The sequence below is a fragment of the Ambystoma mexicanum genome, chromosome 6q (genome assembly GCF_040938575.1).
Source record: "Ambystoma mexicanum isolate Mex_15411 chromosome 6q, UKY_AmexF1_1, whole genome shotgun sequence".
Classification (NCBI taxonomy): domain Eukaryota; kingdom Metazoa; phylum Chordata; class Amphibia; order Caudata; family Ambystomatidae; genus Ambystoma; species Ambystoma mexicanum.
Genome location: NC_090937.1, coordinates 1,056,787,900 through 1,056,859,988, shown reverse-complemented (window position 1 = coordinate 1,056,859,988; position 72,089 = coordinate 1,056,787,900).

The following is a 72,089-nucleotide window of genomic DNA, read 5'->3' as shown; positions in this document are numbered from 1 at the left end:
ATCATGTGTAATGAGGGAAACACCCGCGCGCCTCACGTCACAGACGCGCTCACGCGCTAAGGGCCTTTGGTCCAATGAAATCGCATATGCGTGCTGACGTGCATACGCGCTAATGGCCTTTCCTCGATTTACACGCAGACGTGCAGGATTTTCACGTGCCAAATCACTCCGTATCAAGCTGGCCACGCGTAAGCACACGGAAGACTACGCTCCTGCCCAAAAGGCCGAATTATTGCCCCCCAGAGCACCGAGCAGCCTCCCACGAGCCATCTGCTGCTGCTTGCCTGCCTGCCTGCCTGCCTGCCTGCTGCCACCGTGCCCTGCCATTTGGTGCCTGCACATCAGCCATCTGCAGGGGTCCATTTGCTGTGTCCACCCCTGCTGGAACAGAAGACTCCCGACAGGGATACCATCGCTCCACAGCCCAGCCCCAGGACCCAGTTGCCCACCCACTCCTGTCTCTGGGGTTGCCATGTCAGGCACTGCAACATCTGGCACCACTGGCAACCCCCAGCCAGAGAGGCAGAGGGGCACCAGCTTCACTGCCACCGAAGTTGGTGTCCTGGTGGAGCAAGTCCTGGGGCAGTATGATGCCCTCTTCGGAAGTAAGCGCGCCAACAAGGAAGGACGGACTCGGATCTGGACGGACATCGTGACTGCCATCAACGCGGAGGGGATGGCAGTCCGCGACTACCAACATGTCAAGAAGCGCTGGGATGACTGCAAGTCCAGGACCCTCTTGAAGGCCCGGCGCCTCGTGGAGGGGGGCTGGGGCCGCATGAGTACCATCCAGATGAGGGTCCTGGAACGCGTAGGCCCAGCGCTCCACGCCCAGATCCTTGAGAGGCAGACCCGTCTGGAGTTGAGCGGTAAGTGGCCAAGCATTGCTGTGTGAGACAGGGCATGTCGCAGTGTGCTGGTTGTCTGATACTTGCCTGTATGTGTGACATAGGCCATGTATGCATGTGTGTGTGCAGGGACGTCATGCATGTGAGACCAGTAATGTGTGAACCACACGGTTGGTGCATGTGTTCAAATGCAACATGCGGAATGGCCACATGAAAGCATGCCAGTCTCTGTTCCTGGACATGGGTGAGGGATGGGTGCTGATGCCATGTACATGTATGCTGTCCATGTCTGTGTGTCTGACCTGCGTTTCTGTGACTTGTGAATGCCAGGGATGCATGACACATGTCTGTCGCAATGTTCAGGTTCACTGATGCAGCCTGGTCATCCTTGTATCCACTGTGTCTGTGGTGTACGAGGCCAGATGGATGAAACTAGGGTGAAGTGTGTGCATGTGATAGGCATGGCACATGATGTATGTGAGTTCCAAAACAACAGTGTATGTTTCAAGAATCACTTGGACATGTATGCTAATGTCCATAGCATGCGCCATGCCTGTTACCGCATGTGTTTTACCTGCACTGAGCAATGTGTTGTGAGGGACATGATGGAAGTGATCTTTGACAGTGCCACTCATCTGCTATTGCTTCCTGTCTAAGGGACCATTGTACAGTACCCTGATGCTTGTGTTCTATGTCTCCCTCTACACAGCGCCACGTGAAGAAGAGGGCGGAGACGGCTCTGTGGAGCAAAGCGGCGGGGATGCCCCCACAGCTGCAGCGGAAGGGGTGGGTGAGCCCCCACAGGGGCTTGCAACGGCGGAAGACGGGGTGGAGCCATCCAGGTTGGTGGTTTCCACAGAGGAGGAGGAGGCAGCTACTGAGGCGCACATGGGGCCTGGTGGGGGCATCCCTGCTGGTGCAAGTGTTGCAGTCCAGGGGCAGGGGCAGGAGGCAGCACATGTCGCCGTGGAGGGGCCTGAGCATGTCACTGTCCCTGACACTGTTACTGCACCACCATACACCAGCAGGGATGCCCCATCCCAGGCCTGTCCGCAGGTAGGGGGGATGTCCATGTCATCTGACTCCCCTCCACCTGCGTATGAGGGGGCCCCTGGCCGTATGGAGAAGGCCCTGATTGGTGTCGCGTTGCGCACAGGTGCAATTCGTGATGAGGTGCGTGCTTCCCGGGAGGAGCATGCACTTCAGCACGGAGAGCACCGTGCCGACATGGCCCAGTTGGGAACGGCCATGGTCGGGGGTTTTCTACATGTGTCGGCCAATCTGGTGACCCTCTCCTCCTCTGTGGAGACTATGCATCAGTCGTTCTCCATGCCGTCTTCCGGCCCAGATGCCACCAGGGCCCCCTGTGGACCTGCCCCGACCAATGCAGCCGGCTCAGTGGGGATCCCATCCCTGCCACAGTCGGGAGTCGGAGGTCCAGCAGGGGTGGACACACCAGCAACTGGACCCCAGCAGATGGAGGATGTGACGGCATCATCGGGAAGGGCACGTGCACGACGGCGTCGGTGGATACCATCAGCCTGGATGCCGTCGTGCTGGCATAGGCAGTTGCGTCGGAGGCAGCGGCAGGCTCGACGTGGGAGGCATCATTGCTCGGGCCATCAACATCAGGGGTGCAGGCATCGGCCGGAGGGCAGGAGAACCCTGGAATGGGAGTGGCTTCCGTGTGGGAGCGGTTGGGCCAGCAGATAGGTGCAGAGCGGCAGCGGGCAGAGGAGGAACGGCTCACAATGGTCAGGGCGGAGAACTCCATGCGGAAGGCGCTGAGGCGGGCTGAGTGCCTCGAAGGTCTTCGCAGGGAGTTGGAGCTGGACACTGCTTTATCCCTGCGAGGCCTCAGGGCCAGGGAACATGCCCGCCTCCAAGCCATTGAACAGGAGTTTGATGATGCCCTGGCCCATGACAACATCCAGTGAGCCGTTGGACTAGCCCGCTGCCCATGTAAATAGTTATGTAGTTAGTGTTAGGTTTCCTTTGTTTTTGCATTTTCTTTGGACCTTTTGGACAATGGGCCACATTTTTGTATATAGTTATTTTTTATTAGGTAGTGTTGTTAGATAGGTTTCATTTCTTTTGTTGGGATCATGGACCCTGGCTTGTTCACCTGTACATAGTTCACTGTTGGATTTTCTTATCTTTTTACAATTTACCCATGGAGCAATGGCTTTCAATTATAATTTCCCATTGGATTTGCTTTTCTGGTCTGTGACTTTGGACACCATTCCTTTGGATTCTGATTTTTGGTTTTGCATTTTTTCATGGACATGCTTCTTTTTACTTTTTTTACATTCCCATTTCTGTTAGTTTATTTTTGATTCAATTCATGTTTTCTTTAATACATATTTTTTGATCAAACTTCAATGTGTAGTATCATCTCATTGGTTTCATGCATATCATGATATGGGTTTTGAGATTCACTGACACCCATTGGGTGTATGTGAGGGACATGTGTTCGTTTCCAAACTTGCAATTGCAGTTCTATCATGTTATTGCCATTTCTGAGTGGGTGGATGCAATATTCAGGTGGGTGTTTTACATTTGGAGGCTGACCATAGGGACCGGGGATCTAGATTGTGATGACATGTTGGCTGGGGAAAATGAGTTGGACATGAGTGGGGGCCTGCTGGCAGGTGCCCCACAGTGATGGGGGGTGGGGGTGCAGGGGAACATGATTTGGACATGAGTGGGGGCCTGCTGGCAGGTGCCCCACAGTGCTGGGGTGTGGGGTGCAGGGGAACATGAGTTGGACATGAGTGGGGGCCTGCTGGCAGGTGCCCCACAGAGCTGGGGGTTGGGGGTGCAGGGGAACATGAGTTGGACATGAGTGGGGGCCTGTTGGCAGGTGCCCCACAGTGCTGGGGGGTGGGGATGCAGGGGAACATGAGTTGGACTTGAGTGGGGGCCTGGTGGAGGCTGCCCCTGCACTGCTGGGGGGTGGGGGTGGTGGGAGACATGAGTGGGGGCCTGGTGGAGGCTGCCCCTGCACTGCTGGGGGGTGGGGGTGGTGGGAGACATGGTTGGGGGCCTGGTGGAGGCTGCTCCTGCACTGCTGGGGGGTGGGGGTAATAGGGGACATGAGTGGGGGCCTGGTGGAGGCTGCGCCTGCACTGCTGGCAGGTGGGGGTGGTGGGAGACATGAGTGGGGGCCTGGTGGAGGCTGCCACTGGTGGCTGGGGGGTGGGGGTGGTGGGAGACATGAGTGGGGGCCTGGTGGAGGCTGTCCCTGCACTGCTGGGGGGTGGGGTGGTGGGAGACATGAGTGGGGGCCTGGTGGAGGCTGCCCCTGGTGGCTGGGGGGGTGGGGGTGGTGGGAGACATGAGTGGGGGCCTGGTGGAGGCTGCCCCTGCACTGCTGGGGGTTGGGGGTGGTGGGAGACATGAGTGGGGGCCTGGTGGAGGCTGCCCCTGGTGGCTGGGGGGTGGGGGTGGTGGGAGACATGAGTGGGGGCCTGGTGGAGGCTGCCCCTGCACTGCTGGGGGCTGGGGGTGGTGGGAGACATGAGTGGGGGCCTGGTGGAGGCTGCCCCTGCACTGCTGGGGGCTGGGGGTGGTGGGAGACATGAGTGGGGGCCTGGTGGAGGCTGCCCCTGGTGGCTGGGGGGTGGGGGTAATAGGGGACAAGAGTGGGGGCCTGGTGGGGGCTGCCCCTGCACTGCTGGCGGGTGGGGGTGGTGGGAGATATGAGTGGGGGCCTGGTGGAGGCTGCCCCTGGTGGCTGGGGGGTGGGGGTGGTGGGAGATATGAGTGGGGGCCTGTTGGAGGCTGCCCCTGCACTGCTGGGGGGTGGGGGTGGTGGGAGACATGAGTGGGGACCTGGTGGAGGCTGCCCCTGGTGGCTGGGGGTGGGGGTGGTGGGAGACATGAGTGGGGGCCTGGTGGAGGCTGCCCCTGCACTGCTGGGGGCTGGGGGTGGTGGGAGACATGAGTGGGGGCCTGGTGGAGGCTGCCCCTGGTGGCTGGGGGGTGGGGGTAATAGGGGACATGAGTGGGGGCCTGGTGGAGGCTGCCCCTGCACTGCTGGCGGGTGGGGGTGGTGGGAGATATGAGTGGGGGCCTGGTGGAGGCTGCCCCTGGTGGCTGGGGGGTGGGGGTGGTGGGAGACATGAGTGGGGGCCTGGTGGAGGCTTCCCCTGCACTGCTGGGGGGTGGGGGTGGTGGGAGACATGAGTGGGGGCCTGGTGGAGGCTGCCCCTGGTGGCTGGGGGTGGGGGTGGTGGGAGACATGAGTGGGGGCCTGGTGGAGGCTGCCCCTGCACTGCTGGGAGGTGGGGGTGGTGGGAGACATGAGTGGGGGCCTGGTGGAGGCTGCCCCTGGTGGCTGGGGGGTGGGAGACATGAGTGGGGGCCTGGTGGAGGCTGCCCCTGCATTGCTGGGGGTGGGGGTGGTGGGAGACATGAGTGGGGGCCTGGTGGAGGCTGCCCCTGGGTGCTGGGGGGTGGGGGTGGTGGGAGACATGAGTGGGGGCCTGGTGGAGGCTGCCCCTGGTGGATGGGGGGTGGGGGTGGTGGGAGACATGAGTGGGGGCCTGGTGGAGGCTGCCCTTGGTAGCTGGTGGCTGGGGGGTGGGGATGGTGGGAGACATGAGTGGGGCCTGGTGGAGGCTGCCCCTGCACTGTTGGGGGGTGGGGGTAAAGGGGACATGAGTGGGGGCCTGGTAGAGGCTGCCCCTGCACTGCTGGGGGGTGGGGGTGGTGGGAGATATGAGTGGAGGCCTGGTGGAGGCTGCCCCTGCACTGCTGGGGGGTGGGGGTGGTGGGAGACATGAGTGGGGGCCTGGTGGAGGCTGCCCCTGCACTGCTGGGGGGTGGGGGTGGTGGGAGACATGAGTGGGGGCCTGGTGGAGGCTGCCCCTGCACTGCTGGGGCGTGGGGGTGGTGGGAGACATGAGTGGGGGCCTGGTGGAGGCTGCCCCTGGTGGCTGGGGGGTGGGGGTAATAGGGGACATGAGTGGGGGCCTGGTGGAGGCTGCCCCTGCACTGCTGGGGGGTGGGGGTGGTGGGAGACATGAGTGGGGGCCTGGTGGAGGCTGCCCCTGCACTGCTGGGCAGACATGAGTGGGGGCCTGGTGGAGGCTGCCCCTGGTGGCTGGGGGTGGGGGTGGTGGGAGACATGAGTGGGGGCCTGGTGGAGGCTGCCCCTGCACTGCTGGGGGCTGGGGGTGGTGGGAGACATGAGTGGGGGCCTGGTGGAGGCTGCCCCTGGTGGCTGGGGGGTGGGGGTAATAGGGGACATGAGTGGGGGCCTGATGGAGGCTGCCCCTGCACTGCTGGCGGGTGGGGGTGGTGGGAGATATGAGTGGGGGCCTGGTGGAGGCTGCCCCTGGTGGCTGGGGGGTGGGGGTGGTGGGAGACATGAGTGGGGGCCTGGTGGAGGCTGCCCCTGCACTGCTGGGGGGTGGGGGTGGTGGGAGACATGAGTGGGGGCCTGGTGGAGGCTGCCCCTGGTGGCTGTGGGTGGGGGTGGTGGGAGACATGAGTGGGGGCCTGGTGGAGGCTGCCCCTGCACTGCTGGGAGGTGGGGGTGGTGGGAGACATGAGTGGGGGCCTGGTGGAGGCTGCCCCTGGTGGCTGGGGGGTGGGAGACATGAGTGGGGGCCTGGTGGAGGCTGCCCCTGCACTGCTGGGGGTGGGGGTGGTGGGAGACATGAGTGGGGGCCTGGTGGAGGCTGCCCCTGGTGGCTGGGGGGTGGGGGTGGTGGGAGACATGAGTGGGGGCCTGGTGAAGGCTGCCCCTGGTGGATGGGGGGTGGGAGTGGTGGGAGACATGAGTGGGGGCCTGGTGGAGGCTGCCCTTGGTGGCTGGTGGCTGGGGGGTGGGGATGGTGGGAGACATGAGTGGAGCCTGGTGGAGGCTGCCCCTGCACTGTTGGGAGGTGGGGGTAATAGGGGACATGAGTGGGGGCCTGGTAGAGGCTGCCCCTGCACTGCTGGGGGTTGGGGGCGGTGGCAGATATGAGTGGAGGCCTGGTGGAGGCTGCCCCTGCACTGCTGGGGGGGTGGGGGTGGCGGGAGACATGGGTGGGGGCCTGGTGGAGGCTGCCCCTGCACTGCTGGGGCATGGGGGTGGTGGGAGACATGAGTGGGGGCCTGGTGGAGGCTGCCCCTGGTGGCTGGGGGGTGGGGGTGGTGGGAGACATGAGTGGGGGCCTGGTGGAGGCTGCCCCTGGTGGCTGGGGGGTGGGGGTGGTGGGAGACATGAGTGGGGGCCTGGTGGAGGCTGCCCCTGCACTGCTGGGGGGTGGGGGTAATAGGGGACCTGAGTGGGGGCCTGGTGGAGGCTGCCCCTGCACTGCTGGGGGATGGGGGTGGTGGGAGATATGAGTGGGGGCCTGGTGGAGGCTGCCCCTGCACTGCTGGGGTTGGGGGTGGTGGGAGACATGAGTGGGGGCCTGGTGGAGGCTGCCTCTGCACTGCTGGGGGGTGGGGGTGGTGGGAGACATGAGTGGGGGCCTGGTGGAGGCTGCCCCTGCACTGCTGGGGGGTGGGGGTAATAGGGGACATGAGTGGGGGCCTGGTGGAGGCTGCCCCTGCACTGCTGGGGGTGGGGGTGGTGGGAGATATGAGTGGGGGCCTGGTGGAGGCTGCCCCTGCACTGCTAGGGGGTGGGGGTGGTGGGAGACATGAGTGGGTGCCTGGTGGAGGCTGCCCCTGCACTGCTGGGGGGTGGGGGTAATAGGGGACATGAGTGGGGGCCTGGTGGAGGCTGCCCCTGCACTACTGGGGGGTGGGGGTTGTGGGAGATATGAGTGGGGGCCTGGTGGAGGCTGCCCCTGCACTGCTGGGGGTGGGGGTGGTGGGAGACATGAGTGGGGGCCTGGTGGAGGCTGCCCCTGGTGGCTGGGGGTGGGGGTGGTGGTAGACATGAGTGGGGGCCTGGTGGAGGCTGCCCCTGCACTGCTGGGGGGGTAATAGGGGACATGAGTGGGGGCCTGGTGGAGGGTGCCCCTGACTGCTGTGGGGTGGGGGTGCTGGGAGACATGCATTGTTGATCAGTAGTGCAAGGTGACATGTGGGTTGGCTGGGGGGCATGCCCATGGTGGATGGGCTGCCTGCGGGACATGAGCAGGGGTGCAGGGTAGTCCCCCGTGGTGTGGGCTGCCTGCAGGGGCCATGGAGGTTGTAGAGCAAACACCTGGGCCAATTCATGTGTAGTACTCCCCAGAACCCCTGAAATACACGTACCCTGCAGAAATCGCGTGTGGAACTTTCCCGTGCACCCCTGAAATACACCTACCCTGCTGAAATCGCGTGTGGAACTTCCCGCGCACCCCTGGAATACACGTACCCTGCTCGCACGGGGCCAATCGCGTGTGGAACTTCCCGTGCACCCCTGAAATACACGTACCCTGATGGAATCGCGTGTGGAACTTCCTGCGCACCCCTGAAATACACGTACCCTGCTCGCACGGGGCCAATCGCGTGTGAAACTTCCCACGCACCCCTGAAATACACGCACCATGCTGAAATCGCATGTGGAACTTCCCGCTCACCCCTGAAATACACGTACACTGCTCGCACGAGGCCAATCGCGTGTGGAACTTCCCGCGCACCCCTGAAATACACGTACCCTGCTCGCACGGGGCCAATCGCGTGTGGAACTTCCTGCGTGCCCCTGAAATACACGTACCCTGCTGAAATCGCGTGTGGATTTTCCTGCGCACCCCTGGAATACACGTACCCTGCACGCACGGGGCCAATCGCGTGTGGAGCTTCCCACACACCCCTGAAATACACGTACCCTGATGGAATCGCGTGTGGAACTTCCCGCGCACCCCTGAAATACACGTAACCTGCTGAAATCGCATGTGGAACTTCCCGCGCACCCCTGAAATACACATACCCTGCTCGCACGGGGCCAATCGCGTGTGGAACTTCCCGCGCACCCCTGCAATACACATACCCTGCTGAAATTGCGTGTGGAACTTCCCGTGCACCCCTGAAATACACGTACCCTGCTCGCACAGGGCCAATCGCGTGTGGAACTTCCCGCGCACCCCTGAAAAACACGTACCCTGCTCGCACGGGGCCAATCGCATGTGGAAATTCCCGTGCACCCCTGAAATACACGTACCCTGCTGAAATCGCGTGTGGAACTTCCCGCGCACCCCTGAAATACACGTACCCTGCTGAAATCGTGTGTGGAACTTCCCGCGCACCCCTGGAATACACGTACCCTGCTCGCACGGGGCCAATCGCGTGTGGAACTTCCCGCGCACCCCTGAAATACACGTACCCTGATGGAATCACGTGTGGAACTTCCTGCGCACCCCTGAAATACACGTACCCTGCTGAAATCGTGTGTGGAACTTCCCGCGCACCCCTGAAATACACGTACCCTGCTCGCACGGGGCCATTCGCGTGTGGAACCCGCGCACCCCTGAAATACACGTACCCTGCTGAAATCGCGTGTGGAACTTCCCGCGCACCCATGAAATACATGTACCCTGCTCGCACAGGGCCAATCGCGTGTGGAACTTCCCGCGCACCTCTGGAATACACGTACCCTGCTCGCACGGGGCCAATCGCGTGTGGAACTTTCCGCGCACCCCTGAAATACACGTACCCTGATGGAATCGCATGTGGAACTTCCCGCGCACCCCTGAAATACACGTACCCTGCTGAAATTGCGTGCGGAACTTCCCGTGCACCCCTGAAATACACATACCCTGCTCGCATGGGGCCAATCGCGTGTGGAACTTCCCGCGCACCCCTGCAATACACATACCCTGCTGAAATTGCGTGTGGAACTTCCTGCACACCCCTGGAATACACGTACCCTGCTCGCACAGGGCCAATCGCGTGTGGAACTTCCAGCGCACCCCTGAAATACACGTACCCTGCTCGCACGGGGCCAATCTGTTAAGAAAGGAAGAAGGCAATGAATATGGCAAGGGAAATGTGCACGGAATCACACAGTGAACAACTTTCAATCTAACAACGTGCATACAATACCCTAGACTAGTGTATACTAAAACCCAGGAGTGCAAATAGAGTGAAACAATAATACCAATATATGAAAAGGGATGTGGGGTAAGCACTTAGAACCTCCTTATGACTGAAAGGAAAGTCGGCAAACTCCTTACCCACTATGCTATTACAGATACTGACAGTGCTAAGCCCACGTAGAGGGCAAGCAAGGACAGGATCTGTGAGCTGACACTCTGGATGATACTGAATAAGGAACTTAGAAACAGTACTCACGAGGACCGGAAAGACCACTTGAATGTCAGTACACCCACGGACCCAGTTGATCAAACAGGGACCCTGAAGGCTATAACAGCAATGGGTGGAGGAAACTAAATACATAAGACCCTAGTCAAGGGGCAAGTAGGAATAGTGATTATAGAATAGTGAGGAAAACAAAGGCATTCACACAGGGACTAGTTACAACAGCACCCCACACCTAATAATCAATGGGAAATAAATGCAGAAGTGCAATGGAAAACATGGAATGGATCCCAATAGAAAGTAAGGATCAGGAGCAGGGAAAATGATATCACAAAAGGAAACCTTTCCCACCCATCCAAGGAGAAAAGGCAGGTAGCTAAATCTATAAAGGGAAAGACTAATGCATCAAGTTTTTCAGTAGCCAAGGACAGCTTCAAAGAAACAGAGAACACAGGCAAATTGGGCAGCATCAAAGGGTAAACCACAGAGAAAGGCTGCCTGCAGACAGAGGAAGACAGAAAGGGAAATCCAGAAAGCAGAAATCAATTAAGCACATAAATTTGAAATCCAGTGCAGAGGAACAACAAACAGGAACTAGGAACCAGGCACAAAATCTAGGAAGCAGGAACAAGGGACCAGTCACAACAGGAAAACTGCAACAATGACCAGCGCTGGACTGAAGTAAACTGATGCTTTTAAAGCTCCTTAACGAGCACACCCCTCAGGTGTGCCGTCTGCTGCACCTGCAGCCACAGGTGTTGCCTATCCTCCACCCAACCTTGTCCTGCAAGGGAGGAGGTGAGGCAGTGAGCCAGGCATTCTGGGAAGCATAGTCATTAAATTAATGTAGCATGCTGGCTGCCAAAAACCTGGAATGGATCTGGAAGGGACGTAACTTGGAAAATAAGGTTTTAGCGCTCCCAATTCATCAAAGCACTGTAGCATAAGGTTCGGAGGAAATGTCCAGTAGGGAAAAAAACCCAAAACATGCCCCCAAGTGACAGGAACGGGAGCGAAGGGAGCGAGCCGTGACACAATCGTGTGTGGAAATTCCTGCGCACCCCTGAAATACACGTACCCTGCTGAAATCGCGTGTGGAACTTCATGCGCACCCCTGTAATACACGTACCCTGCTGGAATCGCGTGTGATACTTCCCGCGCACCCCTGAAATACACGTACCCTGCTGAAATCGCGTGTGGAACTTCACGTGCACCCCTGTAATACACGTACCCTGCTGGAATCGCGTGTGATACTTCCCGCGCACCCCTGAAATACACGTACCCTGCTGGAATCGCATGTGATACTTCCTGCGCACCCCTGAAATACACGTACCCTGCAGATTTTGTGTGTGATACTTCCTGCGCACCCCTGATGCACACGTACACAGGACAATCACGTGTGGAACTTCCCGCGAACCACTGAAATACACGTTCACCGTTTGGCGTTTGCCAGCCCTGTGAACTGGTCCAGGGTTAGCGCAGCCCTTTGCGATTATTTGGGGATTTTGAAGGCTTTTCCTTGCGCGAGGGCGTTCTTGGGGGCGTAACTGGCGCTGCTGCAGGGTCGCTGCGCCACGCTGCGCCACGGCTGGTTTTGGATGCGAAAATCCATGAATACGCTGTACGCGGAAATCGATTTTAGCGCACGCGGCTGGCGCAGACATTCGCACGGGCACGCTGTGCGCCAGTCGCGTGTGCCACTTTTGTGCAAATTTATATGAATTACCCTGAAAGTTTTTCAAACATTCACACACCCAAGTAGCCCAAAGATACCATCAGTATTGTTTAGAGTCCTAAACCGCCATAGGTACTGGGAAGGGGTTTTCCCAAATATAGCTATCAAAGCTAGCTTCACATGTTCATACTCCAATCTTTCAAGTTCCCCCACCTCCATTACAGCATCAGTTGCAACCTGGGGGAGCCTAGACAAAAGCAAAGGAATAAGCTGATTCCTTGTGGAACCCTGAATCCCATAGTTATATTCAAAAGTACCCAACCAATCCAAAATTTCAAGTTTCCCATCATACATACTTACTGCTACTTTAGTCATGCAAGGTCTCTTTGGACTGGAAGACCTAGAAGACCCTGGGATAGAAACATTTTCAAGAGACATTTTCTTCATCTCAAGAGCATACTGCATTTCCATTTCCCTTAGTTTGATGTCCTGATGTTGGTTTCAGCTTGGATTTGTAACCTTTTGCATTCTAACTCAAGTCACATTTTCTCAAGAGACACAAATTCTGAACTCATTGATGGACCTTGTGGGGTCCCTGTTGCTAAAAGTTGAGGCATAAGGACATGTTGAGGTAAAGAGGGGCTCTCTTCCTGAGACTCCTCTGATTCTTCTGACTCTTCAACAATATTAGAGTTAGACTCTGAATTATCATCCTCATTATCATTTTCCACATGTCCTGGGTTGTTAGGTGTGACAGGCCTACTACCCATACTTTTATTATTCAACAATCTTTCAATTAGTTAATTTTTCTTTCCTTTAACAGGGAGATTCATGACTTTACATATTTCTTTAAGTTGCTCTACTGTTAGAATGATCAGGGCTTCCTGTCTGAAGTTATCCATATCTGGCATGTTACAATTGCTTTTCTCGTGGAGCTTAGCCTTGTGAAGGTTTTAGTTGAACAAAAGCAGAGCACATTCTTAGTGTAACAACTCTACAATATATCCTCACCGCCTGCCACCAGTGTTAGGCAAAATTGTATGCAGTACCTTTTGGGACCACTACAACAACCATGACTACAGGTAATAGGAAACCCAACCTTTGGTGTAAGCTTGTACTACACAGTTTTGGTAGCATGTTGAGCAGCCAGGCTTATCTCAAGAGAGGTCAATGTGAGCTGCAGTGGAGGTACACAGAGATTCACAGTGACAAGTGTTCAAATAAACTCTTACACACAAGGTTTCTTGAATAAACAATTATTAATGTATTTATCATTCAGTTAGAATAAGCTTTCCTCAGAAGGGAGCAATATAATAGTAAGACACAAGTACATTCCAATACTGTACACACTTATGGGCATTTCATAGAATTCAGCGCAGAAGCACACATGTGCCTGGCGCAGAGAGGGAGCGTGCGCTAAGCGTGCGCCAGGTGCAGCGCAAAACAGCATTTTGGCACACCATGTATTCATGTATTTCCCAAGCCATTTGCAGCCGTGGCGCTGTGAAAATCCAGCAGCACCAGTAATGCCCCCAAGAACGCCCCATGCACCAGAAAAAGCCATAGAAATCCCCAATACGGCACAAAGGGCTGATCTAACACTGGACCAGCATACAGCCCCCTACACCATAATCGCGTGAAAAACTGTGTGTACCCTGCTCGCGGCATCCACAAGGCGTGAAAATCTACTCGTGCACCCCCTTGAATACGCATACCCCGCTTGCAGCATCCAAAACATGTGAAAATCTCCCTGCGCACCCCCTTCAATATGTGTACTACGCGTGCTAGCCAAAATGCATGAAATTTACCCTGTGCACCCCTGCATGGAAAGGGCTGCGCATGTGGGGACAGTTGAGGGGGGCCCCCCTGTGGCGTGGGTTGCCTGCGGGGCATGTTCAGGGGTGATGGGCTGCCTGTGGGGCATGTTCAGGGTTGATGGACTGCCTACTGGGCATGTTCAGGGGTGTTGAGCTTGCTGCGGGGCATGGTAATGGGTGTAGGGGGTCCCATGTGGCATGGGCTGGCTGCAGGGCATGTTCATGGGGGATAGGCTGCCTGCGGGGCATTTTCGGGGGTGATGGGCTGCCTAGGGGGCATAGGCACAGGTGTAGGGGGTAACCTGTAGTGTGGGCTGCCTGCAGGGCATGCTCACGTGTGATAGGTGGTCCCCTGTGGTGTGGGCTTCCTGTGGGGCATGTTCATGGGTGTTGGGCTTCCTGCTGGGCATGGTAACCGGTGTAGGGGTCCCTTGTGGTGTGGGCTGCCTGCAGGGGTGCACGCAGCAGATGGCAGCATGTGAGGGCCTCAACACACGGGTGCGCAATTCCTGGGGGCACGCAAGTGCGCTAATCACAAGATTTGTCTGGCGCAAGCGGGGTACATGTATTCAGGGATACTCAAGTGCGCTAATCACGTGATTTGTAAGGCGCGAGCGGGGTATGTTTATTTGGGGGTATACAAGTGTGCTAATCATGCAATTTGGGTGGTGTGAGTAAGGTACGTGTATTCAGGGGTACGCGAGTGTGCAAATCATGCAAATTTGCTGGCGTGAGTGGGGTACATGTATTCTGGAGTATGCAAGTGTGTTTTACACATGATTAGCCTGTGGGGTGGCCCCTCCCCCTGACCATGGCCCACAGGTAGCCCACACCACAGGGGACCACCCATCACAAGTGAGCATGCCCCGCAGGCAGCCCAACACTCCTGACCATGCCCTGCAGGCAGCCCACACCACAGGGGACCCCCCTACTCACCATGACCATGCCTCTCAGGCAGCCCAACACCCATGAACATGCCCCACAGGCAGCCCATCACCCCTAAACATGCCCCGCTGAACATGCCCCGCAGGCAACCCATCACCCCTGAACATGCCCTGCAGGTAGCCCACACCACAGGGGACCCCCCTATACCCGTGACCATGCCCCGCAGGCAGCCCAACATCCCTGACCATGCCCCGCAGGCAGCCCATCACCCTTGAACATGCCCCGCAGGCAGCCCATCAACACAGAACATGCCCCGCAGGCAGGCCACGTGGCACCATTCACCGTATTGCAGGCCCCAACTCATGACCCCCACCAGCGACGGGCACCTGCAAGCTGGCCCAATTTATGTCCCTCCACACCACCAGAGATGGTAACCTGCCAGCAGGCCCCGACTCATGTCCCCCCACGCCACCAGTGATGGCAACCTGCCAGCAGGCCCCAACTCATGTCCCCCCACTACAGCAGTGACGGCAACCTGTCAGCAGTCCCCGACTCACATCCCCCAACACATCATCACACCATACAAACATGTATTAAAAGTCCATCCAAATGGCCAGACACACTGCACACCCCATGTCCTATACACCCATCCGTTGGCCCCACCTCACAGTAGTGGCCCCACGGCATGCCATACCCAGAAGCACACCTGGATGCATGCAACTACATGTCCAACATAGCCACACAACAGTGACACATGCCTGAGCCAGTGGCAATTGACACATGCAACAAACAAGTGTGAGCAAACAACACTCAGATTTGAAGAAATGGAAATGTATTGTAAAACATGAAAATACACAAAACACACATACAAAATGTGAATGCAAATGAAATGAACGTTAAAAAATCAAAATTTCAAATTCAAAATAAAAAGAAACAAAAAGAAAATCATGAAAAAGGCCTTTGTCCAAAACAATGTACTCAGTTCAGGAATCTCAAAAATAAACATGGAAAAACCATTACTCCATGGTCAATAAAAATAAAACAGAAGAATCCAGAGAATTGTCTAACTATTTACAATAAATGATGACGGGTTTATGTTCCAAGAAAACATATTGTTCCAGCAAACAACCTACAAAAAAAACAATATACAAAAGAGTGGAGCTGTAAAGCCAGTTATTGTATGAAGAAGACTGGTATGTTATCATTAGAAATCCATTACTCATTTAGTGAATCATTAGTAGATCGTGACTCATTTAGAGATCCATTTATCCATCATTTCATCCTGAGTATTTATCCATCATTCATTCTGATTAGTAGTGACATTAGACTATCCACATATTATTCAGCCATGTGTACTTGGTAGAGAAGGAGGCCTGTTATATTGAAGTGCCATTTAGAGACATGTATAGATAGACTGACTGTTCTGTATTATGTATGCACTGCAGAGACAAGCATGAGTGTGCATTTAGGAGTATGCATTGAGCTTTGGGTATAGCGCTTGGTATGAGTGAATGCGTTAGGCACTACATTCAAGAATAGAAAGCATGTAGCTGGCTCCTAAGCCATTCTGAAGCCATCCTGAATGAGACACAAGAGAAGCGCCACGGCCTGCGAAAGAGTGTTTTGAGTTACAGTGGTACAAGGAATGGGTAAACAGTTTGGTTGTTCAGACAGAGATAACGCGATTCTTGCCCGAGTGAAGAAGGGAAGCTGACTTTATTATCAGGCCCTGGGTTGTGTTCGCAGATAGAAAAGGTGGAGGGCATGCAGCAGGGAGTGAGTGCTTTGCACAGAGACATGAAGGGAGGGATTTCAATGGAGGGAGATGGGAGTATGGTAACACGTAACACAGATGACATGTACAAGATAGGCTGAAATGCCACAATGACAGAACGTGCAGTCACTGAACAGAACAAGACATGCATCACAGACTTCAGGCACTGCTCGGATTTAGAAATACTGACAGAGAGAAAAAGAGTGAATCTTAGCTTAGAGAAACATGTAACCATGGAGAAAGTATGTACATTATTTGACACTATAACTGAGCAGTAGGAGTGTTTGCTGTCGCTGAGATCGAGGGAGTTTTAGATGGAGATGGCTCTGAATGAAAGGAAGCTTGGGGAAGCATTCTGATGAGAGCTGATGCAGATTGATCTAGCAGGGAGACGGGTTGATTGCAAGGAAGCTGGTAAGGAGAGAGACGAGATTGGAAAGCTTGCACATGGCAGAAGGGGATTATTGCTGAAATGAGGCCTAATTGATCTGAATAAGACATGTGCATGGGGAATTAGGACAGACACTCACACAGAGCTTTGGGTTTGGAGAAGGGGAAATCAGACAAGGATTGTCTAAGAGAGAGAGTGTGAAGTGTGGTGTGGATTAGAGAGAAATGCTGAATGTTGACACTTGCATTAGGCTGCATTAGACATGATATATCCAGCAGGACTGGATAAATTGCTTTCAGATGGCTTGCATTAGAAGCCTGTAAGGCTTACAGTTATTGCATTGCATTGTAGATTTGCACCCAGAGCATTAAAGGTGCAAATTCGGGTGTTACATTATAGTAGTATTTGCATCATGCCTTGCTGAACATGAATAAAAGTGTTTTTATTGTTGAATCGATTCATGTGTTTTCTTTGTGTCTTATGTTGGTGTGTCCATAGCAGAGTAACTGAGGGGTAACACAGTGCACAATCACCCTGAGATAAAAGAGCAGGGGCGGCATAGTGATCCACACCCCCCGAGGTAGATTTGGAAACTAGCAAGAGGTCGCCCATAAGAGGCTAGGCCAAAGGTAATTTTGTTTTAGAACTAACAGCGCCAGGGGAGTTGCTAGGTCTGGAAAAGACCCGTGGCTAAACTGATGTCAGAACTGTTGGGACTGGGGGCTAGCTAGTCTTTTGGCTGTAGCTCCTGAGATTCTATCCGGGGCTACAACCAAAAGATCAGGGGCTATAGCCCCCTTAGCCCCCCCTAGCAACGCCCCTGAACAGCGCAACGTGAGGTGCTGCATGGCGACATCCGTGCCATATTCCTGCAGAACCAGGCTCACAAGGTCTGCATGCTTCCTGCGGTTGAGGGGCTTGCTGGGGCTATGCGTGGTCAGGCACCTGTGCCACACGCACCTCCTTATGTACAACCAGGGGATGACGACAATGACTTATCTCTCACTCGGGCCGTGAAGACCAAGAGCCCATGGAGGATTTTGTTTTTGTCTCAACAACATCGCATGTGGGTGTTGAAGTGCACCTTGCACCTCCCCCCTCATGGGTGCCCCATCCTGGGTTCACTTTGGCCGTTGTGCATTGTCCATACAGGCTTGTCTCGTGTTTGTGTTTGTGGCTTGGGGTATGGACACATATGCCACTCCTGCTACCCCTTTCCATAAGCTTGCAAGGATGGCACCATGTGACAGTAATTTACACAGAGACATTGGACTTCCGTCATATCTGTGGCCAGTCTGAAGTCCAACTTGTGTGTACACCCCTGGTGGGGATTCATGATGGTTTCTCCAGTGCATGGTTGGACTGCATTTTGGGGAGTATATTGTTGACTGTGCATGATTTCAATTAGATTTTTCATGTATTGCCTTGACTGTATGCATTGTTGATGCACTTAATGCTGTATGCGGTACCATGACCCCTTTAGCTTTCGAAGCCACTTTCATGATGGTAGGGGGACGTGTGGTTGCAATGTCACATTGAGGCACTTGTGCTATGGTGTTTCCTCACTGTCTGACATTGTCATTGTTGGATCCTGTGTTCATGATATGTTATGCTGGTAAATTGGTAGTCCTGTGTTGGTTTTGCTTATGATGTGTCACGGGATTGGCAATATGTTTCCATTGCAGATGTGTCCACAATGGAGTGGTGCACATGGGAATTGCACGCATCACTGAAGGTTCTTGCATTTCCCATGCTAACATGCATTGAATAGCCCTGCAAACACACGCCCATCCCCACCCCAATCGCCACCCCAAAATCCACCCACGCACACACTGCTTGACTTCTGAGACATGCTGTGTCCCTGCTGCACAAGTTCACATGGACTTTTGTGATCGTGAACTGACGCACAGGCTCTTTTATTTGCGTTGTTTTTTTATGCAGCTGCAGGTGTTTCCAGGCCGCAAACACCACTCACTGTACTGTGTTATGTGGTGAGTGGGGTGTTGTGGGGGACAACCCCGCAGCATATGCATTTTCTTTTCTTCTTTGTGATTCCCTGAAATGCATGCCACCGAAGGTTCAAGGTTTTGGTGTTGACACCTTGGTTTTTCATGCATTTATGTACTTTTAGTATAGGGTGGATATATTTTGCTCACTCTTTTCTTCAGAGTCCGTGTCTGAGGGGATTGTCTGTGGCCTGTTTCCATTTGTGATGGTGCACTTTGTGACAATTGTGTCATGTGTGTTGATATTTTTATTGTAGTTTTCACATTGCATGCCATGGCATGGTGTGTGGGGTGGGTGATATGGGGTTGGGTGTGGTTTACGTGACATACCAGAATTTGGATGTGAAATTTTGCATGGGGGTGGAATCTGTAGCTTGCATTTGTGCCTTTTGGTCACACAAGATTGTGTTTGTCTGAGTAGCTAGGGATGCACACATTGCTGCAATTCCAAGGACACATTCTCAGGGTGTTAAGGTTGTGACAGTTGACTGTCCCTTTGTCATCAACGATTGTCACCTGGAATGTGCAAGGCCTGTGTGCACACCGCAGGGGGGGTTAGGTGAAAAATGTAGCCACAAGCTGTGTATGGGCTGCCTCGCCACGTGCCCTTTTCCCTCCCATGCGCAACTGGCGTGCGTGTGGTTGGGGATGTGGGGGCATTACCATGTCCATCGGTACGCCCCGCCGGGTTGCAACACTTTGCAGGACACATGCTGCCACAATGATCCTGCACACTACTGGGGGTGCATATAGTAGCTGCTCACCAGAGTGGTCAAGGGAGCACAAACGTGACTTGAGCACTCTGAATGTGCACTCCACTATGCCCCGGGTTGCAATATGGGCTGTGCTGTATCTTACCTGGGGTGTTGTGGTGGGGTTCCGTATTGGCGTCATCATGTAGGTGCTCAGAGGGTAGGCATTGTTCCCTGGGGGGGGGTGATAATGGTTGTCATTTGTCGGGTTTGTGTATTTGTCTGTGTGTGACATGCATGCATGTGCACAGGTATTTGTACTCACCAATGAGTCATGTGTTGCCATGCCTCCCAGCTTCCAGGTCCCGGTGTAGGGCTGACATTCTGAATATGAAACTGTCATGGATGGACCCGGGATAGTTTGCATAGACAGATGTGATGATTCCCTTGGCATCACATACAACTTGCACATTGATGGAATGCCAGTGCTTGTGGTTGCGGTAGATGTGCTCAGTGGCCCGAGGTGAATGTAGGGCCACATGGGTGCAATCAATGGCACCAAGCACTCTGGGGAAGTGTGCCACCCCGTAAAAGTCCTGGACCATGGCCTGCCTTTCTGCGGGTGTTCTGGGCATGTAAATGTGCCTGCAGACTGAGGGGCGTGCAGTCATGATTGCCAACACCTGGTGTAGGCAGCATGACTGTGTGGCTTCTGAGATGCCCCCAACTATGGCAGTTGTCCACTGAAATGACCCAGTGACCAAAAAATGCAGGACATTAAGCACTTTTTCCAAGGGGCTCAGTGCTTGGGAGCACAAGGTGGGTGATATGAGGTCATCCTCCCACTCAGTGACCAGGTTTAGGATGATATGAGGTGGAAACCTATGCCTGCCATAGACCTGGTCATCAGGCCGGTTCTGGGTAAGAAAATGCACTGCCTGGCTATCCTCCTCCACCTGCGGTGTCCCATGATCACTGCTGTGAGAAATGGGATATTCATCGTAGCTGTATAGGCTTGTTTATTGTTTGCACGCACTTTTATGCTGCGCGGGGGCGCTTCCGCCTGCTTTCATGTGGCAAACGTGTTTCCGACTTTGTGTGTCTTTTGGCGTGCGCAGGTTTGCCCTGTTCAATTCCATGAATACATGTTGGTGGCGTGCGTGTGGGCGTTCCAGACTTCCCCTGTTACGCCCACATTTTCGTGTGTTGTTCCCCATTCGGCGTGTTCTCCCCCTTTTTAGGTGTGTGCGCTGGACGTTGTGGGCCTTCACTGGGCGACTCACTCACAACCTTCGGGATGTTGCAGTGACGTGTGCGCCATGTGCGGATTCAGCGCATGTCCCAGGTAATCCAGGCGCAGGGCCTTCCATGAATCGGGAAATGGGCGCATGTGGGTGTTTCGCACGCGTGCGCTGCGTTTGTCACGCTTGCGCCACACATTTCAGCGCACAATCGTTCCATGAATCGCCCCATTAGTTTCTAAAGCATTAAAGAACCTTTTGGGATGGCTCACAGACACAACCTACACCCTCAGGTGACCTCAATAGCTAGGGTGCTGGGGACATTAATATCTTACTGTTGGCATTTAGAACACTCTTAGAAGTTGGTAAAAGGAAATGGTGGTTAGAACAAACAAAAGACCACAAATATTCTTAAGCAGGCAAATACTATTGGATCCCCTAAGCAGAGTCATTCAGTATAATATGCTAAGCCAAAGTCAATGGGCAAAAGTATTACACAGGATGAAGCACTTCTGGTAGGTAAGTAGAAAAAGTCTTTGTACAATGTTTTAGAAGTCTTTGAAGAAAGGAAGAATCAAATGTAGGTCCACAAGCCATTAGACTTGTGAGTAGTAGAAGATGCAAGCAACTCTACAGCAAGAGGTAAGTTCTCTCAGACTTTTTACAGCACCTTTGTATTGAAGAACAAGTGCAGCAGATGAGTTCTGTTCCTGAGCAGCTATGCAGATCTCACTGTTCCTGGGCCTCAGTCATGGGGACAAGAGGGAGGACTCAGCTCCTCGTGTCTACAGCAAATAGCAACAGCACGGTTCCTGGCTGTTGAGATGGGCTTTCCTTGTTCTGGGGTCCTGCACTCTATTGAGGGGGCTCAGGCTCATTCAGTCCTGCTTCCTGGGAGTCCAGAGGATCTTACTGGAGCTCTAGGTAGCTTAAAAGCAACGCACACAATCTGGTGTTCCTCTCCCTGTCTATAAGGTTTCCAGAAGAAACTCTGTGGAAATTGAAACAGCTCAGAGAAGGATGGTCAAGTGGCTTACTTTGGAGTTTATTGGTGCCACCAACTCAAAGGGAGAAGTTGTCCTTGCAGGGGCTTCTCTGTCGATACGAATTTGGAGTTTCCACACAGCAGCAGGGCTTCACCGGGCAAACCAACGGTCCAGGAGTTGCAGCAGGTGTCCTCTTCAAGTTCTTCTTTGGTTCCTTCATCCAGTGTCAACTCTGCCCCCCAAGCCAAAAGCCTTGCCTTTTATTCAGTTCTCTCCCATTTATTACAGCCTAGCTGTCAGTCACCCTGCAGGATGGCTGTCATTGCCGGACAGTCAGCCAGCCAATCACAGCAGAGTGCATTTGGGTCTCCTAGGAGACTAAGTACAGGGTGTTTTGGGCATCTGCCTCACTTCCTGCCCACCCCAGACAGTGACACTCATGAATCCTGCCAAAGGCAAAGCGTATAATGGGACCATTCCTGGTTTGGCGCGCAGAGTACATCTCAAGAAGGACGGTTCCACAGAAAAAAAGAAGACCGGGGCCATTTTGACAAAAATGGCTCACTTGGGTGCTTCACTGCAGCTGCAAACGCAGCCCGCAGTAAATGCACACCACGGTAGTTATAACGAAACCACTGCCACAAGCCAATTAGGGACGAAAGGGTAACATAAAATTGCTACATGAGAAGATAGATAAAGGGGATACTAGATAACCCCTCCAACACCCTATTGTAAGATAGTGTGTGCTGGGTCTAGAAATGTACAAATGTAAGTAAAGTCAATTTCACTTTACTGTTCTGGGAAGCAGTAGTTTATCCCAGATAAGGTATTTAAACCTTGGGAAATCTGAAAGACTCTGCTGTGCCACTCCACTGAAGGTGCTGTGTGACACAATGTAAAAGATGATGCCTATGGAGTTTGTCAGACTCCATATCCAAAAGAAACACAAAGCTCAGAAATCACCTTAAAATACATGAGAGATTGGAAAAAAGGGTCTCACTCTCTCCAGGTTAAAGAAAATCAAGTCCTCAAAATCACGAAAAGTTGCTGGGGGTCTCTAAGGCAGAGGGAATCAGCACATTTCTGAGAATTCTCCCTAACAGTTATCACATTGTCAGAGTCTCATTGGAAACATACGTACGTTTATCTTACTCAATGGTAGATTCCAGTGATGGCTGTGGACACATTTATGAGAAAGTCCTTCTCCACACTTTAGTGGCTGTACAGGAAAATTTCAATGCTGTGCTTTTCACAAATAGCCGTGCAGGATCTCAATGGGCCAAAAGACAGGGGGCCTCATTACAAGGCTTGCGCTCACGGAATGAAGGGGGCCGGTACGGGACTGGCCCCCTTCATTCTGTCAGGGCTCATTACAGGGTTCCCATCGCGCGACCCGGATCAGACGCCTGGGTCGCGCGATGGGAACCCCTGTAATGAGCCCTGACAGAATGAAGGGGGCCAGTCCCGTACCGGCCCCCTTCATTCCGTGAGCGCAAGCCTTGTAATGAGACCTCTTCAGTTACCATCACCTCACTCAACTACAATAAATGGCAAGTTCAATCCTTGATATCGTAAAGGGATTTCAATCAGGCACACACCCAAGTCTCCCCCAGCATGTACTGCACAAATGAAACCCTTATTTAGTTTTGTCTATAAGTTCAATATTCTGAATGATATACCACTCATATCACACTCTTCTCAAAATACCCCCCCACCCCCCGGTCACACTGAACCAGGAATCAGGCTAGTTTGGAACGGTAAATATTTATCTATTTATTTAGAATTTAAATCACAATATATTTTAATAGGTAACAACAATCACCAATGAGGTGACAGAACACTGAATAATATAATATATTTAATGCACTGGGAATCAGGTAATGAGCACAAAAAGAATGCAGCACAGAAAAGGATACTTTTTGATTGGTTTGGAACAGCTAGCACTATGGTTATAGGTTCCCCCGCAGCACCTCTCAACCCACCAATAGGCAATTTAAATAGATGTGAGGAGAGAGCAGGTACTCAGGAATAATACAGACCATACAGAATATCACTCCCACCTACCCACCTTAAACACAAAAGAAAAACGGATTTGACTTTTCAACTGTTAGTATGGCTTTGAAACTGTCTGGCAAAAACACTAAATGTGGTAAAAAATGCTTAAACTATTATTAAATCCTACGGGAGCCGCTTTGAACAGATGCAAGCCATAACAAGCAATGATTTAATCAAAAGAAAACAATTGGATTCTCAAAGGCAAAGTGGGAAATAGTAGAAAGACAATTCACACGTGTAAAACTTTAGCAAAATGTAAATTTGCGGCAAACGTTTACTGTGCAATTTATGATAAAAAGAAATCAACCGCACTGTTTTGGGTTGTGGATGTGGATGTAGCTAAGGGAGTTATAGAGGTTTTAGTGAGAGGTATTTTTCAAAAATAAAGACACGAATTTAACAAGAACTTCAGTTTCAAACCAGAAAATATGGTTTATGCTTTTACTCAAGACTAGAGCATGCAGGCTAGACTACCAGGTTGGGGCAAAGTAAGCTCTGAGATGTATTCATGACTTCAGTAACAGATCCCAGGCGCCCTCCCCGGTGGAACCAGTCCAAACACTCGAAGTGGTATTTTTGGAGAAAAATACAAATGACTATGAAAATGACGCTTTAGCAAACAGACATGGTAGGATAGCACTAAAGATTTTGACACAGTTACTGGTTATGAAAGTAAGGATAGTTCAGAGATTTAGGTTAGGACAAGATAAGGCAAGGTATACAATAGTTCTCTAGCGTCCTATTACTACTCACAATCCACAGGGATTTAAGATTTTTGGTCCGTCAAGATTCTGGTCAATGGATCGGGTCTATCAAGGAAGGACAGCGCATCAGCTAGGCCGGTCACCGGAACTGCACAGGATATTTCAGATCAGCGGGATGGCGAGTTCATCACGCAAGCATTATGGTAGCAAGCTTCTGTCAAACTGCTCTTAGGGAGGCGGATTCTGTAGGAGACTGGTGAGATTTGGTCCACAATTTCAAAAGGACCCTGCCAACTTGGGAAGAATTTGCACTCTTTGGCTTGGCTCCTTTGGAAATTGTACAAGTAGACCCGGTCTCCTACTTGATATTCCTTTTTAGTTGTCTTAAAGTCAAAGTGGGTCTTCATGCTGTCTGCAAATTTTTCTAGATTCCGCTGAGTATACGCAAAAGCATGTTGAAGGTGTTTTCTCAGATTCTCAACATACTCATGAGTTGTGGAAGAATCTATCAAGGTCTGCTCTTGGGTTCTGTAGATCAGATGCTGGGGTAGCACCATGCGTCGTCCAGTCATCAGCTTGAATTGATAAATTCTTTTTGCAGAAGAAGGGGTCGATATGATGGCCATCAGGACCAGGGGTAATAGAATGTCCCAATTTGGCCCAGAAACTGCCACAAACTTTTTTTAATATGTTCACAATAGTTTTATTGTACCTCTCAACACCACCACTAGAGGTCCGGCTGTAGGCAATGTGTAGTTTCCTTTTTACCCCAAGTATCTCCCACATCTTTTTCATCACTTCACTAGTGAAGTGGCTACCCCGGTTTGACTCAATCCTTTGGGGTAGTCCAAAATGCGAGAAGATGTGATTGATCATCAGGGCAGCTGCTGTTTCTGCCTTGCAATTTGGGGCTGGGAGACATTCCACCCATTTAGTAAACAAGCATGTTACGGTCAACATGTACTTGTTTCCCCTAGAGGCGTGAATGACGGGCCTGGCAAAATCCTCTTGCAAATCTGACCAAAGCAGCAGTGTCCTTCCCCTCTTTTGGAGGGGAGCACGGTGTGTGAGTGATGTTGGCTGAAATTCTGCACACACAAGTCACCCCTTCAAGTATTGGCCGAGGTCCTGCCTCATGTGTGGCCAGTATGCAACCTCTCACAAGATTTCTAACGTCGTATGAAACCCCCGATGACAGGCTTTGGCCCAATCATGTCCGTGAGTTAGCATCAGGCTTTCGAATGAGGTAGGGACCACCCAATGGTCATGGCCAGATATGGATCTCCTCACCAACAAACCGTCTTGGATTCGGAACATTTTTCGACATTTCATCAACACTCTGAGGTCCTCTTTCCCAATGCAATCGGTATCCGTCAGGGGAAAGTTCTCAGGGTCCTCAATGTTGATAAAATTTACCAATTATTGGATCCCCTTTTTGAGCCGTAATCAAATCAGCATCTGGGCTCTCCTTACTCCATTGGGCAGTTTAGAGTTCATTGTGAGCATTTGTCTTGGACCCAGTGATAGCAGTGACCTGGATTTCCCCCAACAGGGACTCAATCTCAAGTAGATCCCCTTGGATGGCTCTGGTTTTGGCCAGCTGATCAGCTTAGTCATTTCCAGTTTTGTCTAGTCCCTCTACTTTAGAATGACCCTTAATATTTTTCTAGTAGATGGTCATCCCATTCGAGGTGACCAGATCATCAATATTTTGTATTAGTTTTCCATGTTTTAGTGGTTTATTGTTAGCACATAGCAATCCTCTGGTTTTCCAATTAACCAGGTGCTCCACATACCCGTTCCGTACATGATCTGAATCAGTGATTATGACCAGTTTGTGGAGCTGGTGTTGGGCAGCAGTGAGAATGGCTTGATGCACAGCCATCAGCTCTGCCACTTGACTAATACGGGGACCGATTTTACACCCAGCGGACGGTTCTGGGGCATCATTCACCCATGCATTCCCCACGCTTCCCACAAGTTCCTTTTCCCCATTGTTGTCAACATGGTAGGAGCACCCATCCATATAGACAGTGGGAATTCTCTCACACTTGTCTTCTTCATAGACTTTGTGTGGGGTATTCAGGTATGCCTCCATGTTGTCCTTGATTTTAAGACTTTTGTCCTCGAGACAATTTTCTCTGGCACAATCATGCAAGTCAGCCAGACCTTGAGCGAGGGGACTCTTCTTGTTTTGCCCTATCTTACCTCCACAGGAAAGCCTTGCATTGACAGAATCCAGGAAGTGATTTGGGAATTACTCACATTTCTGGCCCGGATTCTGAAACTTTGAAGATAATGCAGAGGCTGATGTGGAGTCTCCACTATGATGTGTTTCCCCTGGATAAACGGGCGGTAATTCTTCAATGCCCACAGCGTTGCCAGGAGTGCCTTCTCACAATCGTTGAATTTTTCCTCCACAGAGGATAAAGTTTTACCTGCATAGGTGATTACTTTATTGACCTTGCCATGCTTTTGGTATAATACTGCAGTTAAGCATGTATTTGAGAACCCTGTCTCCAAGAAGAACTCCTTGTTTTTGACAGGGTAAGCTAGACAAGGCACTTGTGAGAGGCTTCTTTTGAGTTGTCTTAGTGCCGCGGCTTGTTCTGGACCCCACTCCCACTTGAGCCCCCCCTTCAACAGATGGATCTGGGGTCTTGTGATCTCTGCGTAATCCTCAATGAACTTTCTGTTGTAATTAGTCAGTCCAAGGAGGCTCTTAGATCCCACAGAGTTGTGGGGTCTTTTAGTTTCTGGAGTGCTTCTACTTCTTTTCCTGGGGACAGAGACCCTCAGGAGTTATCTCATGCCCCAAGAAGTTGACATGGGTCCTGCACCACTGTGCCTTTTGGAAAGATAGTTTTTCTCTGGCAGCCCTCAACTGTGTAAGAACATAATGGATCTCCGCTATGTGTTCCTCCACAGTTGAGCTTTTGATTAGAACATCATCTACATAGGCCAGGTTACCCCTTTCACCCAAGAAAGGCTAGCCTTATGCAAAAAGATATTAAATTCATTGCTGGAGTTGATGTACCCGAAAGGGAGTCCGGATCAAATTGTACTGCTGCCTCCCGAAGGTTTAAGGCGAGCTTGTATTGGGTCTCCCTACTGACAGGTACAGTCCAGTACCCACTGGTCATGTCAATGGAAGTGTATACCTTTGACCCCTGGATCTGGGCCAGCCCTTGGTCAATGTAGGGAAGAGGCCATCGGGAAGTATGGACCCGTTTGTTGAGCTCCCTTAGGTCAGCACAGAGTCTCCACAGGCCGTTTGGTTTCAAAATCCCCAGCACCGGATTATTGAAGGTGCTGTGGACTGGACGAATTATCCCACGGGACTCAAGGTTCTTAATTATTTCTGTAAGGGACTCCATTGATGCAAGAGGCAAGCGATATTGCTTCACAACCACTGGAGTCATGCCAGGGTCCGTGGGAATTGTTGTATGGATTTCGGTGCGACCACAGTCATATGAGTCCACCGCAAAGAGATCTTGAACATCTAAGAAAACTTGTTTCAATTTTTGCTTCTGCTCCAGAGTCTTACAGGCATCAGCAAGTTTGACTCTCTCTTCAACCATCTGCCTGAAGCCCGGAAAGACTTCTGGTTTGGCTATCTCAGCGGCCACCTCTAGCTGGGTGGAGAAGTCCCTGGTTAAAGTTCTGACTTGGACTGATGGCTTCACGTGGGGAAGGCAGTCCTGGTGGACTTGAAAGATCACCTCATCCCTCCTGAAGTGTCAGGTCACCTCTTCCTTACCATAAGGGCAGGAAGAGTACACCAGAATATTCCCCCCATGCTGGGTGAAGATCCTGTCTGGTGTTATGTCATTGTCGCTATCACTGTCAACACAGTCATTGGGGATTAGTCCTATCAGTTCATTAACTAAATCTATGGAAAAATGTCAGTCATCAACCGCCATTCCAATAATGGTGCCTGTGCCCAGAGTGATGCTCCTAAGGTCCCTGTTATCCAACACTATTGGAATGGTTTTGTGTTCTGTATTAACTAGTGGTGTTGGGTTTACCCCCAACCTTTGCTGTTGGAAATGGGCATTGAGGTGAATATATGTGTCAGGATTTTTCGGTTTCTGTCCTCTTTTAATTTTTACTTTAAGTGTGAATTGTCGGGTCTGTTCTGGGATGTTGACTTCCTCTCCAATCTGAATTTCAACTGCATATGGCAGCAATTGAGCTAACCGAAATGCTTTCTCTGGGTCATCAAAGTCCATGGGATTACCCACTAATCGGGACCAGGCTTTGAAGTTTATTAGGTCCAAACTAATGGCAAAGCGATTGAGAATTTCACTGCCTAAATGGAATGCAGCAGGGACATCTCGCATGACCCAACAATTATGGACTATGCTCTTGTTGCCTATGGACATTTTGAGCATACACCTGTTAGGCAGGAGATGTTTGGAATTGGGTGTTTCCAGGTCCATTTCCCATTTGTCTATCAATTTAAATATGGAATGGCTTGATCTTTTGGGAGCTTTCGGAACATGGCCTCGCTGATGAAGCTCTTACCATTGTTCATCCACACTCGGGCGGGAAGAGAGTCCTTTCCCCATTTAACTCAATGGGGATGAACAACTGTTATACAATTTTCTGAATGTCAGCCAATCTTTGAGCTGGTTTCTCATCATTTTGGACTATAGCAGTGGGATTTTCTGATTGTGAATTTGTGTAGAATTTCATAGTATTCCCTTCCAGTGTGGAATGCCACTTGAGACTGGAAGGAAGGTTGATTTTCAGAAATAGAGAGGACTTCCCATCACTAGTTTGTTGTCCTTCTGCAATTACTGTCACATCAGGGATTTGATTGTTTCGAATATGGATTTCAATTTGGTCAGGTTTTTGTTCAACCATGTGGCATGTGCCATTTAAACTAACAAGGTTGACACTATGTTTTAATGTTATTGGTCGGTTAGTCTGGTTCCAGAGGACCTTGTTTACACAATCTATTAGGAGAGACAAATTCCGCAGGATGTCATTCCCGAGTAAACATGGTTTGCCCTCTGGAGTCACAACTATGTGAAGTTGTCCAGGAAGAGGGGTGAGAGGGATTTGGTATCCCTCCCCACATCCTGAATTCAGCCGATCAAAGGCCCTTTTTGATAGAAGGGCGGCTTGGGATCCAATGTCCACCAGTGCCAAAAATGTATATTGCCCCTGTATTCGGACTGGGGCATTCAATAGTCCCTCCTTTTCCTTACGGGGGCAAAGATAATGCACATTTTGGGTCAATTGGTGGGTTAAGTTCTTTGTTCTGGATTCTGACAGAGGGGTAATTTGGGCAGGATTTTGTTTGGGATCTTAGGTAAGAAAAAGGTGACAGTGATATTGGGGAAGTTTTGGACTCCCCTGGTTCTGATTCTGGGCTGCCCCCCCCTTTGTGGAAGCAGTCACCAGAATTGGTTTGGGCCAGGTGATTTTCTGGCTGGTCATTCTGGGGTTCAATGACGGGCGGTTTTAACTCAGTCCCTACATCTACCCAGTCTGGATCAGGATCTCTTGGGACGCACTTTTCTTTGGGAGAAGTTCCCCAACCCCCAAAGGAGAAGATCCTTTTCCCAGAATCCTCTGAGGACACCCCTCCTTCAAATTGGAAGATCCGAACCTCCTCCACAAAATGGGTCTTTTTAGGCCCTTTATTTTTCCTACCGCCCTCTGTTCCTTAGGTTGCAGATTTTCGGGGGAAGGAGATTTTGGTTCTGGTTCCTGGGTTTCCAGGGGCTTTTCACAAGTGGGGAAGGAAGCTTCCTCTATGGCTTTACACTTCCCCTTCCCCCTGTGCCTCCTCCCTGGGAACGGGTGGGTAGTCAGGGTTCTCTCCCCGTCATTTCTTTGGAGTACCAGACCCTTGATTTGGGGGTTTCTGGGTGGCATGTTCATCTGAGGGTTCTGTTAAGCCCTCAACAAGTGACCCAGATCCTGCAATAAATTCTGGACCTGGCGCTCCAGTTGGGACACCCGCTCTGGCTGGTACGGGGTTCTATGGCCCATCCTAGGTTGATCACGGGAAGGGTAACTGTCCCTTCTCCCATAATACCCTTAGTTGGGATAGTTCTGGTACCCCTCCACCCTTGGCCTCCCCTCTCCCAGATTAGGCTGTCTGGGCTCAGGAAAGTGGGGAAAGAAAGAAGGGTTGTTTTGGGGGTTGATGTTTGGCGGGTACCGAGGAAAGAACTCAACCCGGCATTTGGGGGATTACTGCCCTCCTGGGGAAGGTAGGAGGGAAGTTTCCTGGGTTGGCGGCTGCCTGGTTGGATCCCCCCTTGGGCTGGGGGAGTCCGCACATAGTCCAGGATGGGTCTGCTGCCCTTGTAACGGGGGCTGATATAGTCAGGGGAGTTAGAGGTCCCATTTGTGGGGTTACCTCCCTGACTACCTGTTTGGGATTGGCCAGAGGGCCTTCTGGGTCTTTAGTTAGGAGGATTTTGCACAGGAATATTTTTAGGCCCCCCATTTCCAGATCTAAAATGGGGGCAACCTTCACCTCTGCCACCTTAGCAGCAGCAGGGGTGTTGGTTGATTTGGGGTTTTTATTTGTACTTTGATTTTCTACCGGTTTCTGCACTTCATAAATGCGAGTTGCCTGTTCAATGACCCAGTCTAGTGATCTCTTCTCATGAAAGTCCCTCACCAGCTGGGTCATGGTGTATTTAGGGAGTGCATGAAAGAAGGTATTGATGAACTCCCTACTGTCTGTGTGCACCCTCCTGACGGTCTGTGCAAAGGCATGTTTTTACTCTTGTACAAATTCTTGTGGGGCCTGGTCTTCCCCACTTTGCAAATTGTATGCTGCCTTGCGGGCCTCTTGAGGGTTCCTGTGTACGGAGAAATACTTTAAGATGGCCGCCCTATTGGTGGACCACCTTCAGTGGTACTGATCCCCCAGCCCCGCAAAGCAGCCGGAGTATTCAGGGGATAATGTCCAAATGCAACTTTGGCTATCCTTCAGGTGGAAAGTATCCATCATTTTCTCATACAACTCGAGGTGCTCACAAACTGAATATTTGGCATTTTTATGATAGGGAGTTATGACGCTCCTAATGGCCTTGATTTGCTTCAGGGGATCTTTCAGTAGGGCCGTCTTAATTTTGTTGGCCTTTTTAGTTTTGGTCATCCTTGTCCACCCATCCTCTTACTCAGAGGCACTGCAACAGGAGGTGGCTATCTGATCCTCTAGGCTCTCCCTAATTCTGCGGACTTGGGAATGGCCTGTAGAATGGGGGGCCTAGTCTCTTGAGACTTGTGGCGCTCAGAAGAGTCTTCTGACTCTCCCTTGCTCCCAGGATTGGCTGAGTACCCCCCTCTCCCACTGCCCTAGCTGGGAAGAGGTTTTTAAGATACTCTTGGTGGGTCTAGTTTCATGGAGTTCCCCAACAAATTTGACAGACTGATCCCTTGGTAGGTGATTTTTTTGAGGATCCAGTTCTCTGATTCTCCCTTCACTAGAGTCTTCCTCATCATAGAGGCTAGCCCTAACATTTGGGAATCTGTACAGTGATGCCCGCCCATCCATTTCTGTCAGTCCCATATTTCCCATTGTGCTGAAGTCTACCATCTCCATGGCCCTTGGTTCATATGAGCCAGTGGACATGAGGTTGGCAGAGTCCATGGAACTGTAGGGATTAAAGTCCCTGATGACAGGGGTCCTGAGGATATGCTCAGGGGTTTCTCTGTCCCTTCTTACCTCATCTCTTTCAGCCCCTATTCCCTGATGACATGCCAAAATCTGACCCTTTTGCTCCTCTATTAAGGCCTTACTGGTCTCAATGATTTGCTCCTGCACGCCTATCTGTTTGTGGAGCCTGTCATTCTTTTCACACAGAGCCTCTTTGTCTCTCTGTGCTTCCTGAATGGATGGGAAATATTGGGCCAATTTTTGCTGCAGGAGACTCACCTCCTGAGTGTGTTCCTTATTGGTCTGAGTGTTCTTTGCCAGAGCATCCTCCACCCGCCTAGTGTGCTCTAGTAGTTTTTCATAATCAGTTTTAATTTCACTAAACTCCTGAAGGGCCAGCTTTCTTTCCTCTAACTTAGTTTTTAATTGGGTGACTTCCTGGCCTAAGGCGTCCCTCTCCTGAGTTAGAGTGCCCCTCTGCGCAGCCAGGTCGTCCCTCTGTTTTTTCAATGCACTAGATTTCTGGCGCTCCTCATCAAATTCCTCTTGAGAGTGGATGGCTTTAATAATTAATTTATTGTTTTCCTCTTTTAATTTGTCTATGTGATCTTGTATGACAGCTAACTGTTCTGCGTAGACTCTGCTAAAAGTTAATTACTGCTCCAAGTTTTGTTGACTCTGTTGTAAAGAGTCAACCCTTTCCTGACATTCTTTTTGCAATGTCTGTACCTGGGTATCTTGCTCTGCATTTTTGTGCTGCAAGAGAGCCAGATCTTCTTGCAGCTTGGTGATATACTGCCTAGCCTCTTTTTTCTGATTCTTTGCTATCCTGGAGCCTTTGCTCTGCAGAGTCCAGATTGGTCTGGATTTTCTGCAGTGCTTCCCCTTGTCTCTTTGTCAAATCTATGTTGTCTGCATGCTTTTCCTGTATAATTCCTATGTGGCGGTACAGGTAGGCCGCTATTTTGGCAATTTTACACTGCTCCTCTTTTATTTTTGGGGCCATGTATAGTTCGCTAAGCGCTTGATGTAATGGACCCTTGTCCTGCCAGGTATCAAGGTCGATTGCAGTGATCTGTTCTGGCCAGTGCTTAATTTGTAAAAAAATAAGTGCCAGTGTCCAAAAAATCTTGGCCCCATAATGCCGGCCCCGGAGCCAGCGGGCAATGCCCGCAGCACGGGCGGCCCGGGTCAGTTCAGTGGGATAGACATTTGCCAGGTACTGCCATAATGGTGGTACCTGGCCATAAAATGGCAATAGCTGGGAAATGGTGTGAGTACCTGTGTAGGTACTCATTTATTGACCTTAGAAGGATGAAAGTCTGATGTGGCCTTGCTGGGGACTCGAAGCTGCAACCTGCAGATCACACACATATCTCAGCAGCGAGCGCTCAATTGACTGAGCTATCATATCGGCTATAGTAATATGAGTAATTATTCTGTAGTGGATACCATTAAACTACTAACTGAGATTTAACAGCAGACCAGTTAAGTCCATCTGCAGGTCTGGTGCAAAGTTGGCGCTTGCCAAGCCTGCATGCATCTACTTTCAGGCTTCAGAGGTTGGTAAAATAGGGAAAGCAGCGCACTCACAGGACATCCCATACTCTGAGCACTACCTCGTAAAATAGGGATGAGCAGGCGCTGCAGGTCCTTCTTCTGGATCTTGGGTACCTCGGGTAACCCCAGCTTGTGCAGCAGGGTGTCCCTGACCTCCTCGGGGTTGAAGGCACTGGCCAAGCAGAGGGCGCAGAGCAGGACCAGCATGCATGTTGCGGCTGCCATGGTGCTGCTGTCAGGCGTGGGGTATGAGCACGGGGGCCGGAGCAGCTCTGCCTTCTCTGTCACCATGGTCTCAAGCTGTCTGCACTGCCCTCGGCTTATAGAATGGCAGCCGCTCACTGGCAGGAGCCAGAGGGGAGGTCAGGGCACATCAGAGAGGGCGGTCTGAAAGGTGAAACCCCAGGGACATGAAAGCCAGGCTGCCTCCCACCTCCCACCCCTTGAGCCCCAGGGGTGCCAGCGCTGGACGGGCTCTCTTGGACTTAAGTCCAGTCCTTTGCACACAGCATTACCACAGCATGAAGGAATACTGCACGAAGCCCATTCAGCTCTGGGTGACACTGCCTTCTGTGTCTTAAACTCTGAATGCCGCCGCAGGAAACAGATAAAATCCTGATGTATTGCCCGGTAACAGGACAACGCTCTCAAAATATGGTTAGTCTGTACTAAATCCGGGCATGTGGCAACACTACGGTTTTTAGCTCCTTGCTTTAATTGGTGTCTCCCAATGTCCCCTTTTCATGTACACAAAAGTCCTTTATTCACCATTTTCTTGTCATGCCTTTCACACCTCTAATAATCGCTCATGCTGCACACGTGTATGCTTCCATCCATCCCTTCTAAAGCCTTAGATTAATCATTTCCCAGCTGTTATGCCTTTGCTCCAATACTTCTTTTATGCTTTCCATGTCTTTAAAGATCACTTCTTTAAAAAGTAATTAATTGTGCAACGTCCAACAACAGCCAACTTGAAACAAAGAACCCCTCAGGCTGGCGTGCCCAGGCCGGCCGAAGCGCTGCAAAGCCATACCAGTGGCGGAGGAGCGCTTCCCGGTACAATCATCCGTTTCACTTGCAATATCTAAACCTGCCTGTCAGTGATCTGGCAAACACGAGAGTCCTCAGAAAATACTTCCTGACCTGCATACTCCCAAGGGTCATCTGGCAGATCCCCCACTCCTCAGACACACTTACAAGGAGTCTTCAGGCACTGACTGCCATTTCATTTTTCCATTGCACTAACGCCATTATAAAATTAGACAGCTAATGGTGAAACCTATACGCAGTCAAGTCTTACCTATATGCAGCAATTTCAGAAATCGTTCCGTGTGGAGAAATCAACCCGGCTCACCAGTGCTATTTCCGCCTGAAAGTGAAATTAGAGGAGTTTTGTAAACAGCTTTAGGTCCATCTACAAAACACTATGTCATCTTATCTGTAAAACAAGTTCATATTGTCCTGCTATCAAATAACACACATCTCATTGGTATTCTTTTCCTCGACCTCGTAAGGGTTAGTGGTTGAGTTGGCCCAGTGGTTAAACTTTCCTTTGGGTTTCAGACAGCTGAAACAGCAGGAGCATTACCCTGATCGGTTTTCCTCTAACCTGAAGTAGCTAGCTCAGCTGCCTGGAGTCTGGGAAAAGCAGAACAGGGCCAGGCGTGCCCTCTCAGCATGCACTTCTCGTGGGTGCGAGTCACTGTGCGCATCCGTGGCCCAAGCTCTGCCACCGCTAGCTGGGGATTGGACAATGCTTCCCTGGTCCGCTGAGAGGGGCCTCTGACTCACAACCTGACCAGCCAGCAGTGACTCATCTGCAGGCCCGACTTCCTCGTCCTTTTCACAAAAATACATGGTCACACCACCACGGGGGCAAGATTTAAATGGGCGCGATCTGCCAGCAGCCCGGTGCCCACTCAGCCCTTCAGATCATAAGTGTTTCCCGCCATCCAACACATCAACATCAGGAGCATTAGCCGTACTCTGACCAAATAGAGACATAAAGCAAAACACCCTCCAAATAACTCAACCCTTAGACCTCGTTCGAGGTTGGCCGATGTCATTGCAACTATGAGGCCCTGGGCCTCACCGCCTGCATATCCTGCCCTTCAGATACCTGCCAATGTGTTAACAGTTGACAGAAGCAAATGACAGTGGACAGGCAGTCCTTGCTTGGCCTCCATGTGCCTTACACCCCAAACACTTTCTTCCGCACACATCACACTAGACCGCTTCCCTTACACACCTAAGCAGTCTGCCCTAGCCCCACAGTACCAAGTCATGGGTGACTTGTCTGCCCTTTCCGGCACCCCCACCGGAGCTCACGCAGCTTCTGCTGTGAGACAGTCTGTATTACAAATCACTGGGTGGGAGCAGCCCGGTCTAAGGCAGCCCTGCCCAGCCCTGCCGCTCCCTCCCAGTGTTTTTTAACACTGACTGCTGGCACCATGGTGTTGCGGCCTGCCTCATTCATCAAAGAAAGGTAACACTTAAGTGTTATCTTTCTTTGATGAATGCAGTGGGCAGGTGCCGGCGGGGCCGCAAAGGATCTGTAAGTTACAGATCCTTTGCAACTTAGGCATCCTGCGTCCGGCGAGGCACTGGGGGCCGGTTCCTGAAGCCCACGCTGGCTTCAGGAACCGGACCCCAGGGCCTCGTCATGATTTAAGCCCTGCCACTAGTGTTCCGGTGCCCAAAAAAGAGTGCCGGTATTGCCCACCAGCAAATAACGGCACACAAATTAAGCACTGCTGGCCACTCAGCCGTGACAAACAGTTTGTGCAGGAAGTGTTTGTTAGGGAGAATTCTCTGTGTAGGCTGAATTTCCTAACCTAGTGAGTCCCCCAGCAGCTTTGCTGGATTTCTGGAGTTTTTTTTTCATCCTGTCAAGAGTGAGACTCTTTTTCTCCCACTCTTGGACATGATTTGTGGTATTTCTTTGAATGTTAATGCGTTCTATGGGCTATGGGGTCTTTTACTCCGTAGGGTCTCATGTGTTTTGCTACGTGTGTTACACAGCACCCTTCGTGCCGTAACACTGGGGTGTCCTAGGTGACCCCCACCATAGACTCCATACCCTGGGACTGACTACTGTCTCCCAGGGCATGTAAAGTCACCATTGGCTTTACTAGACCTAAATTTACTAACAGAACCAGTACAAACCATCCTATTGTGGACGTACTGGTAGGGGTAATTCGATTACCCCTGGGTCTGTTATTCGAGGGGGCACTGTCCCATCCCCCCTCGTCAAGTTTTGGCTTGTGGCAGTGGATACTACTTTTTATATTCGACCGCGAATATATTCCTTTGGGATTATCCCATTGGTCGAGGCTAATACTTTTTCTATGTAGCCTCGGTCATACCGCCGGTTTAGTCAATTAAAATGAATTCACCGGTTGGTATTTCCTGCCAGAACTCGGTTTTTAAAATGGCGTATGTGTTCGCCTCTGTAACTCCAAACCAAAGGTTGAGCCCTTTGTTCCACTTTTGGCGGGCTTCTGCCCAGAAGCCCTCCAGAGTGGTGCCATTCTGTCTGGGTACCACAGGGGGTGTGACAGGGGGTTTAGGGACCCTGGACTGAGTTGCCTTGCCAACTCAAGTCGCACTCTGGTGTGATTGGCCCAAGTGGTGAGCCGCCCCGCTCACCACTTAGCATGTTTGATTGACAGCTAGGCTGAATTAATGGGTTTTTTTTGCATAAAAGCAGGGCTTTGGGGACTGGAACTTCAGAAGTCGCCACAGGACCTAAGAATCCGACGAGGGTAAAGCTGAGCCGACCTGCAACGATGACACCTCCGGTGGAGCCCTGTTGAACCGACTCACCACTTCCCAACGACAGAGGAGATCTCCCCGCTGGATCGTCTTCTTCCCTTTGACCGGTGGGAACAACCAGTCCCTTGCTTTTTCTTCGCTTCCAGACCATCTAGTGGTTGAATTGCCCGTGCTGAGCACCCCGGCAACCGGATAGCCACTAACCACTGTACCGCGACCAAAAGGTGGTGCCTTGTGACTGAGCACTCCGCAGCTGGTCTCTTCCCTGGTGGTGCAACGATCTTCAACTTTCCTCTATGACGAGATCATCTCTTCTTCTGGCAAATCCCCGACTTGCATCAACCACCAGGAACAACTGCCCCCGCCGGAGCTGTCTCTTCACTTTCAAGCTACTGTGTCCGCCTGGCATCCCTTGTGACGGTTAGCGTGAGGTGTCTTAAATCCTTACCTTTCCACTGGGTCGCCTTCAGACCTTCTTAACTTTTGTTCTAAAACTGGTCCAACCTTTCTATGACATTTTGCTACAAAGACTTGAAATGCATTTCCACTGTGATACTTTTGGGACACACCGCCTTGCCTCTCTCCGAGTGGGCCTGGCCTCTGAACTTTGTGATCTACAGTAGACCCTGCCTTGCTTGCCTTGCATTTGCTTCGTAAAAGTGTTGGTACTGAGTTGGTTTCATACCCTGCCTTTTTCTCTCCCTCTCTAACGAATACTAGAGTGCCATCTAGGTTAAGCACTCACCTCTGTCTGCAAATAAGTGGTGTCTTTGAACCTAGACTTGTCGAAATATTGTTATGGGATTGATATATACTTATAGTAACTGTGATTGAAGTTGTTTGCATATTAGTGCCAGTGTGTTTTTCATAGATGTGTTTTAAAATAAATAATTATATATATTTATACCCAAGCTCTGATCCGTGTCTGCTTGTTCTACTGTCTAAATTGCCCTATCTTGTATACTCCATATACTGCCTAACTCGTCTTGAGAGAAGTCTGACTGCTCAGCCACAGCTACCAGGTAAATCTGGGTGGTGCAGACTGCTACCAATAGGGTTTACTGCAAACTCCTGTAGTCTTAAACTTTTTGCAGTGGTCCCAGAGGGAACTGCACAGGTTTCTGCCTAACAGTGTTCCCTAGCAATATTTATTTCCACTGGGGACGCCATTCCAGAAAAATGTATTTCCTTGTGACTTATCTCAGAGTTCATTTACCTTGGCAAACAGCCCAATTCTTTTGAGTATTTCTTTTGTGGGGTGCTTGTACAGTGAAGCACAGTATGCCAAACCAACAAGGTGTATGTACCCTTCTGGCTAGTATGCTGTGTTAGACTGTCATGAATGGTAGGTCAAATTCAGGATCCCGGACGAGCCCTAAATCTGTAAAGGGATTTCAATCAGGCACACACCCAAATCTCGCCCAGCATGTAGTGCGCAAATGAAACCCTCATTTATTTTTGTCTATAAGTTCAATATTCTGAATGATATACCACTAATAGCACACCCTTCTCAAAGTACCCACCCCCGGTCACACTGAACCAGGAATTAGGCTATTTTGGAACAGTAAATATTTATTCATTTATTTATTTATTTATTTAGAATTGAAATCACAGTATATTTTAATAGGTAACAACAATCTCCAATGGGGTGACAGAACACTGAATAATATCTTTCATGCACTGGGAATCAGGTAATGAACACAAAAAGAATGCAGCACAGAAAAGGATACTTTTGGGTTGGTTTGGAACAGATAGCGCTATGGTTAGAGGTTCCCCCTGCAACACCCCTCAACCCACTAATAGGAAATTTAAATAGATGTGAGGAGAGAGCAGGTACTCAGGAATAATACAGACCAAACAGAATATCACTCCCACCTTCCCCCCTTAAACACAAAAGAAAAACGTATTTGACTGTTCAACTGTCAAAATGGCTTTGAAACTGGCTGGGCAAAAACACTAAATGTGGTCAAAAATGCTTAAATTATTATACAATTCTATGGGAGCCGCTTTGAACAGATACAAGCCATAACAAGCAATGATTTAATCAAAAGAAAACAATTGGAATCTCAAAGGCAAAGTGGGAAATAATTTAAAGACAATTCACACGTGTAAAACTTTAGCAAAATGTAAATTCGCGGCAAACTTTTACTATGCGATTTTTGATAAAAACGGGTCAACCGCACTGTTTCACAATGCGGTTTTGAGTTGTGGATGTAGCTAAGGTTTTAGTGAGAGGTGTTTTTTGAAAATAAAGACACGAATTTGGACAACAACATCAGTTTCAAACCAGAAAATATGGGTTATGCTTTTACACAAGACTAGAGCATACAGGCTGGACAACCAGGTTGGGACGAAGTAAGCTCTGATACTGATTCATGACTTCAGTAACAGATCCCCAGCGCCCTCCCCGGTGGAACCAGTCCAAACACTCGAAGTGGGATTTTTGGAGAAAAGTTACACAAATACAAATGACTATGAAAATGACGCTTTAGCAAACAGACAGGGTAGGATAGCACTAACGATTTTCACACAGTTACTGGTTATGAAAGTAAGGATAGTTCAGAGATTTAGGTTAGGACAAGATAAGGCAAGGTATACAATAGTTCTCTAGCGTCCTATTAATACTCACAATCCACTGGGATTTAAGATTGTTGGTCCATCAAGATTCTGGTCAATGGATCGGGTCTATCAAGGAAGGACAGCACATCAGCTAGGCCGGTCACCGGAACTGCACGGAATCTGCCCTTCTTGTTTCTGGATATTTCAGATCAGCGGGATGGCGAGTTCATCACGCAAGCATTATGGTAGTAAGCCAGATAGTTTCAGGATGCTTTCCCACACCACAGCGCTTCACTGGGTTGTAAGGATTAGTTGAGGATTGTGGCCTAGCTGACAATGGTTCAGCTACTGCTTGGCCAGGTCATTGACATCTGGATCTAGAAGGATGTTAAAGGCTGGATGTGGAATGCTGGATCAAAGTGCTTTGCTGGAATCAGAAGAGAGTGTGTCTATGTGTTGTTAGTTGTCTCTATTTATCTTATCAAATGACATCACAAAAATGATTGTATGGGCAGGCTTAACTAAACCTGCCCCGGTGAACTGGGATTTGATCGGTGCCTCATCTCCGCCCTGCATCCGAGTGATTGGATCAAAACCAGATGATGTCACGTTTATGGTTTGGTGTTTACAATCCTTAGAAACCTCCTCTAGCCACTAGTATCAAAATCAAATTTTGTCCTAATTATGTTTACTATAGGAATGTGTGTGCAAAATTTAACAATTCTAGCATGAATACAGTTCCCATAAAACCACATGTATTGCCATTCCTGTTCAGAATATGCTCCACAGTTCCACCACGTTTTGAAATGTAGGGACAAAAATTAGCTTAACAAATCTGCCCGTTTCATATTTTTCACCACTTCTGATAGCGAGTTATAAGTCTCTAAACAATGTTCATTACATATTCTTGGCAGCAAATGGTCCGCCTTTTGTCTGTCTATGGGGTCAAGGAGCAGCCCCCACCTTTGGGATTTCCTTCTGCAAGCCTAGTTTACAACCTTTCCACACGTCCACTCCCTGGCCTGGAGAATCTGCCATTGTTCAGTCCTTGGCTGCAGACACAAGTCTGGCCTACCCCACAGTTATCATGTGTCAGTGAGCATCTCCTGAGAGGAATGCCCTCCCCTTGGGTGGAAACCTGTTTTTCAACCTCTTGCAGGCCCAGCCAGCCTAAATCAAACTAGCTGCATCAGATGACATAGATAAATTGCATTTTTAGATTTAAACCTGTGGGATCAAAAGAACTGAAATCTGTGTTAGTTTCAGCAACAATCCTTTTATATTTACTAATCCGGCAGATCTTTAGTTTTAGACAACTTTAAAGTTTAATCAGGAGAGCCCATTTGACAGGGGCTGTCACTAACAGGTAGCCCAGTGGGGCTGCACACAGATTTTTGACAGGAATTGTCATTCACAGGCAATCCAGTTTTACTGAGAAAATGTTTTGCTCTTAACATTTCAGGACCTTGTAAATTCACAGTGCTTTATTAGATTAAATGAATTTTAGGGAGTTTCACTTGCAAAGCGCTGCTGCTCCCTCTGCACTCTAGGTTTACTTGTCATGGAGCCCACTGGCACTTTTTCTGTAGCATGTGCTCTGTTCCACCACACATGCACCATGGGTGGCAGGTTGCGCAACCATCTTTTTGTGTGTTGACAAACGCGGTTTTGGAGGTTTTGGCGTGCACAAGGGTTTTGCCGCCATTTTGCTGATTCTCGCACCATAGATAGCAGAGTGAGGCCACATAGTATAGCAGAGTGGGTCAATACATCCCACAATATCCAATAACCGAAGAATTAATTATCTAGAAAAATATGGCAGTATCGGCACGACTTTACAACCCTTTGGTTCTTAAATTAGCCTTTGGTACCTACAAGTACCTTATTATGGAAGCAACATTTTTTATTTTTACATTTTTAAAGCGCTCACACAGCCCGCGGGCATCGAGGCGCTGTTACAGAATTTTATTCGTTTTTTTTAGCTGCATAATTGGGTTTTTTTGTGTCTTAGTTGCATATTTATAACACACTTAAACACCCAGAGGTTTCTAAGCGCGGACCCGGGGATCGAAACTGTGTTGCTTCGTGTCCTCTTGCTTCCAAGGCGCACACGTTGCCGCTGAGCTATCCCCCCGGGACATTATTATTAACATCTGCCTACTTCTAGAAATGTATCTGCAATGCTTCAAATAAATCAAAAGCTCTTTTCCAAGTGGTAAAGAAATGGTTTGTGAAGTAAATGTTGAAGTTTGTAAACAGAATGAGGATACTGGTACAAGAAGCTCATTAGACTCAACTAGGGAGATTGTGTTAAGTTCAAGCAAAACACAGGCTGGCAAATGAATATCAGTATTCAGTGGCTGATTTATACTGTGACAGTGTGAAGATACCGTGCATTACTAAGAAAAAGTTGAATAACTAAGCTTATATTATGATGTATGTGTTTTGAATAACCTCTAATTGAAGGGCACAAATAGGGTTCAATGGCGTTTTATTGATTGTATTTGGGACCCCCTACATTTGCATCATTAATCCAGTGCAGCCCTAGTTGATAGTATAAACAGACATCACTATGCTATTCAGACATAATTACAGCACAAAGAGGGATCTACACAGGAACCTGCATTTTTATGAAAAATAATAATAATAATAATAATAATAATAATAATAATAATAATAATAATAATAATTATACTAATAATAATATTAATTTTAATAATAATAATACTGGTTAGGAAATGTGTCAATCATTTCCTGCTGCCCTGTTGACTCTCTCCCCTGATATCTGCATTAATGTTAACTAGTTTATTATTATTTTTTTTTAAACTGCTCCAATCCATGTTGATATCAAATCTTGCTCCTCTTTGTGTTTGGTATACATAGTGCCCCCAGATAAGTTCCTCCTCTCTTCATATTTGTTGAACTGACTATCAACATTTTTCACATTCTAGTAAAAAGTTTAAAACCTTCTTCTGACAATAGCATGTACTTATCGAAGCTGTACATCGATGTTACTCTTGAAACACTGACTCCTATTCTCATAGCCGTTGACATCTCCCTTCAGCATATCATTTCCCCTGCAGAACCCTTGTTGTGTGTAATATCACCGCTGCTAGGTAACCCTTCTTTGGGCATGCTATCCTGAGCAATGTTTCGCCTAATCACAAATCTTGATTTTTTTTGTGCAAAATGATTTATCGTTGCCACAAGCTACCACTTTTTCAGCCAGTCTCAAATTCAACAGGGCTAACAAATCATTTTTTATCATCTTGCCTGTTTGCACATTATTCCATCTTCTAATTTTTAGTAGTATTATATTAAAGGAAAGGGGGATTGGTCCCCACATGATCAATTCTGGCAAATTCAAGGGAGTTATTTTAAAACTTCTGGCTACCTTCGAATGCCCTGTTGCCAGGAAGCGCCCGTTTTTTGCTGAACCCATCCTTCTTACCAGCTGGCATATTTCTTTTTTTAATTATATGTATTTATTTAATTTTACATCAACCATACAACAATTACAACGCAAGCAGTTGCGACATAGATTTCATTATCATGCAGCATGAATCAAAAATAAGCCCAAGGTAAGGATATAAAGTAGAATCATAGGCACAATATACCATTTGCTATCTGTCAGCAAGAAGCCAGCCCCTCTCCCACAACCGCACGTGTATTTCCCAATAAAGCCGCCTGCGGGGCAGCAAGCACCATATCTAATAACCATATCAGCAGTAGTCATGCAGATAAGGTGTTCTAATTCACGGGTGCCTCAGATCGGATGGGTATTGCAACTGATACGAAAACGCATCCCACCTCGAGTGCAGACTATCGTCTCCCGCCTTGGCAGCCCCCTTTACATATAAATCTCTCTCAGCTGCAGTCCACCTTATCAAATCCCTCTGACAATCTTTAAACGATGGAGCCATCACACTGTTCCATTGCATTGCTATCTAGTGTTTCAGAAATGTAAACCCCCACGCAATAAACTGTCTGGTTACTTTCTTGTTTTTTCCTGTAGGAATTTTCCCCAGTAGGCATACCAGCAGATCAACCGCTAATTCCACTAATTCCCAACCAGTCATTTCTGCCAGGCAGATAGCATTGGATGGCACTCGTATGTCATATGCATGAAGTTTGCTGATCGAGCATCATGGGGCAAATATATGTATGTGTATACTCTAGTACATATTTATATTAAATAAGCTTCAGTCTAGCATTTATCAATACTTCCTTCACATGCTGACACACCTTTTTCCATTTTGTGTCGTCCATATCTACACCAAGATCTCTTTTGCATTGCTCTCTGACTTTCATCAGGTCCAGGACCTGACCAGCCAGCAGTGTCTTATTCTCCACCCCCATTCCACTAGACCTGTAATCGCTGCTACCATCTCATGTTCGGGGGTATTTAATGGAAGATGATCGCCATTGTTGCAGCATATGCCAGAAACTGAACTTCAAGCGGAATTCTCAGAATGGCTCTCCCAACCCTCCCATGTACAAACACCCGTCCAGCAACCGTTTTTTGCCCAAGACCCTTTTCCTGATGCTGCTTAGTGGGCTTTTAAATAGGCAATTGCCCCTTAGCGGAAACCTCTGCGCCACTACATATCTACTGTGCAGATCTAGCCTGGCCCATATATAGAGCAGCACTCTTACCAGAGATGGTAACCCCTTAACTTTCGTGGCTCCTGCCCACAGCAGATTCAACAATTTTGGTTCCCCCTGTTATGGCCTGTATGATCCCGTTGTGGTGGTCTAATACACCTTCCACCCACCAAAGTACTACATGCTGTAATTGTGCAGCATAATAGCAGCCGAAAATCCAAAGCGCCCAGCCTTCCATTTTCTATGGGTTGTTTCAACGTAGTGTGTGCATTCCTTGCGTTATTATTACCCCCAAAGTTGTTTACGTAGTATAGCGTCCAGCTTCTTATAAAATGCTCGTGGTATGCTGGTCGGTAAAACCTGCAAGCAATGCAGCAGTCTTGGTAGAATAACCATCTTTGCAGCATCTATTTTTCCCTATAAGAGATAATGGGAGGTTAGCCCAAGTAGTTACAATCAGGGGCCAGATTACAGAAACTTTGCACCAGTGAAAGTGCAAAGTTGCACAGTATTGGCACTAGGGCAAAGATTGCCCTATTTATTAAAACACTCGGACAACATTGCACTGCGACTTTTATGCACTACAGCAATTTCTACCATGGTGCTTTTAATATGCCAAACTGCACATGTTGCGGTGCAATGGGTTGCTAATGTGTCCCAGGGTTTTATAAAAAGGGGTAAACTTTGCCCTAGTGCTAATACTGTACAACTTTGCACTTGCACCAGTGCAATGTTTCTGTAATCTGGCCCCAGGTCGAGCACAGTCAACACATCTCCCAAAGTATCCTTGTACACCACTTTGAAATCTGCGTTCATCATTACCCTTACATCTCTGAAGGAGTCTGTGGACAGACACCTTTTGTGGTAGATTGCCTAATCCCAGCCCATTGATGCCAGCTTGGGGGTATAGCACTGATTTAGGCCAGTTAATCCTCAACCGGACACTTTTTCAAAATGCTAAATTTTGCATATCATTAGTTGTATAGTATATCCTGTGTGCAATAATAGGTTGTCTCCATACAGTGAGACTATGGGCCTCATTCAGACCCTGCCGGTACGGAAACAAAGGTGCTGGTAACCTTACCGGCACCTTTATTTCCGGATGGCATATTACAGGTCTGCCTGCCGGAGCTGCCGTGCCCGACAGGTCTGACCCTGCAAGACACAGCGACCACAGTAGGCAAATCGTTCATGGCAGCACTGGCACCGTTAGCAACGGTACCGGTGCTTCTGTGGTCCCCACTCCCATAGAGTCCTATGTGACTCTATGGGAATGGGTACTTACTATTTGCCGGCGCCTGACTTTCTGGGCCACCAGGACTGTAATCCCCCAGTGGCACTGGGAAGTCAGGCACAAGTAAGTATTTACAGGTCCAGCGGCAACCCGCTGGAAGCACCGGCACGGTTACCACCAGACCAGTAATGAGCCCCTATGTGTTGGCCACCAGCTATATTGATACCCTGGTTGGTGAATTTTGTTCTAAGGCTACACACCAATGGTTCTATAATCAGAGCAAATAGCAATGGGGAAAGAGGACATCCCTGCTTATATTAAGTGGCTCAGAAGTAATGTCATTGATCCTGATTTTAGCAACTGGGTTGTTGTAAAGCAGTGAGATCCATCAACATATCCCTGACCTGAACCTATATTTCAGCAATGCACCATGCAAGAATCCCCACTGAGCAGAGTGAAACGCTTTTTCAGCTTCTAGACATGCTAGCGTCCAGTGTCCCGGGAAGGCATTAACCCTTTCAAGCACCAAAATGAATCTGTGCATGCTAACAGAGGTGATCCTCCCTGCTATGAATTCAATGAGGTAAGGTACCACTCTTGCAATTCTCCACACCAGGATTGTACTAATGATCTTTACATCTGTGTTTATCAGTGACAAAGGTCTATAGGACCCACACTTAACTTCCAATTTACCTGGTTTCAACAGTAATATAATTGCTCCCTCAGTCAAAGAAGTTGGCAATTTACAACTTCTAAGGCCTTCATCTACATATCATGCAGGTGTGGGAGTAGGAATTCACTAAATGTAATGTAAAATTCAACTGGCAATCCATCCAGGCCCAGAGCTTTTCCTGTTGAAAGATTCGAGATTTCCCATTTAACATCTTGCATGGTGACAGGGCTATTTGGGTTCAGATAGTTAAGTTGGATCAATCGTGGTAAAGTCATATCTGCTAGGTAGTCTGTGTCTAATGTCTCATCATCTGCACAATTATCATTGTAGAAATCAGAGGTATACCCTGCAAATGTCGTATTCATTGTTTGTGGGTCTTGTGTGATAGCACCTTCATATGTCTCAATGTGGGCTTCCTATTACAGGTTTTTTTTTTTTTTACTTTTATTTATTAGCAAGAAACAACAGCAGGCACAAAACACTGTACACCGTCAATCAGCATTACACAATTAAATTGAACAATGCACGGAACGTGAGGGGGCATATTGAAGAGGGGGCGGGTTGCATCGAGCGGGTCTGTACAACGTCCAGGCTAAAACCCCACCCGTTCCACCGGAGGAGGCGAGGATAACAGTTCTAGGTCCACTTTATTGTTCAAATAGCTACAGAACTCAGACCACACATTTTTTGGGCGAGAGTTCGTAGGTAGGGAGTTGATGTAGTCCTCCTCGCACCTTTGGGTCCAGGTGAGGGCTTTTAACCACATTTCAAATGAGGGGGGAACAACGCTTCCAGCACTGTAAAATACATCCTTTAGCCACCATTGACCCAATATTTAAAAGCCCCTCCCAGAGCCCAAACAGCACAGCAAGGGGATCAGGACCAATCCGGAACCCCACAATCTCCGAGAGGGCCTCCAGCACCGCCTCCCAGAACCGGGCCAATGCCCCGCAGGACCAAAACTTGTGAGTGTGGTCAGCTTCCTCAGATCTACACCTCGGGCATGCGTGGGGTTGGTTGTGTGCAAGTTTCCCTACCCTGTCGGGGGTATAGTACAATCGGTTACAGAGCTTATATTGCATGCATCTAAATCTGGAGTTGAGAGAGACCTTACGTGTATGTGAGCACATCTTGGTCCACATGGCATCATGCTACTCCCAGAGCACTGCTCCATGTATCACGCAACTTGTGAGGTGGGTCTGCCGATCTTGCCATCAGGATTTTGGTAGTGTCTCCACAATTCACAAAGCTTCTCTTGAGTCCGAGAAGACATGTTTCATGCCCTCCACATCTATTCTCAGTAATGCCGGTGGCAACAAGGCATACTTCAGATCACTTTCGCAAAGTAGTTTCTTTACACCATTAAACACCTGCCTTTGTTTTTGCATCACAATTCTATAGTCCGGGTATAATTCCAGTCTGGTTCTGTTTTGCAAGATATCCCCCCTGGTATCTAGCTGCTCTCAGTAGCTTCACCTTGTCTTGTTATCTCAGGCATTCTAGGATACAGGTTCTCAGCAGAGCATCAGGTATTTGTCAATGTGTGGGGACCTTGGTGTGCCCTATCAATTATCACACCTTATAGCACATCCACTTCTGGCATCAAGCTGGGCAGAAACTCTTCAAGGAATTTTTCTAGGCCTCCCTTCTCAGTGCCCTCCTGCAGACCTAAGAGGCGTATATTGTTTCTGACTGAAAAGTCTTCCAGATCGATCCCATTTATTTGGAGATTTGCATATCTACTCTTGAAGCCAATGACCTCTTTAGATCTACCTGCCAGTGTGTCTTCCACCTTTGAGACTCGCTGTTCCACTTCGGATGTTCTTTCTCTTAAATTGTCCATGTCTTGTCTAATCAGAGCGATGTGCTGCAATAACGTACCAATGTGCTCCGAGATATGTGTATTGCCCTCGAGGATCTGTTGTTTGAGGTGAGGACTATTTGATGGATAGTCCTCTCCCGGCTCCCCATGTTGTTTTGCACCAGCATCTCCAACAGAGGTCTCCATACCTGGAGACCGCGAAGAGCACCCTTCCATTGTATAGTGTAATTGCCCATTTTCTTTGCTTGTGTTTTAATAGTTTTCTTCCCTGGGAGGGGGACCTGGCCCACAGGGACATGCAACCCTCATCTTCACAGTTGCTTCCAACTCCAGGTCTCCTGGCATCCTATCACAGTCCAGCATATGGTGGTGCCTGTATATCAGGAGAGGTAGGGGATGGTAGCACCCTCATATTATCATCAGGGTACCGCTATCCCATCTGCCTCTCTTTTCTTGACTTTAGTGCCCAGGAAGTGGTGCTGTGGGGATGCACTCCCATTGCACATGACACCAATGAAGCCCGTACCTGCTCTGTTCCAGTATCGCCATGCCCCACTTCGGACAGTCGAGCGAATCCGTGTCCCCAGGCCGTCATTGTGGCAGTGACCGTGGCAGTGGCAGGTGCCCATGCCTACCCTAAGTGCTAGTGCTGCCCTCAGCCATCTGTCTCTATCTCTGCTCCATCGCTGTTACCGGTCACCCTGAGCCAGAGAGTATCGCGGCTCCCAGCCGCACCGGATCAGGTTCAATCACCTCCTGTCTTGAGGCTCAGACTGCCCTGGGATTGCTGCAATGTGCCAACTGCTACTGGATCAGCATGGTCACTCAGTCCATGGTCAGGACACGAGGCACAACCCACTCACATCTATAGGTGCTTGCTCTGTCCCTCAGCAGTCATACACAGCTTCACAGCACCCTTTGAGCCACCGGCAACCTCGCATCATGGAAGGTGCAAACAAGATTAAGTGGCCTGGTTCCAGGGATTACTGTCACTCCTCTGCTGTCACCACTGCACTGTAGCAGGATCTCTACTGCACAGCAAGTTCATTCTAGTTTCCCTTGATGTATCCCTAATATGGCAGACTTACAGGATAATACTGGATTTTGGTGGCAGAGTGGCAGCTCAGTGCTGCTACAAGGTCGCCATCTTGGCCACGCCCCCAATCTGCCATATTTCTGACCGTTTACCAGTCATCATTCCTTGCAAATGTTGTTAGGGGTGATGCACTTCTCATAGGTTTACGTTTAGCCACCTTGCTTCCCCTTAAGGCCATTCTTGATTTTGCAGATCATCTGATCAGAAGCAACTCAAAGTTTTACCTCACTCTGCCTGTGCTGCATGAACTGCATTGGTTGCCAGGGGAAGAAAGCATCAGCTGAATATAAATTGCCTAATTATTTTTTTAATTTTTTAATTTTTTACAGTTCATTATAAACTTTTAAAATACTTCATTACATCTTTCACATCTTAAGGGAAAACAAAAACAGAGCATACATCCAGTTTCCTTCAATTTAGTGATCAAATCTTCAGGCATAAAAAATAAATTACTTATTTGTTTCTTACTTATTCTGTGTTAACCACTATCTGAGTTTTAGGTGATAGGCCATCCTCTGTTAGCAGTTTATTCAAGTGTTCCAAGTAAAATGTCAGAGCAAACGTTAGTTTTTGTTTGTTCCTTCTGAGAATGCCGACCACCACACTCCACCACACCTAGAAGGTCGATCTGGCAAACAGGTTCCTATGTATCTGGTTCTCATTGCTCTTAAAGCCGGAAAGGATAGGATTAGGTGCTTTAGAGTTTCCACAGCCCCATTAAAAAATCTGCACCTGAGATTCTGAGGTAGATTGTTTTTCCATAGACTTCAGACCTCTTTCGTTTCGTAGGAATTTAGCCGAAATTTGAGCTATAATGGTCTATAGTATTTACTTGGAAATTTTTCCAGATAGCTTGATAGCGTATTTGGAGCTTTAGCCTCACGTGCCACATTTTGCATTATTTAGTGTCGTGATCTCTGTTCTACATTGACAATCCAGTCTTGATTCCATTGTTTATTTTGGACCAGGTTTGGATTCACTTGTAGACTGTTGCTATTGGTATTGAGTTCTCTTAGGGTATTTTCACATCGCTTGACCCATTGACACAGAATAATGTGTTTATTGCCATGGCTTGGGTTATGTAGGATGTTAAATTGAGGTGGCCTATCTTCTGCAATCATTTTTCTATAAAGTGACATCATGTTCCATGTTACCCTGGCATTTATTCATATGAGAGCCAGTTCATATCTGATGCAGGCAGTCGGGACACCTTTTTGTAACCAAAGCACTTTTCTCCAGAAGCTGTTTTGAAAAGATGCCCATATTGAATGAGCGCTACCTAGAACACACTCTGCGCCATGAATCAACGCTGGAACTATCTTTTGCCTATAGACATCAATAGTTAGTTTTAGTGAGAATTTGCCAAATTTTGTATTTATTGCAGACCCTTGTGCTGTTAGTTGTCTGCATTTTGCTTTGGTTTTTTCTACCGATGGCGCATCATTGATGTTACTATTGATCCACATACCTAAATATTGATTGTTATTAACACATTTTAAGGCTTCCTTCTCTAGATGCCTACCTGGCTTCTTTTTAGGTAAGCCTTTTTTTCTTCTCAGGTTTTGGAGGATTAGGGTTTCAGATTTTGAAGGGTCTATCTCCAAACCATTTGGTTTTACATGTGACTCCTATTGGTCTCCAACGGACAATTTCCGTTGGAGACCAATAGGAGTCACATCAAGAAGAACCAAATAGTATGCATACAGCATCCAACCTAGATGTTTTCCATTTTGGGGGGAAATGCAGGCACAGTTCATGAAGTCTCCCCAATGTCCGATATAAACAAGTTGAATAAGATGAAAGCCAACGGACATCCCTCTTTCACACCTCTCCAGGTCTTTATAGGGGTGTACAAGGTGCCAGTGTGATCTAGGCAAATTCTTATTTCTGTCCCTGTATGCAGTTATTTTAGTGCCATGAGCAAGCTGGTTGGACAATTTCATTGTTTCAATTTTGTCCACAATAGCTCTCTGTCTACACTGTCAAAGGCGTGAGGCAGGTCTTGTGGGGTACTTGTATCATTTAAGAGTTTCCAGAAGTCCCTTGGGCTTTTGTATGATGGAGTGGTCATCATGATTTCTGCGTCGTGTTGTTCCAGAATGTGCTTATATGTAATTAGCCAATTTTTGTACTTCTGTTTGGCCTTTCTTTCTCTCGCTTAGATGGTTCCCATCATTTGACTTTATGATGTGTCGAATTGTTTTACCTAGCTCTCTTTTCTTTATCCAGATCTCGATGTCATGGACATATGTTTTTTTAAACCCTATTTTCCTTAAGCCTTGTTTAGTCTTAGTATATTGATGCAGCAGTGAGCAGTACTCTATTGTGTTGCCAATCTTCTAAGTAAGTTCATTTCGAAGATCTCTTTCACTTTAAAAGCGTTCAACTGCAGCCAATTTCTGCTCGGTTTTGCACTTAGTGCGAGATTCCAAATACAAGAGCAAGAGCAAGAGCAAGAGCAAGGTTTTGCTAGCCCATGGAGTATAATTTCCACAATGTTATGATCACTTTGAACCATGGTGATGAAATGCAGAGTAGCAGTTCTTTGGGTGATTCGCTCGGAGGCAAAAAAGTAATCTATAAGTGATTCTTGCAAATTCCTTTTCCAAGTGGCACGTGGAGGAATGTCCCCTACGATGTTTCCTTTAAGTAGGGACATATCCCTGCCTTCCATTTCCTTCATACAATGAATTGCCGCTTGATTATGGCGCCTGATCTTTTCGATGTTGTGCTTCTTCAAGTGCATTGTTGTAATGCATTCATCACAGTATGATGTTTGGGCACAGGTCCATGGATTTAATGTTATCAATTATCTCCAACAGCTGGTCAATGAATTTAAAGGAGCCAACTGCTTGATGCTGCCAGTACACGTTCACAATGTCCATTTTTTTCCCCAATGCACTTCAATTGATCCGGCAATTCAATTGTGGTTAACTGAACACGAGGAGAATAATTATGTGTACTGATAATATGGCAACCACTTGTTTTTTTTTACCAGGGTGAGTTGTCCTGCCATGGGTCGACCTTTCTCTCTTTTTATTGCAGGATTTATGCTAATATCATATCATATCCTTCCACAATTGGCACTACTGAGAGCCATGTTTCTTGTAGACACATTGGGCCTTATTATAAGGCTGGCGCTCCCATATTGAAGGGGGCCGGTACGGGACCGGCCCCCTTCATTCCGGGAGCGCCAATTACGGGCTTCCCATCGTGGGACCTGGATCGCACGCCTGGTAAAACCAGGCATGCTTTCCAGGTGCCGCCTGGGGAAGAGGGAGGTAATAACAGGCCAGATGTAATCTGGCCGTTATTACCTCCCTCCCCATTTCCATTGAGCCCTATGGGGGCTCAAATGGGAATGGGGATGGGTTTCTGCAAGGAGGAATTAGTGGGTCCTCCTATGTCGGAGTAACCCGGTAAGTCCCCATTGCAGGAACCAGGTAATGGAGCACGGAACGGAGCAGCCATGGAGCTAATAGCTCCATGGCTACCTCCATTCTCGTAATGAGGCCCATTATGTCCATTGTCTTCAGTTTGTGAGATGCTTTATTAAACAGATGTGTAAAGCCCCTACTATTCTACGTGCCAATATGGTATGCTGTTTTTTTTAAATCCCGTCGGCCTAATTATTATGATAGTTTGTCTCCAGCAACATTCCTAGAAATATCTTGAATGTACACACTCTTAAGCGCAGTCTGGCCAAGAGTCGACTGGCAATTCCTTTACTAACAAGTCTCAGTCCTCCAACCACGCTGTTTTCTGTGGCTTGACCTTGATTTTGGAACTCTTTACCTTTTTCACTCCATCTTGCCCCTTCCCTGCTCCAACTCCACAAGGAACTGAAGACCTGAAGACTTACCTTTTCGCCAAAATTCAGAGTTTGCTTCGATTACTTAATTTTCTGAAACTTAATTCTTGAGAGAACAATAGTTGATGGTTGGGCAGTTTGACCATGATGATTAGATGATTATATTGTTTAATTTTAACTCGACTGTTTTTTTTTTTTTACAATGCACTGATTTTGTTGCAAAAGCCTTTTAGCATAGTTGCCTTTTGTACGTGCACAGCATCTATTCACCATCAGTAGCCAGGCCCATGCTATCTTAAATGCAAAAATAAATTCTAAATGTTCTATTGGTTGTTTTCTCTGTAGAGGATGTTCTTTAGCCTTTCAACAGTTTTGGTATTTTATAATTTATATTTATGTTAATTCCACTGTTATTATAGTCCTATGTTTTAAACATAGCTGCAGACTTATGACACTTCATGTTTTTTGTGGGATAACATGGAATATGACCAGGGTGGTATGGAACCAGGTGATTTAATGTCATTTATGGGTGGATTTATTTCAGTGTTTTTTTTTCAGTATCTTTGAATGGTGGACAGTTGTGTGTGCATTCCATATGCTGTTGTTGTAAAGATACCTTGTTGTGCATCCAAATTACTCGTTATTTTTTGCATTTCCGATTTAATTGCTGTTATTTTTCATTTCACGTTGTGGCTTGAGTTAATGGTCATTCTCCTCACAAAAATATGAACTTGGGGTCCCATCCCAAAGGTGTTAAGCTTTTATTTATGAAGTGGATTTGATGTACACTTGAGTGGTTTTATTATTCCCCTTTTAAACTTGTTATTAACGTTTTCATGTCCTCCTTCTGTCTTCCTCATTTATGTGAGGATAGCGATGTAGTGATGTGCCTTTCATAAATGCTTACATTCTGTTCTCATGGTGTGGCCATAGGTCAAATGCTTAAATAGGTGTTATGAATACGTGTTCCACATCTGTCATCTTTAGTGTAGGCAGCCTACGAATAGATTCACCACTGGGCACTGTTTTTTGTTTCTACTTGCCTCATTGGTTGTACCTGTATCTAAAGAATAATTCTTCAATCTCTACGTTTATCTTTTGCATATTTTATTGTATAGGAATTTTTATTAATATATGGCACTCGCCTTAAGTTTGCCTCAGTTTATCGAAGCTTAGCTACTTTCCTGTCACTGGTAATGTGTAGAAGTCCAATCATGTTGACGTCTGTTTATGGAGACAACCGACAGGCTTAAAGCTCTGCCAAACTCTTGATAATAGAAAGAATATCACTTTGGAAAAATTAAAGGTCTACAAATATGGACTCCAAACATCTTAACGCTACTTGAATTGAATGTTTGAGGTATCTGTTATGAACTATTATGATTTTAGATCTCTTATGCGGATGACGTGATATTATACGACTGCACTCAGATAGGACTCCAAAGCATGCTGATCGCATTTCAAGAATACAAGTGCACTAACGACCTTGTGATTAATGGTAAAAAAACACAATTCTTATATTTTTCATCTGGCAGGTCAATCACAATACAACTGGTGGTTAAACAACCAGAATCTGTAGATAGTCGACAATTTGAAATATCTAGGCCTCACAATTACCGCTAGATTGCACAAACAGTTATTAATGAATAATCTAAAAAAAGCCAGTCAATTAATTGCTCGAATGAATTACTTTATTAATAGATAGAGAGTATTTTCCCCTTCACCAATGATTAAGTTACATGAAGGGAAATCTACTGCCTGTTATTATTATTATTATTATTATTATTATTATTATTATTATTATTATTGTATTTATTGAGCATAAACCTAGCTTTGAGAATCAATGGAGCACTTTACAGAAGTATACATCAATACAGATACATAATGGAGCGCTTTACAGAGGAGTACAACATCACAGATGCATAACAGAGAAGCTTTTCAGTGGTAACAACAGAACAGATATACATCGGGAGTAGGATACAGAAGGGCTCAGAGGAGGGGTACATCTTTGGAGTCTGCATAACAGGTTAGTGACCGACACGGAGTAGGGACAGCAGTGGATAGTTTCACTTAGAACGCAGCGATTTTCACGCCCGCGCCCGGCTCACGAAGGAGGTGTGTCTCTTGTTTTTGATGCAGAACACAACTCAGCAGCTGGCGTGACGCGGCTGGAAAGAGTTTCCATTACAGGAGCCATTAGCCGGGTGGTCTGACCGACACCAGCAGATAGGCTGGTTTCAAATGCAGTACGATTGAATGATGGGTTGTACGTTCCTTGTTAAGATGAGGTGAGTGCAGCTCTTTCCCGTTTTTTGCCACGAGGAGGTTCGGGTGTAGCACCAATAAGGGTGTTTTGCATGCAGCCTTGAAGGAGGCAGAAGGCGGTGTGTTCACACGAGCAGAGGGTGATTACGTTAGTCAGGCCCTTCATGAAGACAGTACAAATGTGTTAGAACGCATTAAGTAATCAGACACTTAGAGGTGAAATTTGTGCTGAGAAGTGAATATGTTCCGAGGGTGAGATGAGAAGTAAACACACTAGGACAAAGGAATGATGGAAATTGGCCCTGTTTGTTGATGTTAGTTTGCTTTTTTGTTTGTGTTTTTTTCAGGTATTGAGTGGTCCAACATAGATGTTGGGACCCTCCCCTATTTTACCGTAGTCAAGAGGCTTTTTTTGAAAAGTCACACGGTAAGCCTTGGTTTTGTATACTTAGATACAGACTGGGTAGAACAACAGCAATTGATATACTAATGATTGTTGTTTCTTGTTATTTTTCCATTTTGTGTCTCCTCAGGTCAAGAAAGGTGTAAATCATATTTACACTGTATGTTTAGAATGTGATTATAAATGAAGTGGTGATGAGTGTTGCATCAACCATATGAGATTAGAAAAGGTTAAAGGGTACAGATGGTCCCCCTGATGAAGTTCGAGAGCAAAACATTTTTTTGAACTAAATTGTCGGACGAAACATGTTGGGCAATTAAAAAGTATTGTCAGTTAGTGGCAATACTTTAAGAACATTGCAAATTCAGTTGAGATTAAACCCCACAGTAGCACCTAAAGGGGTATGTTGACACTGAGTTAAAGGCACAAGGTATCTAAGAGTCAAATTGAACTTGTGAGCTACTGACCATTGTGTTTTCTTTAGGCAGAGTGATGTCATTCTAGGCACTGTACACTATTTAGTTTTGTATAGGCAGGATGTCACAGGGTTGAGCACTACACTGAGTTTTGTATGGTTTTGCAAGCGTATTTTATGATAATTGTTGTACAAGGTTTTTAGGAATTTTTACAATTTTACATGGTTTTAGAAGGTGTGTATTGTATATGAAATAAAATTGTGAATTGTTTTCCTTTGTTTTTTTTTTTTTTTAGATTCAGTACCTATGTGTTAAAAGTACTGAGGTATAGTGACCTGGGGAGGTCATAGATAGGTAACAAGAGGACGTGGTTGATCTTTGGTTAATGGATTGTCCAGCATTTGTGTTTCAAGAGTCAGGTCAACCCGTCGATAAAAGGCTCAATGTCTTTGTGTGGTTGTTGTGAGGGGTACAGCTGTACCAGGTGGCATCTAGTGAGTTAAGTGGCACAAGGGGCTATATGATAGTCTAGATGTTGAGGAGGAGAGACTCCTTGAAGAGGTGGGTCTTGAGTTCTTTCATGAATTGTAGGAATGTGGGGGCGAGTCTAATGCAGATGGGGAGGAAGTTCCATAGTCTTGGAGCATAGGCAGAGAAGGCTTGTTCTTTGGTCCGTCCCGTTTTGCACTGGTGGATTTCAGGTCTGCATTTGTCCTGGCTTCTAGTGGTGCACTGCCCACTGGAGATGCTATGTTTCTCCACAAGGTAGCTTGGTGACTTCAGGGTGACTGCCTTATAAATGATGCAGCAAGAGTTGAAGGTGATTCTTGTGTGCAGAGGGAGCCAGTGAAGGTCGATGAGGGTCAGTTGATGTGGTTGTATCTGTGTAGACCCTTGATGAGGAGTGTGGCTGCATGTAGGACACTTCTAAGGGGCACCAGGGAAGATGACAGGATGCCTTTGAGGAGTGCATTGCCCCCATCCAGGTTGGATAGGACCAGTGCTTGAACAGTGGATCTAAAGCTGTCTGGCGAGAGGAAGGGCTTGACTTTTTCTCCAGAGGGAGAGCTGATACCCAGCTGTCTGAGTTTTCTTAGCTATGTGTGTCTTGAAGGAGAGGTGTTTTATCAATGTGAAACCCGAGGGACTTGCCTCATGAGGTGATCTTGGGAGTGAAGCCCCCAGAGTTTATGGTTGATAGCCAGGTCTGTATGTCTGGGTGTTCGGTGTTGTTGGTGAGGAGTAGGAATTCGGTCTTGGAGTGGTTGAGCTTTAAGTATGCACTGGACATCCAAGACTGAATCAGCAGGATTTGAGCCTATGGATGTCCTTGATGGAGTTGATCTTGAGGAATTGCTGTGTGTCATCAGTGTGTTGGTTGATGTAAATGTTGTGTGGCTAGGGGGACTCTCAGTGGCTCCATGCATAAATTGAAAATCACTGGGGAGAGAATGGAACCCTGCGGGACTTCACAGTTGATGGGTGGCATTTGTGATCTAGTGGAGTCCATCTGAACAAACTGCTTGTGGTTGGCGAGGCAGGACAACGTTGCTGATCCTCATGCCCTGGTGTAGGTTGCCGCTCTTTTGTTGTTGGCTTTTGTTATGGTATTCTGATAGTAGGAAGCCTTGGCTGTGTTCATTAGGTGACGGTGGGTTGCTCGGAGTTCCTCGAGGAGTGCCAGGTTAAATGCAGTCCTGGAGCAGCACCACGTTTTCTCTTGTTTCCGGATTCCGGATGACTCTTTTGCTAAGGTTGAGTTATTGCATGTATCAGGATGCTGATGGTTTCATTCTGCAGGTGCGTTGTTTCAGAGGTGAGTGTTGGTCGATAGAGGCTGAGTGGCTATCATTGAGTGCTTCCAGTAGTAGAGAGTCGCAGTTTGGTTAGCGGTGGTCAGCCCATGTAAGGTGTAGGTTGGTGAGGTCTTCTGTGAGGGCTTCTGCTGGGAATTTCTTGAAGGACCTGAAGGTTTGTGTGCTGGGTTTCTGTGGGAGTGCTTGACTGGGGTGTTGTGCAGGATGTTGAAAGGCATGGCCAGGTGGTCAGACCAGTCAAGAGGGCGAGGAGAGCTGTAGTGCAGTGATGATTACATTGAGGATGTTACCTTTCTCATGTGTTGGGTCTTTCATGTGCTGTGTGAGGCTGAGGGTGTCGAGAAGGCTGAGGAGAGCTTCCTTTATCGGTTTGGTGGTCTTGTTGCCTGGGTGGTTGAAGTCTCCTATGACAATGTTGTTTGCATGCATGAGGGACATTGTGGTGACCAGGTCGGTGAAGCTTCAGATGAAGGCAGTGTTGGGTTTGGGTGGAATGTAGAGGAGATGGAAGGTGACTGTGTCCATTGGGGAGAGCGGGAAGTAGCAGGAGAGGACACCTCTTGTACGATCTTGACCTGTCATCGCTAGAAGTCTTTTTATGGAGAAACCTTTTATTGTTACCAAATGAGATTCTGATGTCAGTCATCGGTTTTGAGTTAGGTCTAGTCTCATTGAATGTGAAACTTAGCTGGAAGAGGCTTTTATTATGTAAGAACTTTCAACAGCCTCCTTCAAACTCTCTATATGAGGATTTCAAGAGCATTCACAGAGAGAGAAAAAATCTATATGTAGCAGAGTGTGAAGAACTAGAAACAGTAAAGGGTTTCTCATTACCAAAATTATGCAAAAGCTGTGGTGTCATAAAACACTTTCTGGCAAAGTGATTGCAGCAAGACTTGCCTAAACAATAAAATAGAAATGTTTCAACAATTTTTGAGAGGAACTCAAAAGTGTAGGTACGACACTGCCCTACTTGTTTCCATTCCAGTCTCTGTGACATAGAAGTGCACAATAAGATTTAGGTTCAACCTCCTCAAAACAGGGGAAAGTCCACGTACTTGGGAAACTATCTGATATCCCAAACTCTCCATGTAGGTATTGTGCGATAACAAATGAGAATTTGAAGAATTTGGTATAGGGAGTGCTTTGGAATTTGTATGTTCTTTGTTTTGGCTGTTTCATATGCGATCACGCCTTTACAGTTGAGTGAGACCCTTTGTGAAAGGTTAAGCAAAAGGAGCTCCATAGCCCTCAAATATGCACTTTTGCAATTTTTGCAAAGATTTATTTTAATACATTTATAAATTGAAACCCTAATGTCAAACAGGATACTTGACGGAAATAATATGTTAATAATTAATTCAATGGTCTTCATATTGGACTATAAATGTTAAGTCCTTGTGATTTTTTGCTCTTTTCTTGGAATGACATGTGAGTGCTTTTGTTGACTTTTACACAGAATTAATGTCGAATATTTTAAAACAAATATATTTGGAATGCTAAGTGGATATTTTAGGAAAATATTTTTATTATGTACTTGATTTTTACAAAATTGTAATCTTAAGATTATGCATTAGTGTACTATGATTGACTTTGTAGTAAGATTTGTTAGTATTTGATTCTTGTGTAACGATTGTTTGTAAACCATGAACACAAATACATAAATTATGATCCCTTGACAGCCTTACTTTGAAGAGCAAATGGGCTGGTTATTTACCTGTAAACTTCATATCACTTAGACCTACTGTTCCTGGTCACAGCCCATATTCTTAAAGGTTTCCACTTTTCCCTAGTGTTTTCCAAAAATTGTTCTCCTATTTTTGCTAGATTTCTTCCCCTCCAGACCCCCTGGGAATATAATGGACAATCTACCCACAATCTCCCTGTTCCAGCAATTAAAAACTTCAGAGAGGGACATACAGGTGTCAAGACTGTGTTAAGGCTAAATAAATAAAGATTTCCGTTTAAGTATTTAGAGCAATATCACTACATTCACTGTTGTGGTATAGTCCATATACCTGATGTAAACCAACTATCTTGGATTTTCTCCTAATACCAGAAATAAAGACAGACACACATGCTACAAAACCCAGTGTAGTTTTATTACCAGCATAGGTAGAATGGGGGCATTCGTTTTTAATAGAAGCCTGCCTGGGAAGGTGAAGTTAGTAAGCATGTGACAATGTGCTAGGAGTAGCCGGACATGACAAAATGGCATCCCTGCTGATATTGAAAGGAGTGTAACACCTATCCTCAGCCAAAGCATTTTAAATTCTCAGGATAACATACCAAGAACTGTTTTAGGGGTGTCTGATCCCTTTTGGGAGTAAGCCAGGACAATGATGTTCTTCAGCCAATGACTGATAGAGATAGCAGGAACATTTTATATTTTTCCATAGAACTGCAAGGCCTCGCCCATTGAAATAGGAGAAAGAGTTTTGGAAGACAGATTGGGTGATGGCATACTCACTTCAAAAGTATGGATTGTGTCATGGAAGAGTGGACTTTGGGGCAATTTACTCACGGTTGCTTTGGATCGAACCATTTTCACAGTATACTCGGGGTATTGTGCAAAAATACTTTACTCACATTGAAAATAATCCCTGCCCTATTACCTAAGAATTTGTGAATTAGTTTCTACCCCACATTTTGTTTGGACCTGATTGCCAGAGAAAAATCAGTATGCTGGTACTGGTCAAACAGACTTCCTGGGACACTGTAGAGCATGCTGGCGATTCAAAGTATTCAGTGAATGAAATTTGTTAAAGGCACTTTATGGTTAAGTTGCACTAATATAATAAAAACCTATGAAATTTGGTGGAAAACCTTTGCTAAAGGGACATTATGGTTAAGTTGCACTAATAAAAACCTATGACATTCAGTGAAAAAAGTTGTTAAAGGGACCGTATGGTTACAAGTAAAATCAGCAAACCCAAGAAATTCACCAGTTATGGTAAACTAAGCAACCATAATTGTGCCACCACCATGCACTGCTAAGACTCAGACCAAGGACATCAAAGATGACATCACAAATGTCATTAATGGCAAATACACTTGTTGGCTAGAAGAACATTTTCCCAAAGAAGAAATGAGTGATGATGAAATCTCTAATGGTAAAAAATGTATCTTTCAATATAAAATAAATAATGTAATTTATATACAGCTCATTTGTAGACTATGAAATCATGATCGTGTCTGCAAAATTGGATGAATTTAGTACTTACTTTAAAGACATTTTAAATTATGTAAACAATCATGTTGTTAGAAATGTTGATTATCAGTGTCCTAACTGCAGCTGTCTCCTTTTCCCCCAGCAATCACTCCAATCAAATTCACAAAATAAAAATGGAAAACGGTCTGATGAAACTTCTCTCCCTCCATCGATGATGACTTTCTAGAAATTCCAAATTCTCCAATGTATGTTTCCCATTCCGATACCCCATGCCTTTCATAAGTACATTATTTTATACTATAAATATCTTGTATATTATTCTGTGAAAAATTTCTTAAATCCCCAATTAAAATTCCATGGATTATAGGACTATTCAGGTTGTCCGTCTACGTAAAGGGGTGTCCGCAGACAACATGCTTTGTGCGGACATGTCTGGTCTGGCATGACCCACTTTTCATTAGTCCGCAGACAGAGCAACCGATTGTGGACATACATGTGCATGCGCCCGGCATCTTCCGCTCAGTGGGGCCTACAGATACCTACACCAAATTTCCCCAGATGCCATCATGTGACTGCACCCATGCAGCATGACGATGTGTCAGTGGACAGTGACCATCACCGTGGACAGTTTGAAACTGAATTTTCGACCAATCTAGGGTATTTCAAGTTGAAACTTTATACTTCCAGAGCTCCTAGACCCATTCTTAGTGGATCTGTCAAGTTTTTACAGCTTTCAAGGCCTATTTTCGACTTGGTAGTCTGCAGACAGTCATGCGATCCGCAGACGGTTCTTCTGAAGGGACCCAACCATTACTTTTAGTTATTCTCAATCTGGCTATCCAGGAGAGAGCACTAGGAGAATTTGATCAACCTGCTCCAAAGGCATCTGTTATGCCCATCCCTCCTTCCCAGGGGCCACCACCACTAACACCAACTGGAGAGCCAGAACAGGGAAACAGGCACATTGATGCAGAGGAGGATGTTGAGGAACAGGAGGAAATCGGTAGAGGTTGTTATTAGATCCAGCACACAGAGAGTGCCATGGTGTGGAGGGGTTTTATCACCATTGGAGGTGTACCGAAGGCTCGGGCTGCCCACGTGAAATGCATTGAGTGGGGGTCGTACTCAGTCATGGACAACCTGGGCAGTACTCCTTTGGGTTCCCCACCATGCGCTGCCACACCAGATCCAACCACCTGGGTGCTCTGAGAAAGGTTGTTCCTTTCTCAGGGAGAAGTAGTTTTAAATATATATATATATATATATATATATATATATATATATATATATATATTCATTCAGAAAATAGATCTCCATCAAAGTGCAATTTTCAAAGTACAAAACATTAAAAACAAAATGTACATTAATATCTCCATTGTTCTTGGTATCTTAAACCCATTATGCATAGACTATCTATACAATAGCAAAACCAATATCAGCTTATGTAGATCCCAACCTTGGTACACGCATCCCACCCAACCTACTGCTCTGCCGATAAAGAGCTTATTGTAGTCCCTAGCATTCTCTTCTTAAATGCAGATCTTAGAAATGTTGAGACTGCTGGCACATGTACAAGTTGAGTGCAACATTTCAAGGCTTGGATAGCTGATGAAATTGGGAGCTGAACTAAGTGGCTCCAAACTGGGGCAAGCCAAGTAGGTTAATGTCCTCTACCCCATCTTTCTCAACCGCTCCTGCCACAACACAGGATACTCATGTGGGGCATAGGATCCAGACGGCTGCCTTGCAGAGCATACAGGAGGCTGTCAATCCTTACCTTTCGAAGGTCACGGTCACATGTATGTACTCTGAAACACCGCTCTGCAGGTTGGAGCAATGTTGGAGTGCTTTTGAGGCTTTGGTCAATGAGCATGAGAAACACTGCACCCTATCTTAGATTTAAGGCATGCCCAACATCTTCCCCTGTCCACCTGCCCGTATATCTGTGGTTGGTGCCCCTTCCCTTCTTTTTCTCCCTTGCCTCTCCCACCTTACTTCTCAATCTTGCCTACAAAAAACAAAATCCCCAAAAATAAATATAAAAGCCAGAAACACATAAAAAAGGTTCCTTTTGGAGCCACCTTTCACAGTTAAAAAAGCAATCAAGGGAGCTTTTGCTGCCTACATAGTCCACAGACAGTAGGATAGTCCGCGAACATCTGGAAAGTTACTGGCATGGGGTGGGGGAATTAAAATCAATTAACTTGTTTTTCATTAAAAAATGATGGCTCTTAAAAGAACCTTTTTTTATGTTTTTGCTGCACATTTTCTACTGAACTTAATAATTTTTTCTAACTTTCACAAAAACTGATTCTCATTTATTTCTGTTTTTGCTTTTCATTTACTACAACTACTAAAAAAGATTTCACTGCATATTTCACGTGTTTGAAAAAATTGGTTCAATGCATTTTGGATATTCAAAAGAAATATCTGATTTCCGACATCAGTCAAAGGCACTCCATATCCTAGCAAAATATTCACAAAATCAAACTTGAGATTTTCATTGTGAAAAGATGTAATTCCAACATCCTGCATAAAAGGACATACAGCTTTTTTTTACATTGCGCCTTGCTTTCTTTATTTGTGGGAAAAATAAATTAGAACGTTTCCACACTTGTCTTGGAGCTATCCTATGCAAATGTATTCTTCATTGAAAACTGCAATAGAATTGCAGTGACATAGCCCAAACTTTTGACTCCACAGTGAACTACAATTATGTCTTGATCCTTCAAATTAACAATAATCTCACAAAACGGGAGCAAGTCCACCCACTTCATTCCTCGAACTGCATACCAGTTAACTTCAAATTCTACAAATTCAAAATTCACAGGTAATCCACACTGCTCACAGTACATCTTCAACCAATCAATCTCTCACCATCCAGCCACTCTGCATCCTTAAAGCCATATCCATAGCCATCTTCACAGCATGCAACAAAGAAAGCACCTGCTACCCTGTCTTCCTGTACACCACAATCACGAAAACTGATTGGCTAGATTGACTGTGGTCTCCGCAGTCCCCTTTCCATGCCAAGCATCCTTAAAGGACCCAGATGGCACGCGCGGTGTTGGTGGACTACCACTATGTCTGCGGATGGCATGGCTAATTAAAGGGGGTAGGAGGTTTAAACTCAATGTAAGTCATGTATTCTGTAATGGTGTCTCTTAAAGGAGGCTTTTTTAGGGGGTTGTTTAAAAACACCCTGTTTTCCTTTTTTTGTTTTGATCTACTATAGTAATACATGCCAACCTGCACTCAGGTATTTTATAACTACTACAGAAACTTCTTCAATTTGTTTTCTTTTTTTTAATTTGTATATCCTACACCTACTAACAAATGCTTTACTATACACTCCACATCATCAGGTATGTCATTTCATCAAAATGCCAGGGGTAGCAGAAGTGACATCACTTTACCCTTGACTTCCTGATGACATAACAGAAAGTCGTGTCAGTTGACCCATCCCCAAGTGCCATCACAGGAAGTGATGTCATTTGACCCTTGCCCGAGAAGAGTTTGTCTACTTGCTAAATTGGCCATTCTCAAAACTGAGGACTTGGGATCAAATCAACTGTTAGGGAGAATTCTCTGTTTAGGCTGAATTTCCTAACCTAGTGAGTCCCCCAGCAGCTTTGCTGGATTTCTGGAGTTTGTTTTTTCCATCCTGCCAAGAGTGAGACTCTTTTTCTCTCACTCTTGGACATGAATGTGTGTAATTCCTTGAAATGTCAATGTGTTCTATGGGCTAATGGGGTCTTTTACTCCATAGGGTCTCATATGTTTTGCTATGTGTGTTACACCGCACCCTCCGTGCCGTAGCACTGGGGCGTCCTAGCGGACCTCCATCATAGACTCCATACCCGGGGACTGACTACTGTCTCCCCGGGCCTCTAAAGTCACCATTGGCTTTACTAGACCTAAATTTACTAACAGAACTAGTACAAACCATCCTATTGTGGACGTACTAGTAGGGGTAATTCGATTACTCCTGGGTCTGTTATTCGAGGGGGCACTGTCCCGCCCCCCCTCGTCGAGTTTTGGCTGGTGGCAGTGGAAACTACTTGTTATATTCGACCCCGAATATAACCCTATGGGATTCTTCCCATTGTTGTAGATTGATACTTTTTCTCGTTAATCTCTAACATACCACCGGTTTACTTATCATTAATAAGTCTATCGGATGGTATTTTCTGCCAGAACTCGGTTTTTAAAATGGCGTCTGTGTTCGTCTCTGTGACTCCTAAACCAAAGGTTCAGCCCTTTGTTCCACTTTTGGCGGGCTTCTGTACAGAGACCCTCCAAAGTGGTGCCTTTCTGTCTGGGTTACCACAGGGGTGTGGGAGGGGGTTTAGGCACCCTGGACTGAGTTTCCTTGCCAACTCCAGTCGCTGGTGTGATTGGCCCAAGTGGTGAGCCATCCCGCTCACCACTTAGCGTGTTTTGATTGACAGCTAGGCTGAATGAATGGGGGTTTTCTGCATAAAAGCAGGGCTTTTGGGACTGGATCTTCAGAAGTCGCCACAGGACCTAAGAATCCGACGAGGGTAAAGCTGAGCCGACCTGCAACGACGACACCTCCGGTGGAGCCCTGCTGAACCGACTCACCACTTCCCAACAACAGAGGAGATCTCCCTGCAGGAGAGTCTCTTCCCCTGACTGGTGGGAACAACCAGTCACCTTTGCTTTTTCTTCGCCCAGGACGCAGTGGTCGAATTGCCCGTGCAGAGCACAGCGGCAACCGGATAGCCACTACCCCTGTACCGCGACCAAAAGGTGGTGCCTTGTGACGGAGCACTCCGCGGCTGGTCTCTTCCCTGGTGGTGCACCGGACTTCACTTTTCTTCGACGACGAGATCCTCTCTACTCTTGGCAAAGACCCGACGTGCATCCACCACCAGGAACAACTGCCCCCGCCGGAGCTGACTCTCCACAAACAAGGTACCGTACCCGCCTGGCTTCCCTTTCTGCCGGATAGAGTGAGGTGTCTGAATCCTCGCCTTTCCATTGGGTCGCCTCCAAGCGTTCTTTAACTTTTCTGTTCTGAACTGGTCCAACCTTTCCATAACAATTTGCGATAAAGACTCGAAGCGCATTTCCACTGAGACACTTTTGGGACATATCGCCTTGCCTCTCTCCGAGTGGGCATGGCCTCTGAACTTTGTGATCTGCAGTAGACCCTGCCTTACTTGCCTTGCATTTGTCCGTAAAGTATTGGTACCGAGTTGATTTCATAACCTGCCTTATTTTTCTCTCCCGTCCTAACAAATACTAGAGTGCCATCTAGGTTAACGCATACACCTCTGTCTGCAAATAAGTGATGCCGGTGAACCTAGAATTGTCGAACTATTGTTAGGGGGATTGATCTATTTCTTCGTATAGTAATTGTGATTGGAGTTGTTTGCCGTAATAGTGCCAGAGTGTTTTCTATCGATGTGTTGTTATAAATAAATACCCTTATATCTTTACACCGAAGCCTTGTTCCGTGTTTGCTTGTTCTACTGTGTAGATTGCCCTATATTGTATACTCCACATACTGCCTAACTCTTCTTGAGGGAAGTCTGACTGCTCAGCCACAGCTAGCAAATGAATCTGTGTGGTACAAACTGCTACCAAGTGGGTTTACTGCCAAACACCTGTAGTCCTAAATCTTTTGCAGTGGTCCCAGAGGGAACTGCACAGGTTTCTGCCTAACATCAACCTGTACCACTTAGCCAGAATTGTGTGTTCTCTTAATTGCCAAATTAATTAATGAATACATATAGAGCGCATAGCTGGTCGATTTTAATGTGTTGCACTTCTGTCAGGTTGTGCCGTTTGTCAATGCTAAGAAGGCCGTGTGTCACTGCCTGCACTTTATGCATTGTGTCACTGATAGCCTTATATTTTGGGTAGTACAGCTGGCCATTTGTGCTGGGTGTTACTCCAAGCATGGAATAGTATTTGCCTGTGATAGCACCCTATGCTGTGTGTCACTTCTAACAGGGTGCAGGCAGTGTGTGTCTCTGTTGGTAGTGTGTGTCTTGTTGCCCTTATGGCAGACTATGTTGTTTGTCTCTGCACAGCTGGCACTTTCAGCTATGTCTTATTGATGGCAATGAGTGCTGTGCCTCTGCTGGCAGAGTGTGCAATGTGCTACTGGCTGTTTGCGCTGTGTATCACTGCTGGCATTGTATATGTTCTGCATCTACTAGAACATGCTGTGTCATTATGTTCAATTTGTGCCGTGTGTCACAGCTGGTATGGTATACTGTGTGCCTCTACTGGCAGTTTGAGCTGCGTGCCACTGAAGGTATTGCGTGTGATGTGCCCCTGCTGGCAGAGCATAACGTGTGTCAGCGTGTGTCTCTGCTGCTTTGGTGGATGATGTGTCACTGGGTCATCAATTTTGAATCTGTGGAGTTGAGAATAGAACACCACTCAATTTTCCAGACAAGCCTCTGCGTTTTTGACAACCCTGAGTGGTGATGTGGCACAGTACAGAAGCTTTGTAATATAACAAAGCATAGAGTCACCTCACTGCTTTTGATGAGTCTGCAGGCCCTTGTTAACCCCAAATGATGTCCCTGCACATCTTCTGTTTTAATTTGTTCACACAAACATTTTCAATGCTTTTTGAACATTCAAAAGAAAGATCTAATTGCCAACATCAGTCAAATGCACTCCATCGATCGCTGTGAAAAGTATTTACACCATCCAACTTGATATTTTCATTGTCAACAGAAGCCATTCCTAAACCATATACAAAAACACATAGGGCCTCATAGCGACCCTGGCGCTGACAAAATAATAATAATATAATAATAATTTGGCATTTATATAGCGCTATGAACCCTCAGGTATCTGAGCGCTGCTTATTATTACCCACGGTGTGTGGTGCTCATTTATTGACCTTGAGTTTGGCCCTGCCGGGATTCGAACCTGCGTTAGAAGGCTCTGCACGGATGTCAAAGCGGGCACTCTACTCGCTGTGCCACCTGACCGGCCCCCTTCATTCCGTCAGGGCTGATTACGAGGTTCCCTTTGCGGGACCCGGATCAGACGTCTGGTAAAACCAGACGTCTTTTCTGTGTCCCGCGAGGGGGAAGAGGGTGGTAACAACAGGACACTTGTAATGTGCCCGTTGTTACCTCCCTCCCCATTCCCATTGAGCCCTATGGAGGCTCAAATGGGAATGGGGAATGGTTCCTGCAAGGAGGACTTACCGGGTCCTCCTATGTCGGAATGACCCGGTAAGTCCCCATTGCAAGAACCCAGTAATGGAGCCCGGTTTGGAGGCCCATAGACTTTTATTGACATGCTCCCTAGCTTTTTCCATTTGTAGACAAAACAGGTTTGGACGTCTCCATATTTGTTTTTTAATAATTTTGGAAAACATTATCTTCACAGCTGAAAACAGTTCCATTAGACTCTTCAACAGAACCTTCATGGCAAACTGCAAAGATACTACAGTCACATAGCCCAAACTGCTGCGTTCACAATGCATTATAATAATATATGGACGTTTAAAGTGAGCCATACTCTCACAGAATGGTAATAAGGTTGCCCACTTTAACTCACAAACTGCATACCAGGAAACTTCCACTGCTTGAAATCCAACAGCAGCAGAGATGCCGTGAGATTCAGCATAAAGTTTCTATTAATAGATTCAATAATCTCCCACCATCCACACACTCTGCTTCCTCAAAGCTATAGCCATCTTCACTGCACACAACAAAGAAAACTCTTGCTACCCTGTCTTCCTGTACACCACAACCACATCGATGAAACCTGTTTGACTCATCCCCCGATTTCCATGGACATCCGCGACTGTCCACGGTCACGCAGTTCCCTTTCCATGACAGGCATCCTTAAAGGACCCGGATGGCACATCTAAATTACGCAGACTCCCACAGTCGCCGCAGACACCATAGCACAGGGCAGCCCTTTTGCCCTTTTCACTTTTATGTTTGTAACACTCCCTCATTGGCTGCTTTCAAACAGTCACACATCCATCCATCAATCACATCCAAAAACTCTACATGTAACCCAGTCCTCTCAGTTCAACACTTCATAGTACATATCTCCTGTTACAGCCACCTGCATTGAAAAGTACTGTGAAAATATCCAAGATTTCTATTTGCGGATTCAACAACATCTGCATCTAACATGACATATATTTTTTTAAGTATTATTTTCAACACTATTACAAATATTTATGTGTACAGGGTTGCTGCCACTTACCCTGTAATAAGATTCTCAATAAGCATATTCTCTTTTTTAACCACTCAAATGCCATGTATTGCAGCATTCTGCACCTGATCACATCATTTGGCAATCACTTAAATGTGCTGTCAACATGTTAAACTTCTACACACCAAGTGCCACTTAAAAATATACAATTCTTTTGCATCTGCTTTTCTTTTCTTTTCTAAAAACAAGTTGTGCCACAAGCAGGCTCCCACCAGAAGCCTGAGGGCCTTAAAACCACTGCAAAAGGGCTAATGGAGCCAGTCCTGACGCCTTTGGCACCAGGCTCATACGTAGGAAGGAAGGGCTGTTCAAACTAGGTCCCTCCCATTTATGTACATGGGCCTTTAAATCCAACATGGAAGCACCAACACAGTCTAGTTCTAAGAACCAAGCCATGCGGTCTAGTGTTTTGGGTGTGGCAGGCCTGGAACTACTTTCCCTGGTACTACTTTACCTGGGCTATATAAACCACACTCTGACTGCAGAACATGCTTCGTGGTATTCTGCAACCACCACCGTGTCCAGCTCCTGGTCTTCAGCATCTGTGGAAACTGAGATAAGAAGAAACATCACCCACCTGTGAGTACCAGCTTAAGGACTTCCGGCGAACCGCTACCACAGCTGCTGTTCAAACATTGTGACCGGCAATAATGAGAAAGGGAAAAACACTATTTGAACGCGCGCTTCCAAAACATTGAATTCCAACAGTCTTACTTGAATTCCATCGCGCTATGCCACACTTCCATCCGGAGCACCACAGCAACATCTGCAAAGGAAAAGAGACATATTCAGGTTCGCTTTCAATATTAAACAACCACACAGCGCTGTACTTACCTTAAAGGGGGCCTATTTTTCATCACACTCTCATCCACTCGCAGCACCACAGCGGCCTGTGAGGAGAAGAAGAAGAAAACACAGGTTAGCTTTAAAAGACAATAAAGGCGCTGCGCTTTCTCTTTCCTAGAACCGTGCCTCCCCATCCGGCACCCCAGCATTAAGGCCTTCGCACCTGAAAAGAAGGCGATAAAGACATTAACAAATTCCCAACACAAACAGAACAAAGACTTACAATTAACAAACCTACCTGCTACCAGCAGATTCGGGGTCACAGCAGGCCTGGGCCCAAGGAAGGCACACTGCACCAATGAAGCAACTCAGGCAGCTCGCCAACAAACGTCAAGCGCCCCTGCACAAGAAATGCAGGACGGATAGCTCACCTTACAAATAACTAAAATTCATTATTCAGCACTGGGCAACTATGCATCCAGGGTTCCAGATCTCAGAGCCTTCCAGACACCTCCGGGCATATCAGGTGAGATTAACAGAACACGAAGCCTTTAAACCTTATCCATCTGGGCGTCATGGAGACATCTGAAACTGATCAGTTAGCCCAGCTTTTGGGACAATTACGCGCTGAGGTACACGCAGCCCGGCAGGAAACCAATGCCTTAAGATGAGAGTTATTAGTCACAAAAGACCGTACTGATGAACTAAGCAAACAGCTACTACAAACACAGGCGGGGCAGGCTCCATTGCCCGGATTCACCCCATCCGTCACTATACCATCATCAGTCAATCCAGTACAGATAACGTTGCCAGGAGCAGTACCCCTGGCACCACCAGAACGGTTTAAGGGAGACCCCAGAAGGTACGCAACATTCCTGAACCAGTGCCACCTCCATTTTCTTTGTAGGCCTGGGGCTTTCCCAAACGACCAGGCGAGGGTGGCCTTCGTGTTATCATATTCGAGTGGAAGTGCCGCAGACTGGTCGGTACCTTTAGTGAGCCGGGATGACCCATTACTGCAGAACTTCAGGAGTTTTCAACAGGAGATGGAAAAGTTATTTGCTCGACACTTGCATGGTCAAGCTCTTGATAACAAACTCCTGTCCCTCCACCAAGCGAATGAAGATTTGCTGACTTATATTGCCATCTTTAATAGACTCGTTGTAGAAGCGGGGTGGCCAGAAGATAAAAGAACCACGTTGTTTATTCGGGGCCTACAAGGAGACATGAAGGATGTCCTTGCTCAAGTGGTAGACCCACCTAAAGACTGTGCAGACTTTATCAACCTGGTAGTTCAGTTGGACCACAGATTACAGGATCGAAGAACAGACTGAAGTAGACTCGAAAATTGTGCCATGTACGTACGTTCAAAAGATAATGTTCAACGTCCATCAGAAAATACCACAGAACCCATGCAGATTGGAGGAGTACGACCCCCTTTAACCAAGGTTGAAAGAGACAAGAGGAGACAGCTACAGTTATGCCTATACTGCGGTAAATCGGGTCACTACCTCAAAGAATGCCCAGTGAAACCTCCAAGGAAGGTGGTAGACGCTACAGAGAAAGAAGATGATGTAAAGGAATAGGAAAACTACTCGGCCCGGCAAGCGTAGAGGCCCGCTTGTCGAGCGAGAAGGATGAGTCACAGACCTCACATTTCACCCTACCAGTAACCTCGATCCATCACCAATGACCATCATGGACGCATTTCATAGAGGCATATATAGACAGCGGAGCTGTTGGTAATTACCTAGATCGAGATATGGCAACAGAAATGGGACTTCCCTTATGCACAAAACCAACAACTGAAAAGGTAACTACTGTTGACGGTACAGAAATTGCTTCGGGACCAGTAACCCAATGCACAACAGAATTAACCCTTCTGTGTCAGGATGGACATCCAGAAGAAATCACGTTTGACCTCATCAAACCTCCTCAGTTCCGGTTGATCTTAGGGATACCATGATTAGTAAC